The 71,480-nt window shown below is 42.6% G+C and overlaps 4 protein-coding genes and 1 long non-coding RNA gene across 11 annotated transcripts in view; 2 read left to right on the forward strand and 3 right to left on the reverse strand.

Annotated features, from left to right (window-relative positions):
• The window catches only part of stap2b (signal transducing adaptor family member 2b), a gene marked incomplete at both ends in the record, with an annotated part of 9,458 nt that extends 8,471 nt beyond the window's left edge, over positions 1 to 987 (reverse strand). The window contains one exon of the mRNA XM_080859519.1: positions 895 to 987. Coding sequence (XP_080715645.1) covers positions 895 to 987 — 93 coding nt within the window. The remainder of the gene's footprint in view (positions 1 to 894) is intronic.
• A 10,936-nt stretch (positions 988 to 11,923) lies between these two features.
• On the forward strand, positions 11,924 to 20,097 carry mpnd (MPN domain containing). 4 transcript variants are annotated; one of them, XM_080832544.1, is made up of 13 exons: positions 12,048 to 12,063; positions 12,948 to 13,198; positions 14,094 to 14,315; positions 15,264 to 15,309; positions 15,483 to 15,564; positions 15,880 to 15,976; positions 16,089 to 16,161; positions 16,337 to 16,413; positions 16,668 to 16,836; positions 18,131 to 18,201; positions 18,430 to 18,519; positions 19,154 to 19,246; positions 19,507 to 20,097. In XM_080832544.1, exons 1-13 carry the CDS (start codon positions 12,060 to 12,062, stop codon positions 19,591 to 19,593), a joined length of 1,362 nt encoding a protein of 453 aa, XP_080688670.1. In that variant the 5' UTR covers positions 12,048 to 12,059; the 3' UTR covers positions 19,594 to 20,097. The 4 variants fall into 4 exon arrangements, 2 of the variants coding, with proteins under 2 accessions (XP_080688670.1, XP_080688671.1); XR_013968524.1 differs by lacking the exons at positions 19,154 to 19,246; positions 19,507 to 20,097 and having other exon boundaries at positions 11,924 to 12,063; positions 12,996 to 13,198; positions 17,404 to 18,201; positions 18,430 to 18,504; XR_013968525.1 differs by lacking the exons at positions 19,154 to 19,246; positions 19,507 to 20,097 and having other exon boundaries at positions 17,404 to 18,201; positions 18,430 to 18,504.
• Positions 20,098 to 23,260: 3,163 nt separating this feature from the next.
• On the reverse strand, positions 23,261 to 45,188 carry sh3gl1b (SH3-domain GRB2-like 1b). 4 transcript variants are annotated; one of them, XM_080832552.1, is made up of 10 exons: positions 45,027 to 45,188; positions 39,192 to 39,260; positions 37,258 to 37,330; positions 36,702 to 36,845; positions 34,189 to 34,322; positions 32,185 to 32,343; positions 29,440 to 29,543; positions 29,061 to 29,194; positions 28,760 to 28,807; positions 23,261 to 23,519 (listed from the first exon to the last, which is right to left on the reverse strand). In XM_080832552.1, exons 1-10 carry the CDS (start codon positions 45,069 to 45,071, stop codon positions 23,326 to 23,328), a joined length of 1,104 nt encoding a protein of 367 aa, XP_080688678.1. In that variant the 5' UTR covers positions 45,072 to 45,188; the 3' UTR covers positions 23,261 to 23,325. The 4 variants fall into 4 exon arrangements, with proteins under 4 accessions (XP_080688678.1, XP_080688677.1, XP_080688680.1 ...); XM_080832551.1 differs by having other exon boundaries at positions 29,440 to 29,546; XM_080832554.1 differs by lacking the exon at positions 28,760 to 28,807.
• Positions 45,189 to 48,334: 3,146 nt separating this feature from the next.
• rorca (RAR-related orphan receptor C a) lies at positions 48,335 to 60,496 on the reverse strand. The gene is made up of 9 exons (XM_080832136.1): positions 60,190 to 60,496; positions 54,265 to 54,350; positions 53,945 to 54,086; positions 53,163 to 53,693; positions 52,332 to 52,453; positions 51,974 to 52,214; positions 51,688 to 51,798; positions 51,457 to 51,569; positions 48,335 to 51,253 (listed from the first exon to the last, which is right to left on the reverse strand). The coding sequence occupies exons 1-9, from the start codon at positions 60,194 to 60,196 to the stop codon at positions 51,092 to 51,094; spliced, it is 1,515 nt and encodes a 504-aa protein (XP_080688262.1). The 5' UTR covers positions 60,197 to 60,496; the 3' UTR covers positions 48,335 to 51,091.
• A 5,456-nt stretch (positions 60,497 to 65,952) lies between these two features.
• Positions 65,953 to 71,480, forward strand: part of LOC308360755 — an 11,071-nt gene continuing 5,543 nt past the window's right edge. The window contains exon 1 of the long non-coding RNA XR_013968529.1: positions 65,953 to 66,060. This is a non-coding gene — a long non-coding RNA (uncharacterized lncRNA). The remainder of the gene's footprint in view (positions 66,061 to 71,480) is intronic.

Here is a 71,480-nt window from a genome sequence, read left to right on the forward strand (position 1 = left end):
TGTCAAGATCAGGCAAAAATTACACTCAGTTAACATTGTTAATAAAGACTGGTCTGACCTGGTCTGGTTTGAAAAATACCCCTTTTAAATGACCAAAATACAAAAAACAACAGAGGAATCTGTACATGACATCTTTTAAAAGATGAATTCTGATAAAGGATTCAGATATCATGACAAATGCATGGAAGCTCAAATGTATGCCTCTTTGGAGTGTCCAAGTTAATATTGCGATGTGCTCCGATTGCAGTGTCAGGGTAAACAGAAATCCACATGTCGTTCACAATCTTACATACAAAAAAGCATACTGGCACAGGTCAAACTAAACAATGCAACGATATAGCAAATTGAGGTCTAGAGTCAATTATGAAGGCTACACTATATTACATAGTATTTATTCATATAGCCTATTAAATAACAATAGTCAACGTGTTTAGATTACCTAACAACTCTTAAAGGTAGAGTTAGAATCTGAGGTCCTCACCAAAACTTTATAACCCATAATATTAGACAGCGATGCGTGTAATATCTGCGCTATTTCTGTGATATATGCTATAGCTCTGCTATTATCAGTTTTCAAGGATGAAATGTTTTGTGAGTTTGTGAGTGTTTGTTACACAAAACTAGGTGAAACTAGTATGAAACAGCGTGTGGATGTTAATGAGATACGAGACTGTTATACAAGCATACAATGCCACGACTGCACACTCAAAAGTAACCTAAATCACAACTGCTCACTCAAATGACCATGCAAATTTCATTGACCTAACTAGGCTATTTGAGGTATACAAAGGGTTTGTTGTTCATACAGGCCTACCGCACACAGGTAAAGCTAAACTGGGTCAACTCAATGTTAGTAATTGACAGTTGAGTAGCTACATAACTACATAATCTTACCTGCTCTTTCAGAAACTTAATCTCAAGATAGCCTTCATAGTAAGAGGTTGGCAGTTGCATCTTCTGTCGCCCAAGTCGTTTCGAAGTCGCCATAAGACCAAATTGAAACAGGTTACAGCTTGAGTGTAAAATAATATCCCAGGTAGGCCTACAAGACGTAAATGCGTGATTTTCTGAAATTGCACGGTTTAACAAAGAACACTGTGTAGAAATACCAACACTAGCCTAATGTATTTATCCTAGAAGCCCATGACGACCGAATTCAAGTATACAACTTTTAAAATCTTGCCAATATTAGTCATCTGGGCTGTCTGTCGTACGAAAGTTGTCAGGGTGCGCACACCTGTTCGTAGATTTTATACCTGTGCTTTTCAGACAGGTGCGGTAACACACGCCCCCTTTCCAGTTATTGCTCAGAAACAAACCTAGCCCGAACTAAATAAAGTTCAAAGGTTGAAATGTCAGCATAGGCTTTAAGCGCCCTCGTGTGGTCCTTTAACAACCTCCGAAACTGTCACCCAAACGCCAAAGATTAAAAGTGTAGATTATCTGAGTGTTCTGTTAAAGGCACCCAGTGCAACTTTATGTAAACATTCAATGAAAAATAAACATTCAATTTCTAGTCTTTTTTACACGTAGTAAGTTTCAATAACTCCATACCATTACATATCGTCATTCAAGGAGCAAAGATGAGACGTCGTTGTGTGGTGAGAACTGATAGAAAATCGTAAACAACAACAATCGCCGGTGGGGAGAGGCCATTTTCCATTGACTGGAATCCTGCTGTATTTATTGTAGGTTACAAAAAATAAAGAAAATGGCTGCGATTGTTGTCGATTTTCTATCAGTTCTCACCACACAACGACGTCTCATCTTTGCTCCTTGAATGTCGATATGTAATCGTATGGAGTTATTGAAACACTACGTGTAAAAAAGAAATTGAATGTTTATTTTTAAGCCTCGAAAGTTGCACTGGGTGCCTTTAAAGATTTTGCTCTGAGCAAACAAATATCCGCGATTTAATTGGCTATAGCATTTACGATTTCTTCCCTCAATTCTCAAAAATTCTCCCTTGCAGCTCAAAAAATATATCATTGTGTAGCTATGCTGTTAAAACAATTCGTCATTGCCACGATGATATCGTGTGCAAAGCCGCTTAGATACGTAGCTAATTGGTAAGCAGCAAAGCAGCACACTTTCTGTTATACAAAAACGGTGGTAGATTTGATGGCTTATAGAGGAGTAAAGTGGAGCCTACTATTTTAGAATTTGAAAGCGATTTAGCTGATTTTGTATTTATTTTTTTTACCATACAGTAGGCCTATTTGTACCATAATTATAATAAACACACGCAAACACACTTTAAGTCAACAAACATCAAGTTTGAACGTGTAACTATAGAGAGTTTAAAATAAATCCTGTAATTTCACCTCTGCCGTTACTCAGAAGTCTGAGTCTCTAATGGAAATTGTTCACCACCCTCTTCACAGCTCACGATGATGTTAATTGACACTGAATCAGTGGTAGACTCATTTAATTACTAATTATTCACAGATCTCTGTGCCCATAGTGACAATAGAGCCCTCTCAACTAAAATTAGTAAATAAAGCAAGAAGAGGAAATATGTCTTCCTAATTCCAAAAATAATATTAGAGCAGCAATAAATCACAGTACTCTTGGTACTTACGTATATTTTAAGGCAAGCAGTTTTGTACTTTACCTCAAGTGGAAATGTAAATGGAGGTCTTCTAGTTTTACTGGAGCAATATTTTACCAAGGGCCTCAACTTTCACTCAGTAGCTAGAGGATTTCATAGGCCTACGTCGTGCACACTGCAATCACTCCCGATACTCACCACAGTTGAATGGGCCTATAGCATATTATATCATCATTAGTGGCCTGATAGTTTTTCAATTCAATTCAATATTATTTGAATAGCGCCGTATCTTAAATTCAGACGTCCTAATTTTAAACCTCAACAGTGGCTTGATAGCCCCACCCGCCACCTAAGGCAGGTTTGCCGAAGAGCTGAGAGTAAGTGGAAAAAAGACCACCTTCTCTCTCTAGAAATATTTAGAAATTCCCTGGCCAATTTCCAAGCTACAGCTAAAAAAGCCAAGGCTAAGCATTTCTCTGATGTCATAAACAAGCATTCCAATCGCCCTAGAATCCTATTTAACACCATAAACTCAATTGTTAACCCCCAAGTCTCTCCAGAGGTTCCCAAACCAAACCGAAACAGATGTCCAAAGTGGTGTGATGGTTTGACACTGGTATTACAAAGGTAAGGGCACCGTTGTATACAAAAATAGCCTTTTTTTTTGCTGAGACCAATATAGAAAAGAAACAAGAAACCCAAACCAAAACAGATGTCCAAAGTGGTGTGATGGTTTGACACTGGTATTACAAAGGTAAGGGCACCGTTGTATACAAAAATAGCCTTTTTTTTGCTGAGACCAATATCTACCAATAGCTGTGAAGAGTTCTTGACGTTTTTTACTGAGAAGATTAACCGCATCAGAACACATTGCTCCTGCTGTATCTGACACTTCACCCCATTTCCCCATTGCCACAGCTACTTTTGATAAATTCCAAGCAGTGTCCTGCACTGATCTATGGGACATTGTAAAGCACATGAAACCATCAACAGCCCCACACGATCCCATCCCAGATCATCAAAGATGCTTTTGATGCTATTGGTCCCTCCGTTCAATTTATTCTTAACTCCTGCCTTGCCACCGGCACCGTACCTACATGCTTCAAGCATGCAGTTGTCCAGCCTATGCTTAAGAAACATAATCTGGATGCAAAATGTCCCAATAACTTCCGGCCTATCTCAAAACTGCCATTTCTGTCAAAGATTTTGGAGAAGGTGGTGTTAACACAGCTGCTTCCATACTTCAACTCAACAGAGATCCTAGAGCCATTTCAATCTGGTTTCAAAGCCCTGTTAAAGGTGACAAATGACCTGTTGCTCACCCTTGACTCAGGTGATAATGCCATTCTGGTCCTTTTGGATCTTAGTGCTGCATTTGACACTGTGTAGACCATGGTACAGTGCTACAGCGACTTGAACAGCGGGCTGGCATTAAGGGTACAGCTCTAAACTGGTTTCACTCCTACCTCCACCAAAGATCTTTCTCTGTATCCATAGGCCAGTACTCTTCATCCAATGCCCCTGTGTCTTACGGTGTCCTCCAGGGATCCATTTTGGGTCCAGTACTTTTCTGCCTGTATATGCTCCCTCTAGGTAACATCATCAGGAAATTCAATATTTCATTCCATTTCTATGCAGATGACTCCCAACTATACATCCCACTTAAATCCGGCAACTCCATGCAGCCTCTTTTAGACTGTTTGGAAGAAATTAAAATCAGGATGGCTAACAACTTCCTTCAGTTAAATGATAACAAAACTGAAGTTATTGTCTTTGGGCCTTCAAAATCCAAAACTTCCATCCCTGCCAACCTTGGTCCCCTGGCCTCCTATGTGAAATCCCATGCACGTAACCTGGGTGTTATTTTAGACTCCCACCTTAACCTGGACAAGCAAATCGCATCTGTTGTAAAGACCAGTTTTTATCAACTAAGAATAATCTCCAAACTTAAGTCTGTTATAACAATGATCTGGAAAAAGTCATCCATGCATTCATAACCTCCTGTCTAGATTATTGTAACTCCCTCTATTTTGGTCTCCCTCTGACACTGGTGGCACGGTGGCACAAAATTGAGTCCAATTTTCAGCTTTGCCCAACACATGGTCGTCTGATGGTTAGACGGAGACCTGGAGAGGCCTACAAGCCACAGAGTCTTGCACCTACTGTGAAATTGGACTCATCAGAGAAGACGAACTAGGAGACCCTCCAGTCGGCTTTGGTTCAATCCTTATGGTCTTTTACAAACCTCAGCCAGGCAAAGTACAACGTTGTCCCGGAAGAAAAACTTGCTTCCTTTTGCTCTGACAATGTTCCCCAACTCTGAGAAGTGTTTTTTCCAGCAGGGCAATGCTCCATGCCACACAGCCAGGCCAGTAAAGGTGTGGATGGAGTATCACCAGATCAGGACCCTGTCATGGCCAGCCCAATTTCGAGACCTGAATCCCATAAAAAAAACTCTGAAATGTGATCAAGAGGAAGATGGATGGTCACAAGCCATGAAAAGAAGCTGAGCTGCTTGAATTCTTGCGCCAGGAGTAGCATAAAGTCACCCAACGGCAATGTGAAAGACTGGTGGAGAGCATGCCAAGACACATGAAAGTTGTGATTTTAAATCAAGGTTATTCCACCAAATATTGATTTCTGAACTCTTCCTAAGTTAAAGCATTAGTATTGTGTAGTTTAAAAATGAATATGAGCTTGTTTTCTTTGCATTATTCAAATCTGAAGACACTGCATCTTTTTTGCTATTTTGACCAATTGTCATTTTTCTGCAAATAAATTATCTAAATGACAATATTTTTATTTGAAATTTGGTAGGAATGTTGCCAGTAGGTTATAGAATAAAACTAAAATGTACATTTTACTTTAACACATACCAATAAATAGTAAAACCAGAGAAACTGATAATTTTGAAGTGGTCTCTTAATTTTTTCCGCGGCTGTATTTGTACATTTGTACAATTTTACATAATATACAATCATGCTCATAACATTTTCAGATCTATGCAGTGCAATTGACACAATATATAATTTCACACAATATATGATACAATTGATAATTGAATCTAGGCTAGAACCCTTTAAAAAGTATCGTCTTGCTGAGCTTTTTTCGACTGTTGCCAGTCTGTAATTGCAGCGTGCTCAGTTTTGCAATGTGGTGCAGCCTGATTTTGTGGAATATGAATATATACCTATACTTAAAATATATTATATTATATTGTTCCCCATATTATATATATCATATATATTCCATTGCACATTATACTGAGTCATTATATTATATTGTATTATATACATGCTATGTTATTTATATTACAGTTCAACTATTGAGATGTGTATGTATATTATTGAGATGTGTATATTTTTACTGCTATACAAATAACAACTAAAGAAGCAATATTTCGATAGTTTATAGATCTTCTCAGTATTTTCAAAGTGCACGAGCTGTGCGTTTATCCTAGAGCCATGCACATGTATGACTGGCGATTTAACTAGCGAGATTCAAAGTAATGTAGAGGCAAATCTTTTTCACACACTTCACGTAGAGCATAAACCCTTGAATACTCCATGAAATTGGTTGCAAAATGTAAAAGGTTATCGTGATTTTTATCCAGATAAACCGCAGCTCTTGGCAACTTGCGCTTTTTTGAACCGTGGTAAAGTTGGTTGGAAGTTGGATATTCAACAGACATTCGGACACCCGTATGTTTAGGGATCATCAACAAATTACACATTTAAAATTTCAAAAGTCAATAGCTTTTCAACAACATGAACTAAAAACATAAAAATTATGTTGAACTGTTCAAAATGTATGCATACACATTGCACAGCCTTCAGTTTTTTCATTTTCACTTCACACTATTTTCAGTAAATTTATGAAAGTCTGAAACTTCAATAGCTTTTTGGTCATGTGACTTATCATCCTCAAATTAGTTTCAGGCTGTTCATTGACTATGTATACATGTTGCACAGCCTTTAGTTTTTTCCTTTTCACTTCACACTATTTAAGTGAATTTATGAAAGTCTGAAACTTCAATAGCTTTTTGGTCGTGTGACTTATCATCCTCAAATCTATTTCAGAGTGTTCACTGACTATGCATACATGTTGCACAGCCTTTAGTTTTTTCATTTTCACTTCACACTATTTTCAGTAAATTTATGAAAGCCTGAAACTTCAATAGCTTTTCGGTCATGTGACTTATCATCCTCAAATCTATTTCAGAGTGTTCATTGACTATGTATACATGTTGCACAGCCTTTATTTTTTTCATTTTCACCTCACACTATTTTCAGTGAATTTTTGAACATTTGAAACTTCAATAGCTTTTTGGTTATGTGACTTATCGTCCTCAAATCTATTTCAGAGTGTTCACTGACTATGCATACATGTTGCACAGCCTTTAGTTTTTCATTTTCACCTCACACTATTTTCAGTGAATTTTTGAACATTTCAAACTTCAATAGCTTTTTGGTCATGTGACTAATCATCCTCAAACTAGTTTCAGAGTGTTCATTGACTATGTATACATGTTGCACAGCCTTTAGTTTTTTCATTTTCACTTCACACTATTTTCCGTGAATTAATGAAAGTTTGAAAATTCAATGGCTTTTTGGTCATGTAACCTATCATCCTCAAATTAGATTCATAGTGTTCACTGACTATGTATACATGTTGCACAGCCTTTATTTTTTTCATTTTCACCTCACACTATTTTCAATGCATTTTTGAAAATTTGAAACTTCAATAGCTTTTTGGTCATGTGACTAATCATCCTCAAACTAGTTTCAGAGTGTTCATTGACTATGTATACATGTTGCACAGCCTTTAGTTTTTTCATTTTCACTTCACACTATTTTCAGTGAATTTTTGAAAATTTGAAACTTCAATAGCTTTTTGGTCATGTGACTAATCATCCTCAAACTAGTTTCAGAGTGTTCATTGACTATGTATACATGTTGCACAGCCTTTAGTTTTTTTCATTTTCACTTCACACTATTTTCAGTGAATTTTTGAAAGTTTGAAACTTCAATAGATTTTTGGTCATGTAACCTATCATCCTCAAATTAGTTTCAGAGTGTTCATTGACTATGTATACATGTTGCACAGCCTTTAGTTTTTTCATTTTCACCTCACACTATTTTCAGTGATTTTTTTAAAATTTGAAACTTCAATAACTTTTTGGTCATGTGACTAATCATCCTCAAACTAGTTCCAGAGTGTTCACTGAGTATGTATACATGTTGCACGGCCTCATTTTCACTTCACACTATTTTCAGTGAATTTTTGAAAGTTTGAAACTTCAATAGCTTTTTGGTCATGTAACCTATCATCCTCAAATTAGTTTCAGAGTGTTCATTGACTATGTGTACATGTTACACAGCCTTTAGTTTTTTCATTTTCACCTCACACTATTTTCAGTGAATTTTTGAAAATTTGAAACTTCAATAGCTTTTTGGTCATGTGACTAATCATCCTCAAACTAGTTTCAGAGTGTTCATTGACTATGTATACATGTTGCACAGCCTTTAGTTTTTTTCATTTTCACTTCACACTATTTTCAGTGAATTTTTGAACATTTGAAACTTCAATAGCTTTTTGGTCATGTGACTAATCATCCTCAAACTGTAAATAAATGACAGGTATAAATTGCTGAACGGGCTATTTAAGAGGAGAACTAGTGCTGATATTTCACAATCTCCATACTCAAGTAGTAGTACAAGTAGTTATCAAAGAAAATGCTTTACTGAAAGTCAAAGTATAATTTGAAATTATGCAATAAATAAATAGTAAACTTTTTAAGTATACAAAGTATGGGGAATGTGTCACATTATCACATTATCTCCAGTGTACAGAGATACAATATTTAATAATTGTGTCTTAATACCAACAATTTTATCTCCCCTTACAATAAAAGTAGTTTCTTTAGTAGCTTATGCTTCTTTGCAACTCTGTTGATTACAGTGACTGTGTCCAAAGCCGTCCTCGTACGTCCTTTTTCAACGTTAATTTGTTTGGTTTATTATCATCATCGTTGTCGTCATAGCATGTGCTCGAGGTCCACAGATGTATGTCTCTGGGCCATGGCATTTGACTCACAAGAAACATATTAATAAGGGGAGGGGTGGGGACTTGTAATAGAAATGATTAGGCTATCCCAGTGCCAGCATATAGAAAGAACCAATGCCGTCCCTGGTTCATGGGCCGGTCAATGTGCAAATTGTTATTCTTCTTATCAAGTTTTTATTTTACACCGGCCCAAATGGGGCATCAGCCAGAAAAATTACCAGCCAGACAAATTCCCAGTTCAGGCCTATTTGACTTTACAGTTGGCCTTTGGGTTTTACCCCTTACTCCACTTCCTAGGAGTCGAAGGGTTTGGATATGTCACTGTCATTAACGCAAATTGTGATTGGATGAGAGAAAGTCTCAGCCTCTAAATAGACATGTGCAAATTTACTTTGTTAGCAGTTAAACAGGCCTTTGAAATAAACAGGTCACATGACCAAAAAGCTAGTGAAGTTTAAAATTTTCAAAAATTCAATAAAATAGTGTGAAGTGAAAATGAAAAAACTAAAGGCTGTGCAACATTTATACATAGTCACTGAACACTCTGAAATGGATTTGAGGATGATAGGTTACATGACCAAATAGCTATTGAAGTTTCAAATGTTCAAAAATTCACTGAAAATAGTGTGAGGTGAACATAGTCATTTATACATAGTCAATGAACACTCTGAAAATAGTTTGAGGATGATTAGTCACATGACCAAAAAGCTATTGAAGTTTGAAATGTTCAAAAATTCACTGAAAATGAAAAAACTAAAGATTGTGCAACATTTATACATAGTCACTGAACACTCTGAAATGGATTTGAGGATGATAGGTTACATGACCAAAAAGCTATTGAAGTTTCAAATGTTCAAAAATTCACTGAAAATAGTGTGAGGTGAAAATGAAAAAACTAAAGGCTGTGCAACATGTATACATAATCAATGAACACTCTGAAACTAGTTTGAGGATGATAAGTCACATGACCAAAAAGCTATTGAAGTTTGAAATAGTAAACAATTCACTGAAAATAGTTTGAGGTGAAAATGAAAAAAAACTAAAGGCTGTGCAACATGTATGCATAGTCAGTGAACACTCTGAAATAAATTTGATGATGATAGGTTACATGACCAAAAAGCTGTTGAAGTTTCAAACTTTCGTAAATTCACTGAAAATAGTGTGAGGTGAAAGAAATAGATTTGATGATGATAGGTCACATGACCAAAAAGCTATTGAAGTTTCAAATGTTCAAAAATTCACTGAAAATAGTGTGAGGTGAAAATGAAAAAACTAAAGGCTGTGCAACATGTATACATAGTCAATGAACACTCTGAAACTAGTTTGAGGATGATTAGTCACATGACCAAAAAGCTATTGAAGTTTCAAATTATCAAAAATTCACTGAAAATAGTGTGAGGTGAAAATGAAAAAACGAAAGGCTGTGCAACATGTATACATAGTCAATGAACACTCTGAAACTAATTTGAGGATGATAGGTTACATGACCAAAAAGCTATTGAAGTTTCAAACTTTCATAAATTTACTGAAAATAGTGTGAAGTGAAAATGAAAAAACTAAAGGCTGTGCAACATGTATACATAGTCAATGAACACTCTGAAACTAGTTTGAGGATGATAAGTCACATGACCAAAAATCTATTGAAGTTTCAGACTTTCATAAATTCACTGAAAATAGTGTGAAGTGAAAATGAAAAAACTAAAGGCTGTGCAACATGTATTCATAGTCAATGAACACTCTGAAACTAATTTGAGGATGATAAGTCACATGACCAAAAAGCTATTGAAGTTTCAGACTTTCATAAATTCACTGAAAATAGTGTGAAGTGAAAATGAAAAAACTAAAGGCTGTGCAACATGACATACATAGTCAATGAACACTCTGAAACTAATTTGAGGATGATAAGTCACATGACCAAAAAGCAATTGAAGTTTCAGACTTTCATAAATTCACTGAAAATAGTGTGAAGTGAAAATTAAAAAACTAAAGGCTGTGCAATGTGTATGCATACATTCTGAACAGTTCAACATCATTTTTATGTTTTTAGTTCATGTTGTTGAAAAGCTATTGACTTTTGACATTTTAAATGTGTAATTTGTTGATGGTCCCTAAACATACGGGTGTCCGAATGTCTGTTGAATATCCAACTTCCAACCAACTTTACCACGGTCTTGTACGACACGTCTGACAGACCTCTGGCGTCAGAGAGCTCCCGAAACAATATGGCGGCGACGCGTTTCGCCGAGGCAACGGGCTGAAGCATTGGAGGCGGCGTCTACCTGTATGATGTCTATGTTGTACACAGCCAGCATTTGGTCGCTGGACATAGTGTGTATACAGACATCCGGTGGTAAATACATGATACAAGCAATACCAGTTAATTGTACTAAAAGGGTTACTGTTACAGGGGTAAGGAATGTAGGGACAGAGACACATTATGATAGTCTATCATAACACCTAATGAATTGCCCTGCTATGTGACAAAACTTCTTGTCGAAGCCTCGTCTACCTCAGTTTCGCAACGGGCTAAGCTAAATATAGCTAGGCTATATATAAATTAATAGAATATAAGTTAAATGCATTTCCATGTCTAACATACGGTAGAAAAAAAAACAATGTAATGATAGCATACAGCTTAAATTATTTGTGGGCCAACAACGTGTTTAATAACCTCTAGTAGGCCTATCAACCATTTACAAATGGACCACTTTTCCGACATTCTAACAATGGCCCATACATCTTTGCCATATGATGACCGCTTGTGTAATGGATATCTTACAGGAATCTTGGGGGGCGATATGGCAGGAGGAAGTAGCCTAGCAAAAGAGAAACGAGGATATGGGATTTTCAAATATCTGCACATTAGTTGACTTCTATCATTACGATGATCCTAAGGCTTAATTTTGCGGCTTGTGTACGCCACATAGATTTTCTTGTGTCTTGATTTTTGTGTCTTTTTCAGCACCGTCGCTTCTCCCTGATGATTAGCAAAGGAGAGGATAACTCCGATAGACGACCTCTATCTTTCACCCGGAACCTGATGGGTGGATTCCATCCGAAGCAATCAAAGTAATTTAGCTTTCTTCGATTACGTTTCTTAATTGAATATTTCGTATGAATCGCGAATCGTATGGTCACTGATCAAGAAATACATCTACCCATCGCCGGGCTCAGAATGGGTAGACTGACTAGGACGGGCTGACTCCTCCGAGGGGAGAAAGGGGAGGGGAATTGACATTAAAGCAACACAACAAGGAAACTACACGGCAGACACAGGCGCCTTCATTTTATGTTTTTGAATAATAGCTAGCTTGCTGGCTATCATGGCGAATGGTATTCATTAAAAAAGTGTCCCTATCATATATTCGAGTGCCCGAAAGAAAGGCATAGTCCCGGAACAGACAGCCTTGCAAGTTATATCGCTCCCTGAAGAAAACGCGGAATGGGTGAGAATCATCAAAACTGTCTTAAATACTTAAATAACAAGGGGGAGGTTAATCAGCCAGTAGTAGGCCTTGCGGTTCGTACCCCTCGTCAACCTTTTATCAAATTAAGAAGAAATACACTTGTGTACCATTGTTGTAAGCCAAACAATAGGACGCTAATTACTATAGTAATATCGAATGTGATTAAAATACGATGTAAGGAAAATCGTAGCGTCTGCACTCCCATTTTCATCATCGCTGCTCATCAATTTAAAATCCGCTCGTGCGCATTGTAACGTAGCCTACTACAGGTCATTCATAAAAATCAGAAGTTAACATCGCTTTATTTCAAGTGAAGTAGCTAAGAATAGTTAAGTAGATCCAGAATTTGTACGTGTGAATAACAAATTAATTGTGAACTAGATCATGTTTAAAATCTGAGATCTTATAATTAATGGATGGCCCTTTTTTCCAAGTAACTGGCCAATATTCGGACGGTGCTTTCTTGTATTGGTGCTCACTATGTTGGTTTTCATTCTCATTTTTTATTTATCCACTACAATGGCTACCACAGTTGTACCCAACAGCAACACAGTCAGGCTACATTAGAAGGCGGTTTTCTGTATTGGCCTTGATTAATCAGATTAAGATGATTTTGTACAGATGAAGTCCTGACCTGGCGAAAAGTCATGTAGATAATTCCCACTTAAAGTCTTAATTTCCCCCCAGACCACTCAATACTCCTTGATGTGTGTAAGGGGACCTTCCTTTCTAGAAAGATGTTCCATTATTTTCTGCTTACTCTGTTGGATTATGGTAATCTATTTTCTTCAGAAATACCCTAAACATTCACAAGTCTCGTGGTATATGTATCTGATCCAAACTCTGGTGGTTGCTGGTTGAAGTTGGTGCCACTCAGTGCAAGGATCTCACCATGGATGTCCCCCGGCCAGGTTCAGAACCGCCCTCGTCCCCACAGCTGCTGGAGGAGGGAGGCGAGGAGGAGGACGAGGAGCTGAGCGGAGGAGAGGAGTCGGACCTGAGGGTCTCCTCTGGCCGCGGCTCCCTGCTGACCCGGCGAGGCATAACCCTGCGGGTCCTCCTGAAGGATGGCCTGGTGGAGCCCGGAGATGGAGTGCTGTCTATCCACTACCTGGTGAATGTCATTATGTCTCATTTAATTACACTACACCACTACAGACCACTCCTTTATGGCTCAAGATAATGATGTTAGCTGAAGCTGGGATATATTGGCTTTGTTATGTGAGGGGTACAAATATTTCAGTATACACTCTCCATATAAGTCAAAGATCGCAAGCACTCACACCATAAGCCTATAAGACAAATGACCTAATCGCATGTACTGCACTGTACTGTATGGGTTGCAGGCTAGGTCTCTACACCAATCAGAAGTGTAGAGAAACTATGTGTCAAACACATACTACTTATCGGAGACAGTTGTAGTCACAGTAGCACATGAATGAAAATGCAAAAGTGTTTCGACTGTGGATCAATTGTAGCCTGGCCATTACCAGCCTGTGACTCCATTTCATTCCGTCTTTCAGTCTGGGCCAACCCAATGCATTTTGGTTTCCGAGATGGGCGGGTGCTTATCTTGAGGTTTAAAATCATTGGAGTTCCCTTAACCAATCAGCAACGTTTAGTAAGCATTCGGTAGATTAAACTCTTCCCAAAGCCAGTTGGGAGAAGAGCTACGACGTCCTTTCCAATCATAAAACTTACAAGAAAATACTCTTGTTCTCCTTTTAATTTTCTGATGTTCTCGAGAGTTGAGACAACTTTTCCGATAGCTTTTCGTGTCTTTTCCTCCAAGGCGAGTTTTGCGTCACAGCTCTAAACTGTTCGCTGATTGGTCCTGCAAAATGTTGAGTTCTGGAGACGATTGTCAATGGGGTTGGGCCAGACTGAGTATGAGCTTGAAATCAATTCAGGCGGAAATACGTAGGCTGGTGTCACCAGGCTAGATCAATTGTAGTCATCGGGACTCTGTGAAGTGACTTTTCACCGTGTTTGTCGTCTCCCTTCCCCAGGGAAAGAAGTTTGTGGGAGACCTGCTGTGTGACGGTAAGATCCGTTGGGTGGAAACTGGGCAGATCTTCAACTCTCCCAGTGCCTGGGCCACCCACTGCAAGAGGCTGGTCAACCCCGCCAAGAAGTCCGGCTGTGGGTGGGCATCGGTGCGCTACCGCGGGCAGAAACTGGTGCAGTACAAGACCAGTTGGCTGCACAAGTACCAACCCAGCGCGGACTTGGTGAGGGAGCAGAGGGGAGGCATGAGAGCACAGGGGAGGCATGGGATACAGAATGAGCTGATTTGGTGAGGGAGCAGAGGGGAGGCATGAGAGCACAGGGGAGGCATGGGATACAGAATGAGCTGATTTGGTGAGGGAGCAGAGGGGAGGCATGAGAGCACAGGGGAGGCATGGGATACAGAATGAGCTGATTTGGTGAGGGAGCAGAGGGGAGGCATGAGAGCACAGGGGAGGCATGGGATACAGAATGAGCTGATTTGGTGAGGGAGCAGAGGGGAGGCATGAGAGCACAGGGGAGGCATGGGATACAGAATGAGCTGATTTGGTGAGTGAGCAGAGGGGAGGCATGAGAGCACAGGGGAGGCATGGGATACAGAATGAGCTGATTTGGTGAGGGAGCAGAGGGGAGGCATGAGAGCACAGGGGAGGCATGGGATACAGAATGAGCTGATTTGGTGAGGGAGCAGAGGGGAGGCATGAGAGCACAGGGGAGGCATGGGATACAGAATGAGCTGATTTGGTGAGGGAGCAGAGGGGAGGCATGAGAGCACAGGGGAGGCATGGGATACAGAATGAGCTGATTTGGTGAGGGAGCAGAGGGGAGGCATGAGAGCACAGGGGAGGCATGGGATACAGAATGAGCTGATTTGGTGAGGGAGCAGAGGGGAGGCATGGGATTCAGAATGAAAGGACTGATGGAACTGTTGGGAGTGAAATGGGATGAAATGGGAAGTCTTTAGGTCTTTTTCTTGGGTCTTATTCATTTGCACCTTTGACTCTTTCACTCTGAGATACACTTACCAAATTAACCTTAACTTTAGATCATTCAACAAATGTATTAACGTTTCAGCAGTTTCTTGCTCCGTGTGAAGGAAATTTAAAAGGTCTGAAAGACATGATGTTCTGGAAATCAACTGAAACAATCTGTTTCTTTTCCTGGTCCTCAAGAATCTGGCCAGCGAAGGAGAGGATGAAGATGAGGATGAGGAAGAAGGTAAGTCCGCTGTGAAAGACTGAAGTAAAGTACAATGCAGCCAAACAGGGGTTTCAGGATTGTCCCAGTTTCTCTTAAAAAAATAAGGGTTTCATTAGATGGGCGGGGAAGTGACACAGGTAGAGCCAGCAAGGTATGGCGTTGCTGGTAATGCATTCTGATCTCTTTTGCAGACCTCAGTCTGATACAGAGGCGAGGAGACAGAGACAGAGTTCCTGTCAGATACTGTAACCTGGGCATGAGAGACGCAGCAAGGTATTGTACATATGGAATTATGACATTTGAACACAGAACACACAAATAGTAGCCTGATATAACCAGACCCATATTCACTAGGTGACGCAAACAGAGCTGGGGGTAATAGGCTAGCAGACCAGTTGTGTGTGTGTGTGTGTGTATGTCTCATACAGACTTACACACACACAACTGGACTGCTAGCCTAAATGAATGTTGTATATGTTACACCTTTATATTTTCATGAATACAAATTTTTAAATAAAAAACAGTATGACCTGATACTCACATTTCTCTCCCTCGTGCCTCTGCCACTCTGCCTCTCCTCGTCCTCAGGGATCCCCACACATTAGTGGAACTGTCTGCATTCTCCGCCATCAACAGATTCCAGCCTTTTAATGTAGCTGTGTCCAGCAACGTGCTTTTACTCATGGTAACTATGACTTGAACTGGAGTGCTAACTGTTGGCTCGGATACTAATATCAAACACACACACACAAAATGGCTAAGGGCACACTGGTTAAACGCTGTATGTTTCGTGACAGGATTTCCACTGCCATCTGACCACCAGCGAGGTGGTGGGGTACTTAGGAGGACGATGGGACACGAACACACAGTGTGAGTATCTCTTAAAGCAGACCAGTCAAGTTGATGACCACTAGTTACTTCTCAGAAGCCAAGCATTATTTCAGTCCCAGATGCTCTTCAAGTGTAAAGTGTCTACTGTTACCTCTCTCTCTCTCTTTCTCCCCCATCTCTCTCTTTCCCTCTCTCCCCCCCTTTCTCTTCTCAGTGCTTACGGTGTTGAGGGCCTTTCCATGTCGCACACGATTGGCCGACAGAGACGCTGCACCTGCTGTCGAGGAAGAGGTGAGAGCTTTGATAAGGGAATTCCCTGCTGATTACGCATTTGACAAACCTGTCATTTTGATTTTATGTAGATATTTAAATTTTGATGGTTTGTAGGCTGTAATGTACTCTCTGAATTATGACTGGAAAGTCCTGCAGAAATAATGGTGGAGGTGGTTGTTACTATATGGAACGCTTCAAATATGTTTTATATAATGATCAGAATGATTTTCATTTTCATATCATGGAAGATAAATAATAACATAACTTTGCAGATTTGTCAGAACCTGTTCATGCGCGGGCTGTCTCTGGTGGGCTGGTACCACAGCCACCCGCGGGGCCCCGCACTGCCCTCGCTGCAGGACATCGACTCCCAGATGGACCACCAGCTCAGGCTGCAGGGCAGCAGCAACGGCTTCCAGCCCTGCCTCGGCATCATCTGCGGTGAGACCATGATGGTTACTGGTGATCTGCTCTCCAGTTGTGTAGTGGTCCCTGGAGAAGTGGGTATACTCTTAATTTTTTTAAGCAGCCCATACAGCACAGGATATACGTCCTGTTTTGAGAAGTGGGTTTACTCAATGCTGACTGAAAAATAAGTGGGTAAACTCCGTATACCTGCGTATACCCAGGACTACACCACTGCTGCTCTCCCAGTAGATAACATTCTGAAGAAGTCAGTTAGTTCCCAGGGCATACCACTCTACCTCTCTGTTCATGAACCTGTCAGAGTTTAAAGAGGTCAAAGTATCAAAGGTCTAATATGGTACTAAACTTTGCTGAGGTGTGAACCACTTTACCTGTTTGTTCAATAGCAAAGCAGATGAAAAAGGGTTTTTAATCATTCACCAGTAGCTTGGTGCAGAATTATGGATGGCGATTCCTGTGTCTTGTGGTCATAATTAACCACAGTCTCACACTACTTTAATGATCATATAAAACACCTGTGCAAAACCTCTTTTTATCATCTAAGAAACATCTCCAAACTCCGCCCCACTTTAACCCTATCAGATGCAGAGAAGCTTGTCCACGCCTTTATCTCCTCAAGACTGGACTATTGTAATTCACTCTTCTATGGGATCACTGGCAAGAACATCCAGAAGCTGCAATACATCCAAAACAGCGCTGCCAGGATTCTGATGAAGGTCCGGAAATATGAGCACATAACACCAATATTACACTCACTACACTGGCTCCCTGTCTCTTTCCGGATAGACTACAAAGTCCTTATAATCACCCATACATGCAAAAATGGACATGCACCTCCCTACCTGCAAGAATTAATTACTCCCCAAACCTCCACCTGCACCCTCAGGTCTTCAAACAGCTTGCTCCTCCGCGTCCCCAAAACCAAGCGTCGCACCATGGGCGACCGAACCTTTTGCTCGGCAGCGCCACATTTAAGGAACAGCCTCCCTGACCACCTAAGGGCAACGCAGACGCTGGATTCCTTTAAAGCTGGACTTAAGACTTTTTTATTCAGGAAGGCATTTCTGGCCTTGTGTTGAATCTTTTCTGTTATGCTTATGTTAATATTTAAATTTGTTTTTAATTTTATTGTATTATTATAGTTATTTTCTAATATGTAGGCACTCTGAGATTCCTTTGAATGAAAAGTGCTTTAAAAATAAAATGAATTATTATTATTATTACTACTACTATTAAACAAAATCTTTATGCAGACGCACTAAGAAAAAAACACAACAAAAAATGTAATTTGTATCTTTGCCCAATACAGGCCCCTATTACCATGGAAACCAGGGTGTGGCTTCCACTATTACCCCCTTCTGGGTGGTCCCGCCTCCAGAGGTAAGATATTATGGGATGCTCTGCAGGCTAGGTTGTTGCTTTTTTAGCACAATAAAATCCAAAATACTGAAATACATATATACTGTGTTTTATATTTATATAAAGATATAACAGGCTATTGTAACATTTAAGCATAAATTGCTCATCTCATTAATTTCTGTTATGTCGTAAAAACACATTTGTAGGGTAATATTAAGGCTGAGATGAGTAAAAGTGGTGTTCCCACAGCAAAGGCCCAATGACTATGGCATTCCTGTAGCTGTTGAGGTGACCTACGTTCAAGATAACTTCCTGACCAGCGACGTCCTTAATGAAATGGTAAATCCATCCCCCTTCTCCAGCTTATCAGTGACTTTTTGGTATATTCACAAAACACTTTTCAAACACACATAAGGCAGTAAAGAGAGTTAAAGGGATAGTTCGGTTTTTAAGACATGAATCTGTATGGCTTCCCCGTCACCAGTATCATGCAATCATGCATCACTTACCCCCGACAGCATCCTGTGAGCAGAGTTCTCGTCCAGTTTTAGTCAAACCGAAAGTAGTCCGGCAGGTTTGCTAGACCCAGCAAAATAAAAAGTTTCTCTTCCCAATGCAAATATATCACTCTTTTGAACACATAATGTTTTGGGAAGAGAAACTTTTTATTTTGCTGGGTCTAGCAAACCTGCCGGACTACTTTCGGTTTGACCAAAACTGGACGAGAACTCTGCTCACAGGACGCTGTCGGGGGTAAGTGATGCATGATTGCATGACACTGGTGATGGGGAAGCCATACAGATTCATGTCTTAAAAACCGAACTATCCCTTTAAGAGTAAAAAAAATGACAGTTTAGCCCCAGCAGTTGCTCTAAAATAGTGCTGTAGTGAAGATATTGTGTGATTCTCGACCCATCCTTTAATTTTCAGTCAGTAAGGTGAATGTATTACGATGTGTGTGTGTTCCCTGTAGATGCTGCTGGTGGACTTTTACCGAGGGGCTCCTGACCTGGTGCAGTTCAGCCAGCACTGGAATCCTGACTCCAGTGTCATGGACAAAATCAAGGTAATCTAACATCACCCAACACCCTATCTCTTCAACCACACCACCGCCATACATTTTGTTTTCCAAACTGAAGGCCACGGTACAAAAGATTTAAAAACATTCTTACAACCAAGAACACTAACTACAAACAGATGATAAAAGATTTAAAAACGTCACCACCACACAATTTCCAAGCTGAAGGTCACAATACTTATGAAAACAATACTTACATTGTAATAAACAGATAACAAAACATACACAACCTACCCTTTATCCTTAAGGGCTCTCTGAGCGGCCACGCACCCAAGGACCAGGCTTACGTTCAGATCCTGGAGCACGTCTACAGCCAGCTGAGTGGCACACACTAACCAGAGATCACCCAGAGTATGCGGCTGTGGGGGAGAGCGACTGTTTGGACCCCCTGGCCCAGCTGCTCAAGGTTGTTCCTTACAGCACCTCCGTTAGGCCAGGGATGTGCTGTCTTCACTGGACAGGACTGTAGGACTTCAGGGCTGTAGGCTTCCATTTCTTCTCCACTTTTGCCTCTAGGACTGTTAGGTCTGTATCACTGATGATGTTTTGTAGCTACAGTATGTGACGTGAATGTATATTACATTATTGGCGGACACGGCCTGCCGATAAAGCGGAGTGGATTGTGGGTCGGCGACGTGTTCCTCCGTGGGTTGGCACTGACTTCATGAACCGGCTCCATTCCAGAGTTGTGAGCTATTCGTGTCTGGTTCCTCTCAGAAAGCTGTTATTTATCCGTTGTATGTGTGTGTGTGGTAGGTCTGTGCCACATGAAACCTGAAAATGGGAACAATGCCTTTTACCTGCTGAGTACCTTAAAATAAATCTACACTGGAACGGTTCACCTCGACAGGTCTGTCTCTTTATTAATGACTTTAAGTGGTGCAGGTTTGGGCCGCTCAAATAAAGAGATGCACTCTGGGAGAGAGACTTCTCCATCTCCACGTCTTGAGTGTGAAGTAGGGGATGGGCTAATCATGACCGCATCAAAACATAGAATAAACATAAAATATATTATCGTTACAACATTAGACATGTGTCCAAGATGCTGGGCTTGCATGGTTTCATCTTGATATTTCAAAAATGAAGTTACTATTCTTGCTTTTTAAAAGGCTCTGAAATATTAAAATTTTAAAAAGGTTTAATGAAATACAACGTAACTCGGGCTCTAGGTATGCACAAAACACACATACAAGTCACCATTCATTCACTGCCATTGGTTGATATTTTTTATACATTTATTTATGTAAAGTTGGAGGACAGACCATGACAAGTACAAATACTGGAGAATATTTAAGATACTACAGTTAAATTCTCAGGACAGACAGACACCTACAACTATAACTATAACATAACAAGCTTAGGTATAGACCCACATGCAAACGATTAATTTAAAAACAAAACATTTTACAGAGATGTATATATATATTTATGTATTTGTATAAAATAATAATACTACAGAGTACCAGAAGATTTTTTTTCAAAATGTTCTTTTGAAATTCATGACATATCTGGTACTTTGATGGATTAGACAGAAATAACCCTTTTAAAAACAGTGTTGCGGAGACACGTGTACACATGCACTACTATCTGTACACAGCAAACGCCTCAACTCGAAATGAATGGAGCCCTTGGTAAATGAAACAAAGCGAGAACAAAAAAAACACAAAAGTAATTTTCAACGCGAGGAGCATTGTTAATTTTGTTTGGTGTATTAGACATTTCCCTCCTTAAATCTTAAAAAGGCACTGACGCACCCTTCACAAGAAACATTTCCTTTCTCTTTTTGTAAGGTTTCTCTTTTTTTCCTTTTTCTTTTCTCTCTGTTCCTCCAATGCTTTTCAAAAACACTGTTCCACTGTTCAGAACCAGTCTGCACCAGTACACAAGAAACACAGGCCGCTGAAGAGACGTATTCCCACACGAGGACAGGAAAAGAAAACATGCTCAAGACAGACTGCACAGGGACCGGAAGTGTGGGGTCTGAGGGAGGTGGACGGTGCAGAGAGGAGCTGTGTAGTGTGTGTGTGTGTGTGGGGGGGGGGGGGGGGGGGAGTAGAGTGTGTGTGTATGCGTGTGCGTGGCGGTGGGATGGCAATATCATGTGGGATTTACGTCACTGGGAAGCTGGAAGGTGTTTGCATGTGGTCGATGGCATTCGTCTGGCATCAAGCCACATGCTGTACTCCCGTGGCCACCATTGGGCTCTTACAGTGAGTGCACTGCACACCACCCTCTTAGATGGCTCTCTACTTTCAAACAAGCACAGACACAGATGTGCCACACAAGTCTTTCGTCCCCATACGGTCAAGACCACAAAGGCCTTTTCACATCATACAATCCAGGATGATTCACTGGCAAGTGCTATGACAGATTACTATGGGTTAGAAGAACAAGTTAAGGGTCACCTAACTCAACATGAGGATATGGAAAAAGTCTGACAGCAGAAATATGCGGGGTGTGCGTCTGTACGACACAGGCGTACGTAGGCTCTCACCCGCTCATTGTGGGGAAGGAGGTAAGAGACACAGACACTGCCAGCAGCATCAGGTGCAGGAGCACTTCAGAGCAACAGATAAATTAAGCGCGACAGTCTGACAGACAGACTGACTAACAAGAGGCACTCAACACACAGGCAGCTAATGGTAACAAGGCAATCAGGTCACGAGATTTTTTTGGCTCGTACAAAAATAGACCAATTAAAAGACATGAGTATCGTGCACATTAGGGGGAGAGGGGGTGTTTTGTGATTTCAAAAAAATGTGCAGGTCCCTCCCCCCCACTAATGTATAATCTTAGTGTTTTAGTCTCAAACTGTAGTGTGATGACATTGTAGGACACAATCTTTCTCTAAAGTCATTGAGCCGTCAAGCCTACGCGTTGACACATGGAAGTCCCTTCTACGATCAATTTCAACATGAGATCCAAGGTGCAAAATTAACAGTTGGTGCAATGAAATGCTATTTTAGGACTCATTTTCAAGCAAACAGTTTGACCCAGAGTGCATCTACAGAGAGGACCTACCCTGGGTGTGCACCCTGTGGCTCAGACATGCTTAGCACTCCAGTTCTAACACATAAGAGACCAGCCTTACTAGCACGCTAACCAGGTAACCTCTACAGAGCATAACAGCAACAGACGTCTTTCAGTTAACTGGTAGATTGGCAAGGATCAGTGGCTCAGCCTGCCCAGCAGGGGGGGCTAGAGGTCAATGTGCGTGTCAGCTCCACTGGGCACTGCAGACTGGTGGCTCTGCCTAGAAAGACAAAGTGCCCACATTTTGCACCACCACTGTCCGAGTGCCAGGGAGTCCCAGAAGCTGTTGCGACAGCTCCTAAGACACACCAGCCAAACGCAGGCTGGCCTCCCCCACCACGAGCCACATTCCTGCCCCATAAATCCTACAAGTTCCAACCACAAGCAAATGTTAAAATAGTTACAGGGACACTGAGTTTACTCCAGAGAGACCCGGCAGCCTGCCGTGCAGAGGCTTGGCTGTAGATATCTGTAATGATAACTAAAGAAATCCCCACAGCACATCTTCTATGGCAGAGGCTCATTTCAAATCTCCTCGACTTGACTTGTGTCTGATTTCGGGATACCTCTGTGGTACAGAAAACGACATACAAAAATGCTAGGTTAGGTTACAAAGTGTATGAGTGTGTTTGTGAAGTCACGTTTAGGTCAATTTTCACTTGCCGTCAGTCCATTAATCATCGTCCAGTTTTTTTTCTTCCTCAGATGTGTTAAATTGTTTTTTTTTCTTCTTTGTTGATTTATTTAGTTTTTATCTTGCCTGTGATGGAATGTGAGAAGCCACCCTCTTCCGTAAGTTTTCCTCTCTTGAGAGTCTCGGTGACAAAGTGCCAGAGTACAGGTTACAGTCTTCGCTCAACGGCCGTGGTGATGAGGATGAGTTAACACCGAAGACTGCTTCAAACGGGCTCCTCATTTTCCCTCCTTCCTTCCTTCCTCCCCTCCCTCTCTCCCTCCCTCCCCCCTCTATCTCCTTCTCTCTCTCTCCACCTCCCTCTCACCCCCTTCTTCCCTGGGTCTTCAGGAGAAGCGCCTCAGTGAGGCAGTGGGACAACCACCTCCACGTAGTTGAGGGGGAAGAAGCCTGATTGGCCGCGAAGGGCACCCTCGTACCAGTTCTCGTCGATCTGATTGGTCAGGGTGATGATATCGCCCTCGTGGAAGCCCAGCTCACCCTCGTTCTCCGGCTCAAAGTCGTACAGCGCTTTACAGCACGCCTGCTCCGAGACTGCAGGAGGAAGGGAGAGAGAGAGGAAGGGAGGAAGGGGGAAGAGAGACAGAGAGATAGATGAGCAGCAAAAGGAGGGAGCACAGAGTAGAAAGATGGTTTGAAAGTAGGTAATGGGTAAGATGGGAGAGTGATGACAAGAGGAAAAAAAGAGAACAGAAACTCCATTAGATCACACATTCGAGTCACATGCACTGTTGTCTGCAGAGGAAAGATCTCTCGCTCTCTGCTCCAGCTGTCCACCATCATGACTACTATGTGTGACTGACGACCTGGTGATGCAACGCACTCCAAAATGGTTAGACACAAACACAGGCCAAAACTGTATTAGTCTGAATGTGAAGTGTGACACACTGCAAGCTGTGTTAGTCTGGAGTTTTATCACGCCCGGCTGGCTTAGTCCTCACACAGTTAGTCTGGAGCTGGAGTCTTCACACCCGCAGGGATTAAGAGCACAGTAATGCGGCCTGGCTAAGCGCGTTTTGGCACAAGGCCTAATCATCTGGACTAAAGTGAGGACAGTCGCTCCCAGGCCAGCACGCCTGCCCCTGCCTACTTTCTCACCTACACCCAAACAGCAGGTCACACGCTCGTGTTGAACCAGCCACCAACTCTGCACTCGCCTCCCTGAAATCACATAAAGTCACCAGATTTACTGGACAGGAGCCTGCACCAAAACTGGTTTATTTATGGAGTAGCAGAGAAACCCGTACTCAGTAACACCGTATTCGGGATTTAGTTACATGATGTTAACACCTACATACAGGCTGTACACAGAGTGTAGGCAACACACATTAATCTCATCTAATAAAATAAAATAATCGTCAGAATGGGCCTTGAATGACTAACAGAAAATGTCTATAAACACACCGGAAATTAGCAAAATTACTCTGTACAACAAATAACTGCACGCAGATATACCATTAGCTGAGCCAACTACCACCGCATATTTTCAACTATTACGCAATGTATCTATGTTCAAAATAGAAAGTACAGAACGCAAATCTGATATTTTTTCATGGCTAAAGTGCTGTTATTCCCAGGCTGTTCTAAAGTGTATCTTTGTTTATATTCACCCTGCCTCTTTACAAAACAACAACCAACCAAACAGGCAATGCGTTCTGCGGGACAAGACATTTAGCCCTTCTGACCTCAAGAAAAAAAAAAAGGCCAACAATAAACAAACTAGAATGCGTTTCGTGAACGAACTGCGAGAGTGTGCTTGCTCTGTTGCGGCCATGACAGAGAGAACAAGTGCCTTGGAATTAGTCTCTTCCTCTCCTAGTCTCCTAGAAGAGTGAAGAAAGTAAAGAAGAGTGGAAGAAGGAGAGAAGAGTGGAAGAAAGAAAGAAGAGTGGAAAGAGTGAACAAGAGTGGCTCTGGATAAAGACAGTAAAGAGAGAGTGAAGAGGGAAAATATTGAAAGAAGGAGAAAAAAAAGTGAAGCAGAGAGATGGAGTGTGAGAGAAAGTAGAGTGAGAGGGATAGAGAGAAAGAAGGAGAGAGAAAAAAAGTAGAGTATTTGCAGGGCTCTACGCTAAGGTTTTTCCCAAGGAGCACATGTGCTCCTAAATGAAAAAATTTAGGAGCACACAAAAGAAATTTAGGAGCACAGCAGGTTTTTTTTTACGCGGAAGCAAAGCATGTCATACTCATTTGCGACCTATAGTTACAAACATTGTATTTTCCAACGTTTAACCCCATTCATGTTCAGTTATTCCAAAGCAATTTAGCTGGTAAATTGATCAAATGACTGCATTTGTTCATGCAACGCTTTGGTTGACCTCTTATCAATTGTTATTAGTAGTATCTTACATAGCCAGCTTTACTTAAAGTTTATTGTAAGATATAGCTTGTTAGACTTAATGCAGTTAGAGTTAGACTGTAGGTCTAGTATCCAACGTAAGCAACACTTTTACTGTATAGCTAGAGCACGTGTATCACATTGGTTTATAGTCTGTCGAATTAGTTCTAGTTATTGGTGTTCGTTGGCATAAAAAGTTAGTCTCCTAGTAAGTACATCTGATTAGAGCTAGCAACCATGAAAAACCTCTTCTGAAACTAAGAAGGATAACTATGACTAAATGTGACTAAAACTAATATGCATTTTTGTCTTAAGACTGAATCTAAAATAGCTGCCAAAATGAATACATCTCAGTGTTCATTTTGGCAGCTATTTTAGATTCAGTCTTTTAGATTCAGCAGCTATTTTAGATTCAGTGCATATTAGTTTTAGTCACATTTAGTCATAGTTATCCTTCTTATTTTCAGTCTAGTTTTCGAAAACTGAGCACACTACAACAGCTACGCTGTGTCCAGGTATATCCTGAAACGTTTTTCAGTTAACCTAATGATTAAAGGTCTCTCATGAATCATTACTCCCAGGACACGGGTTAATGTTAACTCACGCTATCGGTCACGCTTAATCCTCTCCAACCACATTAGCAACAAAATAAACTGGTGAGCTAACAAGTTAACCATTCTTTCAGTATAAGCTCCTTTTCCATAGCCCCGTACAGCTAGGATACCTCACGTTACCGTAGTAGGAATACAAGCCTTAGCTAACTATATTCACACAACTAAATTCATGAATTACTTCACAGGTTTACTTCACAACTTGAATTAAGGAAAATGATCCCCCGTTACGGCTAGCTGAAACTGCCAGTGGATACTCCCGTTACGTAGTGTTAGTTAGCCTTTAGCCCCGTACTCAGATATTACAGCTGCTTAACACAGCTAGGATAGCCAACGTTACGGTAGTGGGAATACAAGTTTTTCAAGTTCGCACGTACCTATTTATGCGAGTGAAATACTCGCACTGTAGAGCCCTGGTATGGAAGGTGTCTCTTAATATTCCTAGTTATACAGTTGAATGGAGAGGAACAGAGAGAATAGGTTCCTTGGCGCAGGTGTCAGTGAAGCACAGGTGCAAGCCAGTTTAATGAGCCTATTATGATGTCATAATGCCCCTTAGTTCTGCCATGCAAGTCTATGGGGAAAAAAGGGGATGAAAAAAGAGGAATAAAAAAGGAGTGGCAAGGAGTACCGCCACGAAAAGATATAGCAGGTTGCACCGGATCGGGCCGGACGTTTCGGTGTTTGAACGGCGTCTCTATCTCAATCGGGCGATGCGTAGTTAGCTGCAAGAAAAACGGGGAGAATAAAGAAATAAAGAAAACTTATGAAGAACAATACTGTGCTTCCCTTCGGGCAAGCACACTAACTAGTTGACTTCCATTGTCTATTAAGATTTAATGTCTAAATAAAAGTGGTCATAGTAAATCTGTTCTACCCATAGCGTCAGAAAAGAGAAACCCCAGCGACCACCACCAGGGCCGTCTCCTCTCCCAGTATGCCTCCGATGGCCTCGCTCACTACACTCTGCTGGGGTCATTCTAGGAACGCACACATGGGTCAAAAACAAAGGAGGGGCCTTTTACACAGCTGTAACATCCATTAACAGGACAGAGGGACAGAACAAGGAGGGTCAGCTAAAGGCAGACTTCAGTAAGGTAATTTAGTTAAGGGTAACTTCATTTCTTCTTGCAAACACGTAGTTAAAGCCTGGAGGGGACTGAAGTGTTTTTTTTCTGTTCTGGGAACTGGGCTAAAAGTAACACTTTGCAACAATTTGACACTTTTTGAGGTATGGTTTTATAGGCAACTAGCTTTGGTACTATTCTCAAATTCATTTTGATAGCATATGGTCATGTGAAGGACAAATAAACACCAGTCTTTCCCACTAGCCATCCAAGATATGCGCTATGTAGTTCTGTGTACTAGGATGGAATATCCTGCATAATTGGAAGAAAAGCTTTACAGCATGACAGTGCCAGCTTTACTGCCAAAAGGCACCAGTAAAGTGTGTTGGCAAGCTTCTATCAGTGTCAGCTGGACTGTTGGTGCTGTTTGAAAGTTTTTTGCATGCCTTTTAAATAGTTACCTTGCTAGTTTTGCCTGAATGAGCAGACTATACCATATGCAGTCTAGGGAGAATGAGCCCAAGCAATAGAGCTCATAGCTATAATGTTTGCATTACTGCCTGCCAGAAACTGAGCTCTGCACACTGACCTTCCAACACCGCGCATTCCATGAGATGCCCTCCGGTGCAGACCAGAATGACCCTTTTTGCCCCGGGTTGCCCTTGCATATATCTAATTCTCTTTCCAACTAATAATAATATCCTTGCTTCCTGCAGCTTGGCACAGTGTGAGGAGAAGCGCGCATTTCCTCTTTTATATGTGACGTCTGCCATGTTTGTTTCATCACCTACGCTGGGACAGCCCCTAACAGCTAGTAGTACGATGGTGCAACTCCACTCTAAACAGGAATGAGGAAAACTGAGTGGGATTAACCATTAACCATGCCACAGGAATTTAAGTGTGTGTGTGAGGGAGAGAGTGTGTGTGTGTGTGTCTGCCTGTGTGTGTGTGTGTGTGTGTGTGTGTGTGTGTGTGTGTGTGTGTGTGTGTGTGTGTGTGTGTGTGTGTGAGAAAGAGAGAGAGAGAGTGTGTGTTTGTGTGTGTGTGAATGTATGTGTGTGTAGTGTATGTATGAAGGAGAGAGAGAGAGAGAGAGAGAGAGAGAGAGTGTGTGTGTGTGTTTGTGTGTGTGTGTGTGAGGGAGAGAGAGTGTGTGTGTGTGTGTGTGTGAGGGAGAGGGAGTGTGTGAGGGAGAGAGAGAGAGAGAGAGAGAGAGAGTGTGTGAGTGTGTGTGAGAGTGTGTGTGTGTGTGTGTGTGTGGTTGGGAGAGAGAGTGTGTGAGGGAAAGAGAGTGTGTGTGTGAGTTAACCAACTAAGCCACCTCAACTCAGCCAATACGTGTCTCCCGAGGCATGATTCAATTGTTCATTTCCACAGTGCAATCCCATTATGGAGGCCGGATGCAGTCAGCTGCAGGCGCTGACCAGGGTTTAGGTTAGACGATCTGAATTAAATCAATTGATCACGCTTCCAACCAGTCCAGATTAGCCTTCAATCAATACAGATTACACAAGCTGATTGGATGACCCCATTTCCCCACCATTAAAAATGGGAATTTAGTTATTCCCCCCCCCATTTCCTCTTACAGGCATAACTATAACAGCCAGGCAAGAAGCACTGTTAATTGTGGAAGCATGCTCTTGATTTAACACCCTTCACAAGCTGCTGTCCAGAGCTTGTCATGAAGTGTCTTTGCTAGCCCCCTCTGCGCTCCCCTGTTCACACGCACAAACGAGGGCACTTGCGACCCTGACTCACGCGGCCTGGGTTTCCGTGTTGAGGCTCGGCCAAACTGGAGGTACGGGTCTGATGAGGTCACAGCAGGGGGGAAACACAGAATGAGATCACTGGCGAGAGGAGCTAAACAACTGGCAGCTGCATCCTTTGACCTACCCGTACTCTCTCTCCCCCCCCCCCCCCCACACACACACACACACACACACTGTGCTCCTCTTCTTCTCCTCAGTTGTGGAGGAAGTCAGAGGGGCAACTAAAGGCAGCCGAGACTCAGAGACTCAGAGCCTGCGGAGGCCCCATGCTGCCTCTCTGGGCGACTTACCTGAGCTGCGGGCAGGAGGAGGAGCTACAGACGGAGTGAAGCCGCCGTTTGATTGGTCCGGCTCTGGAAACTCGTAGACTGGTTTGGGCTTAGGGATGTATTCCCTGCGGGGGCGGGACTGTGCCTCCATTATCCTGGAGAGGGAAAAAGAGTTGATTGACATTGCACAACAGAGACAGAGCATGTGCCTAAGGAATAATTACACTTAAAGCACGTCAGCTGTTTTGTGTTTACAAATGGCTAGATAGAGACAGTAAAATGCCGCTTAAATTATATTAACTTTTTCCTGAGATTGCCTACAAAAACCATGCAAGTACAGATGTGAGCGCACATGAACATGGACTCACACACACACACACACACACACACACACACACACCTGTCTTTTAGCTTCTCTGATAATTCCTCCAGGATCTGCACGGCCTGCCGGTGATACTGCACCTGGGACTCCACCAGTGAGGACAGCTGGCTCACCTGCTCAATCTGCTGGAAAAGGCACAAACGCAGGAACAGAAACACACACACACACACACACACACACACACACACACACACACACACACACACACACACACACACACAATACACACACAGACACAGTTACGAAACATCTCATTACCAAATATATAAACACAGTTGCCCCACAGAGCTTCTCTGTGAGAAACATTTACACAAGTAGTCTGAAGGACATGCTGGCTGTCAATAAACTGTAACAGTTTATAAGTGTTTTTACTAAACAGTCACCATACAGACGTTACAGTATATGTATCTATACCGAACAGTCATGGCACAGATGTAAGAGTTTGATGCATGCAGTCGTATGGCAAATACATTGTATGTGTGTGCAATGACAGATGAACGGATTGGGGAACCAAATTACTAGCGCAAGCTCCAACCGGAAATCAGCTGCCATGTGGGTCAAAAACGCATTTCTATGTACCTTGAGGTCAATCACGGGGTCCCTTCTCATACAACTGGCATGATAGCTATGTTGACAGTGTACGTAAATAGACTTACTTGTGCATTAGGAGGAATGTTTCAAGTTACATCTTTTATTATTATAAGTTTATACCACTAGCCACAATGACAGAATATACTTATTTTGTTAATTCAATGTCTGCCTGCCTCAACACACTCACTATGGTATGGTAGTTTACCATTTACCATCATTGATATTCAAATGTATATTGATCAAACTTTCCGGAGTACACTTTTTAATCAGATCTGCTTCATACAGCTCTTGATATATAAAAAATTGTCGCTTTATGGCACGGCGCAGTTTTGTGCCATTCAACTTGTAATGGAGCTTGGTGCGGCCAAAAGTGGCAATTGAAAAACCCCACAGGTGTAACAAACCACACTACTGTCTCTTCAAATTACATGAATTTGTTTTTATTTAAATACTAACATACTGAGCAATATCACATTCTTATAGGCAGTGCAAAAGGACGACCGGGAGATTTGGTTACATGTAATCCTATCTGTCGTATGTGGGTACAAGGAAAATGTTTTCACAGCAGATGGCACTGTAAACCCTCAGAAAGAGAAAGTCAAGGAGGAGGAACAGGAAGAAGAGAAAGAAGAAGGAAAAAGAAAGAAGAGAAAGAGGAGGACGGAGAAAGAAAAATGAAGATGGAGAAGAAGAGGAAAAACAATCCTTCTCTTCACTCACACATCCACAGAGAGAGCACAGGTACAGGGAGAGCACAGGTACAGAGAGAGCACAGGTACAGAGAGAGGACAGGTACAGAGAGAGCACAGGTACAGGGAGAGCACAGGTACAGAGAGAGCACAGGTGCAGAGAGAGCACAGGTACAGAGAGAGGACAGGTACAGAGAGAGCACAGGTGCAGAGAGAGCACAGGTGCAGAGAGAGCACAGGTGCAGAGAGAGCACAGGTGCAGAGAGAGCACATCCACAGAGAGCACAGGTGCAGAGAGAGCACAGGTGCAGAGAGAGCACATCCACAGAGAGCACAGGTGCAGAGAGAGCACAGGTGCAGAGAGAGCACATCCACAGAGAGAGCACAGGTACAGAGAGAGGACAGGTACAGAGAGAGCACAGGTACAGGGAGAGCACAGGTGCAGAGAGAGCACAGGTGCAGAGAGAGCACAGGTGCAGAGAGAGCACATCCGCAGAGAGCACAGGTACAGAGAGAGCACAGGTGCAGAGAGAGCACATCCACAGAGAGCACAGGTACAGAGAGAGCACAGGTGCAGAGAGAGCACAGGTGCAGAGAGCACAGGTAGAGAGAGCACAGGTGCAGAGAGAGCACAGGTGCAGAGAGAGCACATCCACAGAGAGCACACATCCACAGAGAGCACAGGTACAGAGAGAGCACAGGTGCAGAGAGAGCACAGGTGCAGAGAGAGCACATCCACAGAGAGCACAGGTGCAGAGAGAGCACAGGTGCAGAGAGAGCACATCCACAGAGAGCACAGGTACAGAGAGAGCACAGGTGCAGAGAGAGCACAGGTGCAGAGAGCACAGGTGCAGAGAGAGCACAGGTGCAGAGAGAGCACAGGTACAGAGAGAGCACAGGTGCAGAGAGAGCACATCCACAGAGAGCACAGGTACAGAGAGAGCACAGGTGCAGAGAGAGCACAGGTGCAGAGAGAGCACATCCGCAGAGAGAGCACAGGTGCAGAGAGAGCACATCCGCAAAGAGAGCACATCCACAGAGAGAGCACATCCACAGAGAGAGCACAGGTACAGAGAGAGCACATACACAGAGAGAGCACATACACAGAGAGAGCACAGGTGCAGAGAGAGCACATCCGCAAAGAGAGCACATCCACAGAGAGAGCACATCCACAGAGAGAGCACAGGTACAGAGAGAGCACATACACAGAGAGAGCACATCCACAGAGAGAGCACATCCACAGAGAGAGCACATCCACAGAGAGAGCACATCCACAGAGAGAGCACATACACAGAGAGAGCACATACACAGAGAGAGCACATCCACAGAGAGAGCACATCCACAGAGAGAGCACATCCACAGAGAGAGCACATCCACAGAGAGAGCACATCCACAGAGAGAGCACATCCACAGAGAGAGCACAGGTACAGAGAGAGCACAGGTACAGAGAGAGCAGAGGTACAGAGAGAGCACAGGTACTTACATCGGTTTCCAGCAGGTTGTACATGCTGGTCTCGGCCACCTCCTTGGACTCGTGGAACTTTTCCAGAGCCTGCTTCACCTCCTCGTCAGGGATCTTCCCCAGCCGCTTCTTCTTGTAGTCGTAGTCCAGGCGACGACCCTCCAGCTTCTTCAGGTGGTGCTGTAAGCCAGGAGGAACACATTGCCTTTACTGTGAAGGACTAGTGCCTCATGGCAGTATTGTGAAGGACTAGTACCCTATGGCAGTACTAATACATAATAATAATAATAATAATAATAATAATAATAACAACAACTAGACGTAACGCAAAGCGTTACAAAATATGACCGCCGAACTGTTCAGTAGGTTTTGGCACAGAATGAGTCATGGTTGTCAGTGTGTTTGTGTGTTTTTATGTGTTTTGTGTGTGTAAATTGGTTTGTGTTTCATTTTTATGTATTAAAGGAATTATTTGTGCATGCGTACATATGTCTACTGTGTGTGTATGTGTGCATACGAATGTCTACTGTGTATGTGTGTGTATCTGTTGCAGTTTTGACCATGCATTATGGTGCAGTTTTGACCATGTCAGCCAGAGAAACCTGCACTTACATCACCCCATGTTTGCTTTTTCATTTTTAAGTAGGTGGCGCTATACATAAAATGAGTGGTTATGGGATGGGTTGACATGGCCCCTTTAGACAAACATACAAAAAACATGTGGCCCTCCAAGGCCCTACAGTTCTCGGGATATTCAAAGAAAACTGTCAGGCCACCTACAGGCCAGTTGGTGTACAGTCACATAAAAAGAAAATATTGTATGGCCCCCCCATGGACAAAATTGCATGAAACTTGGCATGCATTCAGAGGGTCTCATATAGATCCACCACTTTCAATTTCGTGCACTTTCGTCAATATATGCATAAGTTATAAGTGACTGGAGTTGTGAAGAGAGCCTGCCACGCCCACACCTTTCAAACTTTGTAAAAGACTCTCATAACTTTAAATTCCCCATTGCTGAAGAGTAACCTGACCACGTTTGAAGGCATTACCATTAAATCTGTAGGAGGAGTTCAATCACATGCGAGGTGTGAAAACAAAGTGAAGTTTCCAACCACCAACAGGTGGCGCTATAGGTGATATCAGTCAGGTATATGTACGCGTTCGGGCCGGATCCAGCGTCCATTCTAAGACATTTTTTCTGGATCAAACAATGTACGCAAGACTTATAAGAGACTTTGAGTTTTGTGGCAAGCACTGGCAAGTTGGCAAAGTTTGAGCCCACACCTTCCGACTAATGAGAAAATCCAATATAACTTTTAGTCGCCCAAGGCTGAAGAGTAGCCGGACCACATTTCAAGGCGTTACCATTAAAGCTGTCGGAAGAGTTTGATCAGATGCGAGGTGTGCAAACGCCGTCAAAACGCATCTTCCACTCAAAATGGCCGACTTCCTGTGGACCTGCCACCATGGCGTCGAGAGACTTTTTGGTGCGTCCAAGCATGATGAAGACGTGTACCGAATTCCGTCAAACTACGCCAAAATAACCCCAATGCGCAGGGTTTTTTGCAATGTTCTAGGGGGCGCTACAGAGCCATTTTGCTCCATCCATGGACAAAAACTCTACCGAAGATGGACGGTTACAGCCTTGATGTCCCTGGCAAATTTGGTAATTTTTCGAGCACTTTGACATATATTCGATTAAAACACCTAATTTTTGCTTTTTAATTTTTAACTAGGTGGCGCTATACATGTAATCACTAGTTATGGTATGGGTTGACATGGCCCCTTGACACAAACATACAAGAAAAATTTGGCCCTCCAAGGCCCTACGGTTCTGCACAAACGAAAGAGGGATGCGAGAGGTGGCAATACTGTACTGTACTGTACAGAAATGACATGGAAACTTAGGAAATGACATGAGAAGTCAGAAGTGTCACCAAAAATTGAAATGAAAGTGCCATGCTTTAAGTGCTACTTATATGTTTGTCATATGACAATAAGTGATGGTGTTTGTGTGTGTACCTGTATTTCCCTAATGTCTTTGTCATATAGTCCTTGCAGGGGATCAATAAAATTCTGTTTGACATCAATATCAAGGGAGTCCTTGACCTCAGCCATCCTCTTCATGGTGTCCCCAGCATCCATAAGAGCTCCACCTGAAGCACAGACCAGTCAAGTCATTCAATTTATACACAGCTTTATCACACTGCTACATAGACTACACACAGACAGACACAGACACAGACACACACAGCTAACACACACACAGCTTTAACAATCACATTGTGGGTTACCAGCCAGCAACCTAACGTGTTTCCAAGGCTTACATAGGCTACGGCGAAGCTCTTTCTTTAAATGGCTTTGAAGGGCTAACTTCGCCCAACACGCTGGCCTAAAAGACCAGCCCCCGCTAGATCTGATTGTTTAGCTATCCTGTCACTCTTATGGGCCGAACCTTTCAAAATGTTTTCAGAAGGGCGAGACTGGCCTGCACATGCAACAAACAGGCTTGCATAGCAATGACCCGTTTTGGCTATAGCTCAGCATTTTCTCTCTAAAATAGAAACAGAATAGCAATGGTGTAGTCTGTTACAATAATTTGATAATAAACTGATGTTTTAGTATTATATCAATAGATGCAACATTACATTATATTAGTCTTTCATTCGTGTATTTTTGTCTTCCCTTCTCAGAAAGGGTAGAAGGGCCTGACTACTCCACTGTTTAGGGTATGTGTCGTTCATTTTTAGCATTGTATAAAACGGCTCATATGAAATTATTCTCTCAATCACCCATGTCCTGTCGTACCATGGACTCACTCAACAGTACTAATGCTCTGGAAAAGCAACTGAATGAATTTTCAAACTGAATTTATATAGTGTGCTTTTTCATGTCAACTTTATTTGTATTTAGCTTTAGTTTAGGGTATACTGCAGGGGTCGGGAACCTTTTTTGCCTGAAGAGCCACTTTTACCATTTTTTATTTTTTTTTTATTTTAGAAGAGCCACAAAAAGACGGTTACAAGAAAAAGTTTGGATATTTAACTAACCGTTACTTTTATTCAACACAGTTGTTTTTAATACATTTTCTACTTGTTTTAAAAGTTATGGTACTAGTAACTTGAAATGTAAATGGCAATGGGAAATTACAGAAGTTAACAACGTTACAATGTAACAACGACATGAATTAACAACGTTAACAACACAACACTCGAAATTGAAAATTAGGCCTACCCAGAGATTAATGCGACCTCGGGTGCTGCAAAGACTTGCTGATGGGCTTGTAGTCTGGCTCATATTCAGTGAGGTGAAGCTTCATGCAAGCATTGAGGCTTTCATCATTTAAACGCGAGCGCAGGTTCGTCTTTATATTTTTCATATGTGAGAAAGATTTAAAGATAGATTTCTCACATGCATAAGTGGAACCGAACATGGTTAACACAGTAATACTAACACGTTGCAATGTGCGATATGTTATGGGCAGTTCATTCCAAGTTTTTAGAATCAGTTCGTCTTCGGATGGAAGCGTTCCCATGTTAGTCCACTTGTGTTCGCTTGCAAGCTGTGCTCGCTGACGTGCGATTCCTTCCAGCTGATCGTTTAGTGTTTTGAACTTGCCCACAGGTCAGATGAGGTCAGTTTGGCACCCTCCATTTCGAAATTGCCGATAGAAACACCAGGGATGCACGATAGGTTTTTTCCCTTTATGACAATTTTCTCTAGCCTTTCAACTTCAACATTGAAAGTTTTCTTGTTGACGAAACTGTACGGAAATCTGTGATTTTGTTTGATATTGGCATGGCAACCTGCCGCGAATGTAACAATATTGTGCAGGCTATGGTTACGTTACGAGAGTTAAGTGAGGTGGAAAGTTAAATTAAATCACTCAGATAGACCTACGTATTTGGCAGAAAGTCTTGTTATTTTAATATAAGTAGTATTGACTGTGCTTTTAGCCTCGGCTGATCCCTTGATTACACGTTTTTTCCCCGTATTTTTCTCCAACCCATTTCGTCCGAGAGCCCCGGCCATCAGCAAAAGAGCCAGTGGTGGCTCGCGAGCCACAGGTTCCCGACCCATGGTATACTGTAACTGTAGAAATAGTTTTGGGTCTACTCCCGTTTTAGGCACAATGGTAGACTAGTAGATTATAGATGAATAACATTTGAGATGGAGTATCATCTGGTGTATCCACCTCGGGACAGTTTGAGGAGTATTTCAGGACAATTGGAGCCCTGGAGGCTAGACCATAAACACTCAAGTATCAATATTATCAGACCCTTATTGTCCTCTCTTCTGGTGCACACCCACATACATACACAAACACGACCAGCACAGACCATATTTCCCATTCCTGTAAAACTGTGTAATATTTGCTCTGCAGAAGTGAAGGCAAGATATCATTCTTTTAATTAATCATATTATAGGCTCCGCCCTACATTCATGTTTAACACATTCAAAGCGTTCAACTATGCACTCACACACCCATACATACACACATTAGTCTGAACACACATACACACACTTGAACGCACCAAAGTTGGTTTCCTCTCCCAGCTCGCGGCCGAACTTGCTCATGCACTCTCCCAGCAGGCCCTCTGCCTGGGGGTACCCCGGGTTCTTCACCTGGCCGCGGATCTTTGACATGGTGTTCAGCATGGAGAGCTTTGCCCGGGACGCTGTGGCGCGCGCGTGCACACACACACACACACACACACACACACACACACACACACACACACACACACACACACACACACACACACACACACACACACACACACACACACACACACACACACACACACACACACACAGGTTATAGATTGAGGAGACTACAGCAGAGGCCTGTGTTATGTAAGCAGAACGACCATAGAATTAGAACGAGCCATATGGCCATTCCTATTCAAAGCAACACTATTTGTGTCAAACCCGAAGAGTAGGAGGCAAATTAATTAATGGGCGCTCAAGTATTTTTCGATATTGATCGTTCCATAAAAAACATTATGCATACTCAAATAACAGGCACCCATTCTTGGCCAGATGTGTTCCAACAGCAAGCTGTTATGTAGACCTGCTGGGAAGGCTTACCTGGGTTAGGCTGCAGGTACTCTGAGGTTTTAGAGATGACCTCCACCACCGTTTTGCCAGTCACATCTACTTTCTACAAAACACAGGGGGGGGGGGGGCTGGATGACATCACTACTGGAGAAGAACCACCACAAAACACAAGTAACTAGGGCACAGAGGAAAACAATTTCAGAATGATGGCCAGCAGCATAACGGACGTCATTGGCATACAAAAAAAGCATCTATTTCTCTTAAGGGGGCCATGCACGCATCTTCAACGTTTTTATTCAGTCACGTTTTGGTCTAGATTTATTGTGTGATTTATAGTTATAACGAACCCATGAGTGAAAACACAGTCTCTGTATAACACATGTGGGTACGCTGGTCCACCATAATAAATCAACACCATAAGCATGCCAGAAAGAATGTCATTCTCTGATTTTTGAGTCCTTGAAAATGCTATGGAGATAAATAACTTTTTATTACACAATCGTGACGAATGAGAATTTTGTCAGATTTTGTATTTATTTATTCATTTATTTTAAACAGAAAAACAGCCTGACACTTTTCTCTCCCCAGCCTGGCCTGCAAAGAGGGCCTACATTCATGACATGGCTGAATAAGGCAACACAAGCTATAACAGTTAGTTAGTTTGTTAGCTTGTTCCTGTCTCTTTCTAGATCGTTCTCCTTCTTTTTCTAGTGTTGAGAGTGCTTTGTTGGACCGAGATAGAATGGAGTATATGGAATGGAGCATATGGAACAGCCATTTGGTGAGAGATACATAATGGAACAGATGGCAAGATCTGATCACACATAGTCCCATCAAAGAGAATCAAACAGGAAATGCTGTATTGGAGCATTCTAAGGTTTACATTTGACCAACTCCACAGCCTATCTGACCCAGTTTACAGTGAGCTTGAAGTGTTGCTTGAATTTGAGAGAGAGAGAGAGAGAGAGAGCAGAGGGACTGGGTTACTCCTGCAGGCAGGAAGGCAAGGGAACATGCTGTACACACCACCTCGCTGTCAACAGTGCAGAGTGGCAAGACCAGGTGGGAGGTGTTAAGACCACACTCCGACATGAGAGTTACTCTCACACACACACACACACACAAAAATGCATGCATGTTCCAGCACTAAACACAGTGCTTTAACATGATAGCATGCAGAGTGCTGTGTGTGAAAGCTAGCAGAACACTTCTCAGTAGCCTCCGCAACAGAGCCCCCTTCATGTTCTGCTCTTATGGCTTAAGACTAAGCCTAGTGACAACTGAGCAACAATATAAGGCATGACCCTCTGATATGGGGTGATTGGGGCGGTTGTGGTGGTTGAAAACCCACTTTCACTATGACTGTACTAGAGCCATCAGCTCAGTGTGTGCAGACTAAAGCTGTGGCCTGTGGTAACAGAGCCACTAGTGCGACATGCCACACAAGGTTAACGCATCAGACTAAAGTGGTGATTAACTCAGTGGTGGCAAATGGATCAATGAGAATTTAATTAGGTTCTTATTAGCAAGCGTGCTAGCAGCCTTTTGTCTGCGGGACCTTTGGGTGACAACACTAAACACAGAGTGACTCATTAAAAAAAAGATATGATTCAGCAAGAAGGCTTAGTCACTCTTTATTGTGCATCAGGTGATAATCAGACAAACAAATACTGTGAGCATATCTAGCCCTGCTGGGGCCTTTGCTGGGGGGCTTTGGGTCCTTCAAATGAAGGCAGAGAGAAAATTTCCTCATCAGAAAACAAAGCTTTTTGAGATTGTGAATTGCACATGTGTAATTTTTTGTCAGTGCACATGTACTTTGCAGTCGTTTATCAATATGAATGAGGTCAGCCTGCTCCGAGTTCAGTAAATAACGGCCACAGCACGCACGCATGCACACACACAGAAGAGGCAGGGCTGTCTGTTGCTGGCCAACGACTGTAACTGCTGGGGATTTTACTCACCCGCTCCAAATCTTTGAAATCCTCATCCAGTTTGGTTCCTTCTGCGCCGCCTACCTTCTCGCTCACCATCTGCGGAGAGAGAGGGGGGGGGGGGGGGGTCATGCTTTGTTGTGGGCAGAGCTAAAGCAGAGCCTCCATGACTTGGCACACAGTCTCACTCACACAGACAAACAACACAACTAGCTGGTTATGTAAGTGGACCAGCAATAGGAGTCCATTTCTTGCTTCTGTGTTGGTGCCGTTGTTCAGATGATGCTCCTCATAGTTTAGCTAACAGCTCAGAATAGGGACAAAGGCACAGGTTGACACATTTGTTAAAGGCACAGTCTGCAATTCTGGTGAAAGGTTGTTGATATTTGAGCCCCACAGCCAATGAAATCACACCCCTCCTTTCCATGCTCCTGACGTAACATGTTTTTTTTTTTTTTCATACTAGCACCTCATGTTGATAGTTCATACCAGCACCTCAAGAGAGAGACTTGGGGTAGAGAAAGGGTAACATCTGTATGTAACCACACCATTTCTAATATTACTCAGTCATCAGCTAAATTACTTTATCCTCAATGATCATCATGCTTAGATCACTGGAGATCATGTGGTCAGTTCCTAGAAAGGGCTCCTGTAACATTAACATTAACATTAAAGCAACACTATGCTACAATTTACGACCAAGACTTTTCCATTGAGGAGCTTTGTATCGTCATGTTAAATTAACTACTGTTTAGCTTAAGAAGGAGCAGAGGATTTCGTTGACTCCATTCAAAGTGATTAATTATGCCCCTTGCATCACAACCAGATTTTAAGACAGCAAACGAGTTTGCAAGCAGTTAGCGTGAAATGTCAAACATTACTTTAACCATCTCAAGATATCTTCACATTCACATACACATGCAAACACCTACAAAGGTCAGTGTGCACAGGATACGAGATAGAACCCTGGAGATAGCAGCTCGTTATCTAGCGCACACACACACACACACACACACACACACACACACACACACACACCTAGCACAACAGAGCCAGAAGGAAACCAGAGACCAGTTCATCACTTTAGGTCTGGGAACGTTTTCCACCCTTGGACAATAGTGTTGCCACCTCCAGAGACACAAGATCTGCCCTGCTGATGTTCAAGACAAAGATGCTACTGTTTCCATGTGCTAAGACTGCACATCTTATAATTTACCCCCCCCCCCCCACACACACACACACACAAAACACCTTCCAAAGCTAGCGCTCTGTGCAGCGTACACATTACAGTGACAGTACGCCCTATTCTGTCCCGTCCCCCAGGCCTAGTGATTCCTGACGTGTACCGTCCTGACTATTAACTCACTACTTCGTTGCAAATCCCTTGTCATCTCTGAACTGCTGTGATAATCGTATCAATACCTTTTTCAAGTTTCTGGGTGGCCCAGCGGCTTGAACATGAGATTGAACTCAATTCTTTTGAGTTCAGTACGTTTAGAAGCGTGCTGTGCTGTGCTGTGCTGTGCTGTGCTGTGCTGTGCTGTGCTGTGCTGTGCTGTGCTGTGCTGTGCTGTGCTGTGCTGTGCTGTGCTGTGCTGTGCTGTGCTGTGCTGTGCTGTGCTGTGCTGTGCTGTGCTGTGCTGTGCTGTGCTGTGCTGTGCTGTGCTGTGCTGTGCTGTGCTGTGCTGTGCTGTGCTGTGCTGTGCTGTGCTGTGCTGTGCATACCTACACTGTTGTTCTGGGTTTCCAAACGCACTTCATAGCTGGAATAGAGCTTCGTGTCTGAACATGTCAGAGCCACAACTACACAACTGTTCATGGAATCCTAGGCTTGTGTGAGAGAGGGGGCAGTTCTCCCTCATAGTCAAACACAGAGGAGAAAAACAATGTCTGCCACAGCACCAAAGCCAGCATCTGACCCGACCCGGATCCCGGCCGGATCCGTCTAGGACTCTGCTGCTCTTTGGGACATCGTAAAGTTTTCAACCAACACATGTTGAGCATGGCGTGTGTTTTTCTCCTCCAAGGCAACGTTCGTTTGAACAGTGATAGCGCTCATCGTGCTTTTCAAGTGACATCAGCGAATTTGTTAATTTAAAACACATGCCTTTTTTATGGAGAGGAACTCAGGATACACATACTACAGCAAGTTTCCCCCCCCCTTTTCACGTTTTTTCCTTTCACTCTTTCTTTCTTTCTTTTTTTCCTTGAGCTTTTTTCTAGGTCATCCAATTGACCGTAACAGTTGGATTTTCAGAAGGTTTTTTTACTGTACAAGGCAAACCACTTCCTTTCCTGTGAAAGACAGCATAGTGCCTCTCAGCACATTCTCAGGGAGTGGTCACTCCCCAATGTGTACAAATGAACATCACAGTAACAACTGCCTAATGGACATTGAGCTGGTTCAGCAAAACTACAGAAATAACCCAAAGAAACACACCAGTTGTAATATGCTCCAGTATAATATGCACAGTGTTTCTGCTTCTGTTGTGAACAGAGGCGTTTAGGCCAGAGGCAGTGAGTGATCTCTCCTTCGTTAGGGCCCTGAGCATTTATGGGTGAGATGAGTCTGATACAGTCTACACAGAGGCTTCACTCCACAGTAGGCAAAGAATGGCTGTTTGTATAACTATGACGATAGCAAGAGTCAGGGCAAGGAAAGGGATTTATTATTTAAGAGGTTTTGTTTGTCTCTCTCTCTCTCTCGCATGTCATCCAAATGGCTTTAGCTTATGAGTGGGCGCTGCCATTTGATAACGTCAGGGTTGTAAAACTTAGGCATGAGGTAAATATGATACACTTACAGCTCAGCATAGGTAAAACCCAACCCAAACACAACTTCTTTCCCTTAAGGCCACGGTCATAGGTAAAACCCAACCCAAACACAACTTCTTTCCCATAAGGATACGGTCATAGGTAAAACCCAACCCAAACACAACTTCTTTCCCATAGGGCCAGAGGATAAGAGCCATAAAGCAATTGCTAAAAACAAATGTAAGATTTCTTTTGTTAGACCATGGCTTACTTTGGTGAACATTAACAACAGATAACCCGGAGAGAGAAAACGCAAGGTTTGGAGGCAGGAGGGCCTGGTCACATGAATGGGGTTTTTACAACTGCAATTCGACAGAAAGAAAATGAAGTCACTATGACACAGCCTCACGCAGTTTGCATATGTTGAAGGGGAGGAGAGGCACTGGAGCAGAATCCCTCTGTGCTAAAGAATAGGGGGATTGTGATCAGTAAATGAAGGCGCACGTATGACCATGAGTCAGATTCCAGCTCAACGACGCAGATCAACTCCCTCCAAAGATCTTGCGATACAGGAAGCCGACATCTGTGTCAAGCTGCACGCAATCCACATCTATGACCAAATACATTAACCCATTTCATTGGAAATAACCATGCCAAAAAGACTCTCCACGGACTCAACAAAAAGGAAACCACCAGCATTGGAGTCACTTGAGGCAACCCACCATGGGGTTAAGAAGGGAAGGACCTGTTGTAACAGCAGCAATCATTTTTACGAGACGGTCAAGCAAAAGCCAGCAACACTCAGCCCAATAGGTAGTAGCATAACCATGGCAACCATGGCACGACACAAACTCTTTACCCATTAAGACAGTACCATATGCAACCTAGAAATTCATTAAAAACCAAACCACAAGCAGCAATGGAATGCCTAACAGCGTCTCCGTCTGAGCATTCTTCCGTATGTACCCCACAGAGAAATGGTACAGAGCACAAACAGTGCAATGGGGAACATATGGAAATGTGTGACTGCGCAGTTATGTGAGCGGGGGTGTGTGGGCGGTTGGTGGTGGGTTGAGGAAAAAGGAAGAGGGCAAGCGGAAAAAGTGTAGTGGGCCTGTCGAAAGTTTTCACATAGTTACTACTGTGTTTAAAGTTTTTTATGAACCAGGAACCAATTTCAGAAAAAAAATTCCCGAACACAGGAATTTGGTTTTCGATAGGCAAGGAAACCTTGAACTAACAAAACTATGTGTCAAAGTAGGAATGCAACTTTCCTTGGGAGCCTTCCTAGCTGGTTCTGACATCTTGTTTCTCTCTTGAGTATTGATTGTAATGGTATAATGTCACTGGCCCACCGCTGCAGTGCAGTCCAATTACCCAGTAGGCCACCCAGGGCCCTCGTCCATACGCCTTTCAGAGACCCACACTCACTGCACTCCATTTTCCCCAGACGGTCACCGCTCGCTCGCTCCTCACTCACTCACTCACTCACTCACTCACTCACTCACTCACTCACTCTCTTTTCCTCTCCACTAGTGCTTATCTCAGCAGGAAAAACAGTGGGCTCTCTTGCCCAACTTCCTCTCAGGAACCCATCCAGATTCCTGGGGAGCAGATAAAAGCAGGGGGAAGCGTTGAAAGAAATGTGTCAGTCCGACGAGAGAGAGAGAGAGAGAGAGAGAGCGAGCCCCTGCCTCATCCTCACTTTTCCCTAAAATCTCAGGAGGCGTTAATCAGCCAAATGCAAATAGGAAATATACACCGTGTTTGCTCACTAGTAGGAAATTAGCATATATGTGTCGCCTCACCGAATTGGTCCTACTTACAACACACGTCCTACATATTTCCATGAGAAGTATCCATGACAATATTCTGTATGTGGTCATAAAGTGCTTTAGTTCCATTATAGTGTCTTGATGTTATGCATGCTATTCACCTGTTTGTCAACAGAGACATTGATTATTGATTGACGTCCAATAGTTATGTTATGTAGGTCAATCGCTTCACTATTTATCCAACACTCCTTCCATGGACAAAGGTCTTCATGTCACCATCATCTGAGGAACAGAAGCCTGTCCCTTCAAAGGAAGAATCATGGGACATAGCCTTATGCAAAATCAAAGGAAATTTCCTATGGCATTGCAGTAAAAGAAAACAAAACCCTGCACCACTTTTCTGCAAATTACTGTAGCAAGAAACGTGTTACTTTTGTTACTGTTACTATTTAGTCTTGCTCCCGGCGATACTAAACCCAACGTTCAACGCAAATGTATTGACAAACTTGGATGCCTTCCCGAAAATGCAGGGAGCCACCATTCCTTCCCGCAAACGTGGCAAATTCAGTTTAAAAGGTATTTGAGGTGGGTTAGGTAAAGTTCGGCTAGTGGGGGCGTTGCAATGCTGCAAAAATACCAAGGTAGCTAGCTAGCTGGCTCTCTAGCAAGCACAAACCGTTAGCTCCGCTAATAAATGGGAAAACGCTGCTAGCAACAGCTGGTTCTTTATAGTTGCAAATCAACCCCGGTCAAACTCGCCACAGAGTTGGAGCTTTGTAACATTCGACTGTTCTCTTAGAAAATATCATGATTATTGACTGCTATTGCAAGATAGCTACCTTCCTTCAGCAAGAAACGCAGTTCGTTGAAAACAAAAGTTATGTTCCAGAGAAGTTAACTCGTTAGACAGACGGCCAAGTATAGCGACCATAAGAAGCACCATAAGACGCCTGAAGCATTAGCTAACTAGCTATCGCTATACAAATTCACAATGGCAAAGTCCCAGTCGTGCAAAACGAAACCCAGTCATCTTATGTCAAATGAAAACTTTTACATTGTTTTATGAAACCAAATTGTAGAGTCGTGTCATTCAACTGCCAGTATGAGTTCAACAATGACAACAAAGTTGATTCGGCAACAAGTTCGGCAACCGAGTTGTCTAACATTAATAATACGGCTAGCTAGCTGTAAAAATTGAAAATCTGCAGTTAGCAGCAAGCTTTCTGATATACTATCTGGCTAACGGTTCTATTGCGACTAGCTTGGAGCTATGCTAGGCTGAAAAGATAGCGTTAGCAGTTGACTAACTTAAAAATGACGAAAGTTGTGAACAAACCTGGCTTGCTTTATAAAACTGTTTCTTGAAGCCAGCGACAGACATGTTGAGGCCTTCCAAACGTCGTTAGGTGTTACAAAAAAAATCAATGAAATATGAAATGGTGATTCAATTTCTTATAGACTTCAGCTCCTACGCCACTGCTGCCCACAACTTTCCCAACAAGACATTACACGGCGTCTGATGGTAGCTAGTTAACGATGTCCACGAAGGCTTCTAGCTAGTTGTGTGCGCATGAACTAAGAGGAGTCACAGAGAATATGAATGGCAACTGGACTAAGAAGCGGTTTTCGAACTGACGGAAGTTTATCCCACTGACATACAGATCTACAAATGTGCTTTGCTTTATGCGATTGAATCAAATTTGAAACGCTGTCAGTTGCATTAAACAGGAAGGTTTTGCGACACATGTAGCCTACTCGTGCACTCTGAAGCTAGTCTAAAATGTAAAAAAAAAAAAACTAAACAAATATTTAATACATCTCATTGATAGTGACAATTTTTAGTTTTCAGCTTTCTTTTGAATTGAAGCCGTAGGCTTTACCTAGTTGTAAAGAGAGTTTACTTTCTGCAGGCTTATATTTAAATGATGTCCGTCTGCCTTATCAATTTAAACTTCATTACCATTCCTCTCATTTCCCTACCTGTCTTGATTGTGTGCCCCCCACACACCCCACACACACAGCTTATGCACAGGCTAGCCTACTTTCTTTTACATATTTAGGTGGGACACATTTTGTCCATTAGATGGATCAATATTCTTTATCCTATATCCAACCATCCTTGCAAAGCTATTTGCTTCATTATTTTAACCTTTGGTTATTTACACCAAAGGGTCCCTTTACATTAGATACCTGTCACTGCCTCCAAGCCCATGCAATAAATGCTTTTAAAAAAACACTTAAGTCTTTCTTTTGTTCTGTCATATGCTCAACTGTGATACTTCCTACAAACCAGCCACAAAGGGTATTAATTGATAGAGAAAACGTTAAAACTAGCTTTGCGTAGGCCTTCCATAGGGTTAAAAACCAAATACTTCATAGCCCTAATTTTGTTCTGTCCCCGTCATATTTGATCAGGCTTCACATACATCAAAACAGCACATTATACTTTACTTCTAACAAAGGCCAGATTTTTAAAAACGTGTTTAAAATATTGGGATGTTAAAGTAACACTATAAAACACTTTTTGAGGTATGGTTTTATAGGCAACCAGTTTTGGTACCGTCCTGAAATTCATTTTGATAGCAAATGGTCAGGTGAAGGACAGATCCTTTCCCACAAGCAATCCAGGATATGCCCTGGGGCCTAGGGCCTTTTCTTTTCTTTTTGCAAGGTGTTCTAGCCAGGAAACACAGAACCGCCTAGGGCCTAGGCGGTTCTGTGTTTCCTGACTCTTAAGTCATTCTTACGTAAAGTGGCTGTCCAGCACCCACAACTGGTGAAAAGTGGAATCGATAATAATAGTCCTTCAGGGACAAGAAAAATCCTGCAGGTGGCAGTATTACACTTTGTAACTCTCTACTTTGTAAATACGGAGGTTGAGACACGTTGTCTCGGTATCATGTTTTTCACAGTAGCCTAGTCTATATTGTTGGCGGACATCCTCATGTCTATATGAGGATAGTTTTCATTTCCACATTACTGTTCTGCAAGTTAACATTGAACTTTACATCACCCCTCATTGGCAGAGTCTATATAACCTTAGTTGGTATCCACTGATGTATGCTCACAACTGTTTCAGTGGGTAAATGTTATCTCTGGCTTTGTTTATGAACACAACACATTTACCCTGTATAATATACGAAATAAGATGTTCAGGTCCTTGTGCCTGTATTTAGGGAGACACACAAAAGCCAGATCACTTTTGCCTCATCACTTGATCATATACCCATAGACAACTTTATTGAACTTTCTCAGATGCCTTCTACTCACTTAAATATGGCTTACCATTGGATACACAGGGTATGGGGTGGGACGGGATACACATCTAGCAACTAACCTGGCTTAGAGGGATAGGGGTGCAGGCTGGGGTACAAGCAGGGAGAAGAACTCTACTAGGTTCCTGTTAGCTGCTGCCCTCCGTTTAACTTTGCCACAGTGGTTTCTGTTTACTGTCTCAAGACCCCATTTCATTACGGTCACTAAAGAGATACATTTACCTTCTCTGCACATTCTATACCACAGAGAAATGTGTCTTCCATCAATAACCCACTCCTAAATTACTCAATCTTTGTCAGGCTTAAATTAGTATCATATGTTTAAGAGAATGCATAAGAGAAAAGGCTTATCTGCAGCAGATAAAATAACTTTGTTCCTTGAGGCCCCATTTCTGCATTTCATCATCCAAGCCTTCAGAGTGTCCCGCCAGGGCCCACACATCCCCAGCCTCTGACCCATCACCTGAGACTAATTTAGAGGGGATTACAAAGAAAACATTCTGCCCTGAGGAAAAACTGCACTGACAACCAACTTCTCAAAAACTAGAATAGAAAGAAATGCTCTCAGGAAAAGAAAAAAGATACTCCTGTGATTTTCTGTAAAAGATCTTTATTACATTCTTAAATCCACATCGGGATCCCCATTGTACAACAATACCACTTAAAACATGTTTTTTTTATATCTTATAATTTGTTTTTTAATATCATAAATTATATTTATTAAAATCTACATGTGATTTTAATAATCTCAAATAAAATAAAAGAATGACAGGTGTGATCATGACAGGGACTAATTAAATCCAGTACTTTAGCTACTTAAAGTTGCTGAGACTCACAGCAGTTTGCTGAAGCACTTGATATAACTTAACCGAGGAGACTCTTCTTTTAAAAAAGCTTTTAAAAAAAATAAAATTATAGTTCTCCAAGACAAAATGAGAACACTACACTGGTGAGGGAAAAGAAATACAGAAAATGACAGAAATGAAGGAACATGATCACAACAAAAACAACCAATACAAGATTCAGAGATTAAAACCCATCGTAGTGTTTCCACATACAATGGATATTTTATATACTTTTATTTTAGATCCTTTAAACATCTACACTTCAGTCTCAAATGTCTTGCAATTATATTGATATCAAACAGGGGTAAAGTCTTTGATACTTCGGTGATTAACATTCACGAGAACATCTACTGTACACAGTGATCAAGGTTTAAGGGCTTCTATTCGGTGCAAGGTGTCTTGCTAGGCTAACTGAAGAAGAAACTTTTCAGACAGAGAGCCCAGCTATCTCCCTGAGTGAATGCAAGTGTAAATGTAATAGCACACACCTTTTGTCAACTGCTCCCACAGAATGGGGGGGGGGGGGGGGGGGGGGGGGAGTGGAGGTTTTTTTTTCCAGGGCTGCAAATTACACTTCACAACAATAACAATCTAAACTCTAGACACTTAACAAGCATGTTCACCGTTACAATCTTACACTGCCTGACGAATCCACTGAAGTCAGTTGCTGCTTAACTGGTGTGTGAATGAGGTGTCTGGGATGACTGTCTGTTAACTGATGCCTGCTGGAGTGCTTGTGGAGTCAGAGTAGCCTCCTTTTGGACAGGAGACTTCACTCTGGAGAAACTGACTTAAAAGACTGATTATTGCACAGTCCCATTATGACACTGTCTTGAGCACCCAGAAAATAAAATGAATATATAAACTCTAATCAAGTTCATCAAGAAAAAAAACATAAAGTCACTGTTCCAGCAGTGCAAAATGTGAAACCTTCTATAGTACTTTAAAAGAGCTGAACAGGAAAAATCCAAGTATAATTGCTATCTTCTGATTCTACTTATCAACAAAAACTGAAAAGCTTTTTTTGTCCTGTAATCTTGCCCCAAGGTTCATATGAAATTCCCCTCAGAGAGCCTGGTCGTTACAAAGGGTTTTTCCTGCCACACCAACATCTCTTAATAGAGATATGCATCTGCAGCTTCCCCGTTCGTATACACTGAGGCTGTGAGCACTCGAGCAAGCCAAAAGGCTAGGCTTTGCAAACACTGTACAATGTGGCCAAGTACTGCAAGGTCAGAAAAGATCCGATAAAACCTTTCTAATATAGAGCTTTAACAATCTGTGTGGAAAAATACATCTGCATAAAATAGATTTGTTTCTTCTTCTGTCCTTTGGTAGCTATGTAAAATATGATCTATATATTTCCTTACCATTATTAATCCCTAACTCAGGGGGGCAGCTGATGGCTCTGTCAACCTTTAGTTGTGCCGTAACGTGAATGAGGGATAGAGGGTGTCTGGTCAAAGGGGTGGGTGGCAAAAGGAGGGTGAAAACACAACATGAACAAGATGCTGATCCTGAGGAGAATTAGCACTTTCATACACGGAGCAAAGCCACAGGATAAACACGTATGTTAGAAGAGGAGAGAGAGAGAGAGACAGCACACCACCTCAGAGTTGGAAAGAGGGGGTATTTGCAGTGTCTGTTTTTCTTCTCCTTTTCCTCTCTTCCTTTCTGTCTGTCTCTCTCTCCAAACACCCAAGTTTAAAGTGCCCGGCTGCCTCCACTGCTGTCTAAGCCACAGTCTGGGCGCCCCTTTCCCACAGTCTTCACTTAGCTGCGGAATCTTGCTGCACTTCTTGGGGGGGGGGGGATGACCGAACATTCCAGTCGCTCCTCTGCTCCGGGAATGCTCTTTTTCAGCTGAAGCCTGCCCTGCACACCCTTCTGTCCGGCTCTCTCTCAGACAGCGAACCTCAGCAAAGGTCCTGTGTCTGGGACTGTGAGTCTGTGAGTGTGTGACACTTCCAGAGGGAGACCTGAGTGAGGTGAGGGACCAACTGAAAATGTCTCAAGTCTCTAGCAGAGGTGGTGGCAGTGTTGTGTGTGTATGGGGGAGGTCTTGAGTCAGTAAGTGCTCTTTAATCTGCCTCTGGAATTCACTATTATTATTATGATGTCAAATCAATTTTAAACTGCCAATCACTTCATCAAAGCTCTTCTGTTCTGAAGCAGCCGTACTTAACAGGGAGGATAAGGACATTCAAACTGCTAGGGTATTCTATCCTCTGTCTAAATCCATCTCATTCTGATGCTATACACTGTGTATGGATCTATTTATAAATCTATCCCTCTGTCTCTCTCTCTCTTTATATGTATTTCATTTTGTGTAAGATTTCAAACTAACGTAAATGTATTTATAAATGAATGAAATATTACAAAAATATCTGCTTTACTCTCTCACTTTCTCTCACACTGTCCGAGTGGCATTTGAAAGGGAAAAGGGAAGTGGGACTGAGGTTTTTGATTGCATTTGAAAGAGAAAAAAAAAAAGACTGGTTGTGTGCCTGTCCATAAAAACACGCACAGGTCAGCACCATAAGTGCTTTGCGTTGCATGTGTTGCATATGCAAGAACTTGGGCCTGTGTGACAGTATAGGCCCTGGGTCACTTACAGTGGTTTGTTTGCTATAAAGCTTTTAAAGAAAGAAACAACGCGCCTGCACTGCATGGTGTAGTGTGGTCTTGGTCCCTTTAAACTGTTTGTTCATAGGATTAGTGAAATCTAGAGTGTGAGCACTCCTGAAGGTTCATGTATCTAAGTCAAATCAGACATTTAGAAGCACAAACGCTGTCTGGGTCAGCTTTACGTGTGACGATCTGGGACTGTGCTGCATGTTGGCAAGGTACATTCAACATGAACTGCACTAAAATAAGGGACATAAAAACAAGAGGTGTAGTCCCACCACACTCGGACTATCTCAGAGACCCGAGCTTCAGCACCATGAAAACCCGAAACCAAATGACTCTATCCAGTACACCAAAAAAAAAAGAAGAATAACAATAGGTAGCATGCACAGTACCCAGTGACGAGTTTCTTTTACATCGAGTGAGAACAACAACCTGGACCTGCTCACGGCGCAGTGCAAGTTAGACCCCATTATAGGGCGGGAGGTCAGACATGAGGGGGTTTAGTGTTAGAGTCCTAAAGTGTTCTGTGCAAGATTGTCGTTGAGCTGCTGGTTGCTTTCAGCCACTTTGTTCTGACCCCTCCCCCCCATCTCTCTCTCTGTCCCTCAAAACTGTCTGTCTGTCAGTCTCTCTGTGCCTAACATGGGACTCTAGCCCACTGTGGAGTCAGGGAAGTTGACCTCGCTGCAGAAGACCTCCCGGTAGAGCGGGGGAAAGCTGAATGCTGTGTCCGGGTGCAGCAGACGGAAGAACTCCAGCTTGTCGATGTGGAGGTTGCAGATGGATTTCATCATGGGCAACTTGGACACCATCTGCGGGGTTGGAGTGAGAGAGGGGGCGAAACGGGGTCACAAAACTGTCCGTCTGTCTTCCCACCAACCCCTAACTCCACAAAACTTGACTCATTGCAAAGTTCAAAGATAAGCTGTTGCTTCACTGGAACAAGCTATGTGCTATTTTGACAGATTTAAATGTGTATTGGAGAGGACACAAATAGAAGACAATGCCAAACTACCTTTGTCAGTTTCTCCTCTGAAGCGCCGCTTCTGTGCAGACTGTGTTGTAGTGACAGGTACACTTTCTCTTGAAGCTTCTGCACCTGCTGCGTGTCTGTCAACCATAACCGATCTGCCAAAGAAATGAGAGGTCAGGAAAGAAAAAGAAAAATCCCCCATCTTCCATCTCTTCACGTATCTCACATAGCTGAGTCCGAGAGTGCACTAAAGCGCATTTTTTTAATTGTCACCTGGAGACAGGAGCACGGCGGCGCTGAACAATGCCATCTCCTCATCGCTGAGCTGGAGGCGATTGAAGCCCTTGGCCAGTTCATACACGGCATTCACAAGGTCATCACAACCTGCAGGAACACACAGAGCACAAAACACTCAGTCACTACTCCTGTGTCTGCCATTTACAGCAGTGCAAAACATGTAAGTAAACAAGAGGCCATGCTGAGCGCTTTTTAGCGTTCATGGCATGTCAGTGCGATGCGCTGGGGTGGTGTGTGCCGGTGTGAAGTAGGGCAACCTCACCTAAAGCTTTGAAGAGCTGAGCACCTGCAAACTTGTTGTCGAAGAGCAGAGTGTTGTGAACAGGGTTGTAGGCACGGCACATACGGATCAGAAGAACATCCAGGCAGCCTGCCTTCAGAAGAATGATCTGGTCGTTCTGACTGAGGTCCAAGAATCCATCGATGCGCTTGGCAAACTCCACCACGTACTTGATGGCGTTGGTGACATGGATGGCACACTGCTGCCACATCAGCTCCACAGGCTAGAGTGGAGAGAGAGAGGCTAATGAGCCCAATGGAATGCTGGGTAATGTAGTCCACAGCAGATTGAACACGGTGTTCCATGCAGTGCAGTGAGTTGGAGGGTGTAGTACAGGTACCTTGCTCTGATGGCAGCGCGTCTCCTCTGCATTGTAGGAGGTCCAGGCCAGCCTCTTCAGCTCCTCTAAACTGTACTGGCTGGTCTCCAGGTGGGACTTCACCACGTTCTGGGTGATGTGATCTGCAATGACAACAACCACAACAGACAAGACCAGATGAGCAACACAGCCTGCCAAGCAATACTACACTCCGCTTGAGCAAGGATGTGACAGAGCAGGGCCACACTGGGGTTAAACTGTCAATTAACTGTCATTTTAATAATCCAAAAAGGAGGAGGGTATTAACATTCCCAATCCATTCTACAAAAGAAACCAGTCAACAGACCTGTAGTACGAGAAATTCTACACGCCCTTGAAGACGAGCTTCCAGAAAGTTCTCTAGCTATTTGTGTTTCCAACCGTGTCTCTGCCACCATGGATCACACACTGGTCCGGTAGCCATGGGGTAAAGTCAAAAGTTCTTTGGCTGAATGCCTTTTACAACCCCTGAAAGGGCAGGAGCAGGAACGAGCCAAGAGTGAAGCAGCCACAGAGGTTTGCTTGATTAGATTGTCACCTCAGAGCCAATGGCCTGTTCCCTACCAAGGCAACACAGCAGGAAGTACCCTATTCACTGCCTCCACTGCCTATTGCCAAGTCATAATAGATAAAGGAACGCAATCACAACACAAACAGGAACTCAAAGTTTAATTATTCCCAGCAGGTGAGCAATAATAACCTCTCCCCGTTTCAGTCAGCAGTTTATGTGTGTTTATGTGCATGCGTGCGCGTGCGTGTGTGTGGCTGTACGTGCAAATGTGTGTGTGTGATTTTGTGTCAGCGGTGCCTCACCTATTTCCATCATGGAGCAGCCATCGGACGAGCCGTTGAGGAAAGAGTGTGTGAACAGGTTGGAGTCGTGCAGTAGCTGGTACTCCTGCTTGATGTGTGGGCCTCCCCTTCCTCCGCCGCCACTGCCTCCGTCGCTGAACTCTTGGCCGCTCTGCTCAGGCGAGCTCTGTGAGGAGCTGTGTGAGCTGCTACTGCCACCGCTGCTCCCCATCAGCTCCAGGTTGCAATAGTTGCCCCCGCCAGTTGCCCCTCCCTCCGGCGTGAGGGGCAGGTCGAAGAGCAGGTTGTCGGGCAGGTCGGTAATGTCGTCCAGGTCACTGAGTGCGGCGCTAGAGCCGCGGCTGTAGGTGCGTGTGGTGTGTCCGCCAAGGCCCACGCTGTCTCCGACCCCGTCGTCCACACCCCTGGAGCCCACTATGCCCAGGCTGCCGTTGGCAGGAACGGCGGACCGCTCCTGGGACTGCTGGTGCTTCTGGACCTCGGCGTAGAGGCTGTCACGCTGCTTCTTGGACATGCGGCCGAACTTGACCGCTGTGAAGGGGCAAGACAGCACAGACAAGAGAAAAAGGAGAAAGAGAGAGAGAGAGAGAGAGAGAAAGAGAATCAGTCAGACAGTCAGTACAGATGTGTGACCCTAGGTTGAAAACAAAGCAGAACTATTTTGCACCTCTACGCTCACTGGCATGATCCCAGATGATAATTTTACTTTAGGGAAATCACACGCCCACACATGCCTCAGTGTTAGGCAAAGTGTTCCAACGCAGGATGCCAGTCAGACTCACCGTCGCGGCTCATGCCCAGAGCCAAGCACTTCTGCAGGCGGCAGTGTTGGCACCGGTTGCGGTTGGTGCGGTCAATCTGGCAATTTCTCTGCCGTGAGCATGAGTACATGGCATTATTCTGTTGGCTGCGCCGAAAGAAACCCTGCAGGAAGGAGTGCGAAAAGGAGAGAGAGAGAGACAGAGGGAGAAACAGAGATAGGAGACAAACAAGTTAATGCTTGGTTCAGTTGAGGTTTGCAAACTAAATGCTTTAAACAGAAGAGATGAAAACCAAATGAACTCTTTAAGTTATGTAGGGGTACAATGAGCTCTCAGCTCACCTTGCAGCCTTCACAGGTTATCACCCCATAGTGGATGCCTGAGGATTTGTCCCCGCATATTTTGCAGGGTATCACTTCAATTTGAGCTGAAGGGGAAAAGAGAGAAAGAAGAGTTGCATGAATTTATAAGGTCACGAATTCGCATTGCACCACCTATATCAACGATCACAGCATATTTAATTATTAAATCAGAACAAACATTTTTGAACAGGCTTCAATTACTGTGATCATGACATGCTCGTACAATTGATCCCGGGCCTGCAGAAAATCAAATGATCCGCTGTTAAGAGGCACACTCATGTGCCTGAGGACTCCACTGTAACAGAGCCAGTGGAAACATTGAGAGAGGTGTATGCACTTTCCAACGGATAATTAAAAACTAAAAACACTCGGGACATTCATTATATGCAACAAATGCAACAGACCTACTGTACTCGGATTATTATTGCATTGCACAATGTGACCTCTACAATTACAGATTACAGTACTACAGAATACAGGCGCAATTACTCAATATCCTCTTATCTTCCAGGACCCACAGTGCCAGAGACGCTACCCTGGGAAAGGTTTAAAAATGACAAACCACAGTGAAAGAACGGTGTCACTGTTGAGTGGAAGGAGAAGAGATGGGCGGTGGCATAGAAAGCCAAACAAAAGAGACAAATTAGTACACAGGAGTAACAGAGAGGAAGGATCTGCACCACCTTCCCTCTATGAAACAGGCTGTTCTTTTCATTATGGTGTTTATCTGTCCTGGAATAGCAGGTCAATTGCATTAGCTGCGTCAGCCTGGGGTTGTGGAGTTTGATCTGCCCCTACCAGCCCCTCTAAGGTGAGCCTGAATGCTCACAGCAGACACAGCAGAGGTTTGCACTGATGAAGATAAAATACCTCTTTGGGACTGGAATGTCTTTGCAGGTGTGTGTCTGTGTGTGTGTGTGTGTGTGTGTGTGTGTGTGTGTGTGTGTGTGTGTGCCACGTCCTTGCATTTTTCTCTGCTCTAGCTCTAGCGCTCTCTCTCTCTCTCTCTCTCTCACTCTCTCGACCAGGCTTTGCACTGTGACGCAGAGTGTTAGGTAACAGGGAGAGACTGAGCCACCCTTCTCCCAGGCTAATCAAACATCATTTCACACCTAACCTACAGGCTAAGTGAGGTTGTGAGCTGACAAGTGCGTCACACACACACTGCAGAGGAGAGAGGAACCGCGCTGACACTGGCTAACACCCATCCAAACAGCCACAGCCTTATGTAACTGGGTCCTGTTTCTGCAAGAGAGGCATGAACTAAGCTGGCAGTCATTTCATATTATACACAATGGCCTACTACAAATAGCAATGACAGGACAGTAAATAAATAAATAAGTACCGGTATATATAAATATATTTATATAAATATATAAATAAATGCACCATGGAAAGAATGCCTCCGTTTTTCTCTCTCTCTCTCTCGCTCGCCCTCCTCCCTCTCCTGCGCCTCTCACCCCCACCCTTGCAGTGTTATATAACTGTCGTCTGGCCGCATTCCATGAACATACTCATTCAGGGGAGGTCGCCCTAGCAACGCAGTGACGAGTTGGGTCCCAGCCCACCCCTCCCCCCTTTCTATTGGCTGACAGTAACGCAGCGGCGGCTCTCATTCGCTGACTCACATGCCACTCAGCTGCGCGGCACAGTCAGGCTATGTGGACGAGCTGTTCTACTGACACACTTTCCCACTGAGGTGCTTTGGCCCAGCCTTGTGAGGCCCGGTTATCTGATTTCTTATTTCTTTCTTTCTTTCTTTCTTTTTTTCCTCCCTCCCTCCCTTCCTCTCTCTCTTTTTCTTTCTCTCTCTCTCCTCTCTCTCTCTCTCTCTTTCTCTCTCACTCCCTCACACCCTCGCTCGCTCTTCTTTCTTCTTTGGCAGTACTTAAGGTGGAGACACAAATCAAAGGATGAACATTTTAATGGGCCACCATGTTGAAACTGTGGTCAAACAGCCATGATAAAAACCACACAACACAAATCGAGATTACTGTAAGAGCATTTGTCAAAGCCCCCCGCAGGCGGGGCACAGACATGTCAGGGAACACTTTTTCTTTTTTTCTTTTCTTACATAAGGCCTGGGCTGAAAAAAAAAAAAAAAAACATAACGAGGAGAGGGCATTCGAAATGTCTACAGCATATTCTAAACGGACAGCGTACATTACACTTGGTCTCAACATGAGGCAGAATGCCAAATACTTCACTGTAGTCGGTTTCAGCTGTCCGGGCAAACTCATAAAACTATTTTTAATCTAGAGCCCTTGCGCAGCAGAAGCATTGGTTGGGAAAGAGTAACTACATAACACTCATGGCTTTGGCTGATGCCTGCATTTTTGCAAGGGGCACTTTCTCTTTCAGTGAAAACACAGGGAAAAATAGATCCTGAGGATTTCATGCTTCCAACCTGCCAACTGTGATACAAACATAAACTTTGATCTCAGTGGTTCAGACTCACAATGAATATTTAGGCTATACGGTATTGAAAATTGTTCAGTGGTAACTTGGTTCGCTATATCCTGGATGAGGGACAAAGACAGCTGAACTTGCTCTTGCTCTTCTTAGAAAGCAAACCACCTTTGACTTTTTTGTGGGCATTTGCACTTAACACAAATAAAAGGAAGAAATTATAATTTCTTCACTTCTTAAATCTCTCTCGCTCTCTCTAGGAACCTTAATTCCAGATTGCAAAACAAGGAAGGAGAGGCTAAACTTCTCATTGCCAAAGGTCTTACACAATCGTTAAAGAAATAAGTAGAGAAAGTAGGGCTGCATTAAGCGCTGCGGATGAGCCGTAATTAAAGAGGGATTCATTAGGGAGCTATGTTTATCAGGTGTAGTGCCACAGGTAATCTGCGGCTCCCTCTCACTCTTGACTGATGCCAGTCCGTGTCAGTCAGTCAGTGTGTCAAGTGCTCCAAATCAGTAAATTCCCGCTCAAAGCTGTAAAAGACCCAAGTTGGGCAGAGACTTTGCCCTCTTACCTCACCTGTTCAAACAGCCCTGCGGCACGTCCAAAGGTCCTGTTTACTCTGCACTTTGAATTTGCATAACATATTCAATCTACATCTGCCAGAGCAAAGTTTTTTTTTTGTCATGAGAAAGCAGTATTACAGCACACAAAATCATAGTACATGCACTTTGCCCGACAGAACTCATAAGTAACGTGTTTGCAATTTACATCTGGTTCCTTTATCAGCTGCCGGTTTTCTAAACATTTCTGTGGACAGTGATAACTTCTCTCTCTCTCTTTGTCTCTCTGCTTGGCTCACTGACCCACCTAGAGGCCCACCGCTAAAGCTAGAGGGTGCCTTCAATGACACTGATCCGCATGTCTTTAAAAATGCACAGCAGGATTGGATTGGGGGGTCATCGCAGAGGGTAAATGACAGACAGCACATTGAGAAGGATCCAAGATACGGGGCAGGAGGCCCTCATTACCTGAATGACCTCTAAACTAGGCGCCTTGGCCAGCATTTGTCGCACACAGTGTCTGACCTGCAGATCTATTGTTATCTATTATTATTGATGTCTGGTCAATGGCAATTCTGCAAGTACTGTTCACTGATAGTGCCATGCCAGTATGGCATATAAAGTGCCACATTAGTTTGTTTTTATCACGGGTAAAGTCCACACTACACTTCACCCAACGCAAACTTCCCATAATAACGCGTGGCCTATTCAGAAAAAAAAACAAACATCAATTTTCAGTGGTTCCTAAACTGTCACGATTTTTATCAACCCTTCATATAGCCTATTAAGAAGGCAAACAGACCACAAATGTCATTTCCTGTAGATGCCTGCCAAAATCCTGCAATGCCAACAGATGCCTGGCACCTCTCTACGAAGCATACTGTAGACATCAACACAAGTCCATGCACTTGGCTCAACCAGCCACGTCTGAAAGGGTCTTTAAGACACACACGTTGCTTCAACAAAAGAGCGACGCTCTCGCGTATAGTATGTGTCTGTTTGATGAATGCATAGCGATCTAATCATGTGAGACTAACTGGCCGCATTGCACATATCCTCCTAAAGGCACTTCTTCACTTCTTGTTTTGCAAAAAACCTCTGTCTGTGAAGAACATGGATTTGTTTCATTTATTCTTAGACAAATTTTGCCCAATTTGGAGGACGAGAAAAAAACCTCCACATCAAGCTTGTCAATTCCTTCAGTTAAGAAAAAATCAGTTGGTCACAGAGCGTTTGCCTACTGTGGACCTTATCTCTGGAATGGCCTTCTTTACATGTTGAAGAAAAACATTCAGTTGAAGTCTTTAAACCAAAACTGAAAAACTAACGTTATTCACTTCATTACAACCTGCCCTAGAACTTGAACTTGAACTTGTCGGGTCCATCACCTTTTCAAGCATCCCCTTAACATTGATCTGTTTTTAATGTTGTTGTTTTCTTTTAATTTTCATTAGTTATTATCCTTTTGCCATTTAGGTTTTTAATGTGGTTGTTATATTGAATTGTCTTTATTTTACTTGCTTTAAATCATGTCTCCTAATTGTGAAGTATATTAGGTCCATGTTGCACGGTGATTCTGCACTTAAAAAAATATAATCAATTGATAGATTGATTGACACAAAAAAACATCAGAGACATGGCAATGTCAATTAATCAATTACTCAATCAATCAATCCACTACATACAAACAGAAATCCAAAAAAAAGCCTATAATGAAAATGCCCCTGGTGTTGGACAAGAAGGCCAGTTCTGTGGATTAAGCAAATGCCTTACATACCTGCCTACTGTAAAAACTCAACAACATGTACTGAGTAAAACTCAGACGAGAACAGATGTGAAACCACTAATTGGAAGTCAGTTTTCTCTGAGGCAAAACACCTACGGAAAAACGTTAGATCTTTATTTAAAGTTGAATTACTGGTTTGCTGTACTGCTAGTACACCTTCAACGGCGTTGTTCTTAAAAAAAAAAAAAAAAAAAACGCGTGGCACTACTAGCATACTTCTTGCTAAGTTTACTTAATTACATAATTTACAAACATGCACTGATCATAATAATAAACCCTTATAAGAATTGAAAAGAGTTGCCCACACTGTTTTTCACAATACCATCCCTATTGTCCGTGCTTGAATGGTGCTTAATAATCTTCAATGACAGAACTAGGTCAATGGAATAGTAACTCTCCCTCTCCTTCACATTGTCGGCCATGCTGAGTTGTCGAAAACAACAACACGCACACCACACGAGATGCGGGCACTACTGCTTCACAATCTGACACCATGTCTCACTCAACCCCCAAACCTTTTACGCAATCCGTGGAATAGAACATGTTGACAGGGGAAACATACAATCACTATAAACATAATATTTAGTCTCTTGGTTTAAGTACCAAATCGACCCTTCCGTTGATTTGACAATCCCTAGAAAAATCGTTCCCAAACTAAATTCAAAATGTGACAATGTCTCATTAACCGTATATCACAAATATATCAACATACGCAATAGTTTCAGTTGGAGAATAACCAAACACTCCTCAATCACTCTTACATAACGAAGTTCGCTTGCTGGTGGTGACCGGTAACTACATCATTATATTTCGCTAGGATTCAAGTAGTCCCCCATATCATTCTATGCAAAGACAAGCCCGGGAAAAGTTTCTTATGTAATATGAACGTTAAGATTTACTGTGATATTTCACAATCTCATGGTCGATTGGCACTTTGCTGCGACTGACGTTAATCCTTCAGCAGTCACATTTGTGTCCGCTAGCTTGCTAAATTACCTTCTTAACTTCTACGCACTTGACATAATTTCCAAATGCTACAGTTTATCGGACATTGGAACAGTTGCATACAGCAGAAATAATAACAAAATGCATCCGTTATAATATACACATATTGACTTAATTTGCATTATCTGGTTTGAGCTTACCTCTCATGTTGCTGCTTTACTATCTTTAAGTCATAGAACTCCAAAGCATGTGAATCGCAAAGAACACAGCTAGGTTTTATATTTATAGCTCCAAAAGGGAGCTGCGGGTTAAGATAAATGCAACTAATTCGTATATGTTTCCTAATGCTCGTCCAAATAGCGCCAACAAAGTGTCAAAGAAAAGTCATAAAATGGTGATCGGCTATAACGTTAATTCCGTTTCATCCGAAGAGAGCTACTTTTCCGACAAGCGAGTATACGCGGCATGCAATAAAACAATGCACTCCTCTTCCCACCTCTTTCTCTTTCCTTCCCCTCTACCTCTCCCTGGCTTTTCGCTCTAACCTACATCAGGCGCGTGGACTCTCACATGATCTCGCTCCGATGGCCCGCCTCGTGCCCATGGCTGTTGCGCGCACCCGTACGCGCGCTTAAAGGAGGCTCGCAAGCGTTCGCGTGTATGAGAAAGTGTGGCAGTGTGTCACCACAACAGCGTCGTGGGAACTTTTCACGCTCTTTAGGCTTTCGGTGACTCCCCGCGTTTCTTCTCGTGATTTCATAAGGTGATTTGTGATTGAAACCAAAAACGCCAAAGGCTTTACATTCTGATGTGGAGATGGAGAGACAGTCCACAACAATTTTGACATAGGTGTGGATTTAAAGCAGCAATAAGGAGTTATGTTCCAAACACCACCAACAGCCCAGTTGACAGTGATGGAAGCTTGCCACACAACTGGTATCTTTTGGCAGTATAGCTGGCAATGTCATGCTGTGAAAGCTTTCCCTCCATTTTTGCAGGGTGTACAGCGCGGTATACCAAACTACATAGGGCATATCCTGGATGGCTAGTGGGAAAGGCACAGGTGTTTATCTGTCCTTCACATGACCATACGCTATCAAAATGATTTTGAGGATGGTTTCCAAAACTAGTTTCCTATAAAAACATACCTCAAAAAATGTCAAATTGTTGCAAGGTGCTACTTTAAATGTTTAAGATAAAGAGGTGTTTTGCATTATGTAACTTTTACAAATATGAACTGGCCTAACTGTTATTAAAATGTGCCCACACACACACACACTTCCTTTTCAAACATAGAATTAAATCTATACTCGACTAAATGTCTGTGGTCTATATTTCTAGCTTTCCATCACCAATCAGCTCATTAATGCAGCCCATAGCTAAGACTAAGGAAAACTATAACAACAGGCCTACTTGGCAACATGCCATAGCAAATTACAAGCTCCATGTATACATTGTAAATTAAGAACTAGTGTTGCACATCGGACATGCAAAACAACATACAGTATTTGGCTGAAGTTTACAATGCCATGTAATTACTATGCTACATGTGATCATTGTTTCCCCTTTAACTTATGGTCACAAAATCCTTACATTTATGTAGGCCTACAAGCCGATACTTTCACATTGGAAAGTTTATAATTAAGTAATTGCTTTGGCTCATCTGCCATAGCCTATTGCAAATATTTTAGTGGCCTATGTTTGTCATAAATGAGAGGCTTCTATTCTTTAACTTTTGCAAATGCAGTTAAAGGCACCCAGTGCAACATTAGGGCATCAAAATGGAAATATTCTGGATAAGACAATCTTTATGATATTGACATTTACTTCACAATATTAGCACATTTGCATCATTATTTGATACTTTGGGCGTTAAACAGAGTGCTAAAACTAGCCGCAAGGGAGCGTAGCACTTTATTTATTGGTGCCACCAATAAATAAAGCAGGATTCCAGTCAATGGAAAAATAGCCTCTCCCCACCGGCGATTGTTGTTGTTTACGATTTTCTATGAGTTCTCACCACACAACGACGTCTCATCTTTGCTCCTTAAATGTCGATATGTAATGGTATGGAGTTATTGAAACTTACTATGTGTAAAAAAGACTAGAAATTGCAAGTTGCCTTATATACAATACATGCAGTACAGACAGAGCCCTACTGCATTTGACTAATTCACACATAATGAATAGCACAATATTTATTATGTAACATTATATTTGTAATTGTTTTTTTTTACCCTAACAACTACAAATAAATTACATTTTCTGACATTAGTTGGCACTGCTGGCTATAGCCTAGACGCAGACAGGCCAGCATTACAATATGTCTATTTAATCAAGTCAGTGTATTATCTTGCACATGGCCATTTACAATTTACCAGAATCAACCAAATTGTTCTTTCAGGAGAAGTAAAAAGCATTATAAAAGGGGATGTTAGGTTAAACCATACAGTAAACTCTTAAAATGATGTGACACTTCTCTTTTCCAACAAGACACTTTCCAAAGGAAGACATGCTAACGTATGACTACACATTTAATGATGATGGAAATAGATGCTGAGGTGTGTGGTGTGTGTGGATAAGACGCCATGGCTCTGATGTAACCCCAGGCACAGTTATGAAATGAGCAGGAGAGAGATTACACTAAGTAGGTTAGTAGCGCAGTGCCCAAGCTGACAGAAGGCTTTGTCACCCCCTTCCTGCCTGAATCTCTCCCTCCCTCCCTCTCTCTCTTCCTCTGCTTCGCTCTCTCTTTCTATCCCTCTCTTGTTCTCACTTTCCTTTTTTCTCTCTTGTTACCTCATGTTTGTTGAAATATTAATCCTCTCATGCGTAATGTCTCTCTTTCCCTCTCTCTCTGCATCTCATCCTTCTGCAAATAAAATCTCAACCTTTGCTTCTGTGCATTCTTTCACTAACCTACATACTCCGCCCTGTTCATTGCTTTATACTTGCTTGTTATGTCCTGGCCTCTTTCTTCACAGGCATGTCAAAAAACAGTAGATCTGCCAGAAACTCAAATAATAAGAGTGTTGCCTGCCTGGCAATGCTAAGGACTTGCAGCTCAGAATGAAGGACTGTTTAATAAATTCTTTCAAACTCATTGTCTCTGCACCAAGCGCTGATTTCCTGCCATACCCTCTATGTGTGTATAGTTTTTTTCCCCTGTTCGTGTACCTCTTCCTCTCCTTCCTTCCCCCAACTCCTTCCTGGTTTCTGTCTGGGCCCACTTCCTTCCCCCTTCTTCTTTCTCCCTTGCTCTCTCTCTCTCTCTCTCTCTCTCTCTCTTTATCTCTCAACCATGATTTTTCTTTCCCTCTGCAGCGCCTGACTCCATCTAGAATTCAAACGCTGCGCTGCGCAGCAGAGCACAGCGCTCGTGACCCCCATGACCCTGAATCTTATATAACTCTGCTCGGCGTTCCTGATTTAGACGGCAAGGGGGGAGGGGCGGAGCTTAGCGCCGGGGGCCCTAAACACTCCGGATTACAGCATCAGAGACAAAGCCCGGAGTGAGAGAGAGGAGTGTGAGAGAGAGACAGGAGTGAGAGAGACAGGATTGTGAGAGAGACAGCATCAGAGAGACAAAGCCCATAGTGAGAGAGAAGGGCCAGGAGTGTGAGAGAGAGAGAGAGAGAGAGAGAGAGAGTGAGAGAGAAGGGACAGGAGTGAGAGAGGAAACAAAACGTCACATTCAAACGGGGACAATGGAGGTGGAAAGAAAGCTTCTGAAAAAGTGACATGAGAGAGAGAGAGAGGGAGAGAGAGAGAGAGAGAGAGAGAAAGAGGTTTGGTGAGGAGAGCATGTTGGGCGGCTATTGAAGTCCCCCCCCCCACAGAGGAGGATAAACACAACACAGTATTCCGAAGGAGATTATTTCTGAATCCAGCTTTCTGCCATCATAATCCTCTCTCCTCTCCTCTTCCTCATCCTTTTAATCCCCCTCTCTTCTCCTCTTTCAAATGCCCGCTAATCTCGCTGTGTTTCTCCATGGGGTGGTGATGAGGTGTGTGTGTGTGCTGCTCCCTCTTTCGCGGCCTGGTCTCAACCTAGCAAGGTAAGGATCCCTGAAGGTACTCAGCAACAATCATCCATCTTTCTGCAGCTAATGCTCTCGTCCCCAAAGCACAACTGAGTCACTTCAAAAGTGAAGAACAGAAGCCAGCATGGGAGCATTTGTCAAAATTGTGAACAATATTGGCTGATGGTTATTATAGTCCGAAATATCACCAGAAGGGACGTTCTTCTGTTAAAACAGCCCATGACAATATTATTCAGACTTTCCACTGCCGCTAGACTCTCCACAGCGTGTCATCCAGCCATGAGTTCAGCATTTAGCGAGAAATGAAATGGCCACATGTTTACTTCAGAAATACAAATGGCGTCATAGACAATCTGGACATGCTCAAGCTCTGACTGTCAGCTAGGCCTCTGCTCTGCAACAAGAATGCCAACGTACTATTTGTTTTCGATCAATAAATATCTCCTCAGCATGTAGACCTTGTCCTTTAGACATTTTCTTATGCATGTCAAACACAATTCTGATCTATGTTTATTTTGGCTTGTCAGTGAAAACCAAGAGATTTTTTTTGTTTGCATTGTGTGATAAACGTCATCAAGGGCGTTTACATCTCTTGTATAAGTAGCATACGGAACACTCTGTGCATTCTGACTCTTTAGGTAAAGTGCCAAGAATGGTTCTAGTTAACCACACCTCAAGCCACTCATGTTATGTGTTATGTAGAGTTTAGACCAGTATGCAGTAAAGCTCCAGGATGTATAGCAATGGTGGTGTCCTATGCACATATATATTCATACAAATGTGCATGCATTATTTTGTATCCATGTTGCTATGGTGACCTTGTTTTGGGCACTTAAAAGAATGAAAGTGAAAAACTTGTATTTATAAAATGTCAGGATGTGCTGTAAGGATGTGCTGTAATAACTAAATTATAACTGTGCTGTTGGTATTTTGAAGGTGTATACTGTATGTAGATATCACTGCTATGATATTTAATATCACTGCTGTATCAACAGGTTTCAGAAAATCATGTTTTTTTTTAAACTATGAGTTTGTTTTTGAACAGAATAAAGATTAGAAATACTGGATGTAATCCTGTGAAAGTAAATCAAAGTTGATAATGCACATATCTAACTGCACAGAATCATACAAATGTACAGACATGCTTTCAAACCTACAAACATATTTACAGAGGCACCACAAGTCTGTGTAAATATGTTTGCCTGTCATCTCCAGAGGCAGCGAGGAACCCCCCCCCCCCCACACACACACACACACACACACACACACACACACACACACAAACACAGCCACTGCACTGGTTCACACCTGGGAACAATGAGAAGGCAATGGAGCGTTACTCGATATTACTCGATACACAATATTTATTGAATTAATTATTTCATCCTCTTATCTTCTAGCAAGGACGACACAATGTTGCCTTAGGTGCTATGTTCAAGGATGAATAATAATAAAAAAAGATTTACCACTGACAACCAACTCTGACACTCTGTCTCAACGACACTTCACAAAACCCTGGGCTTTCGCTGCCAAGAACAAGCTCTGCGCACAAACAACATGTGGTTTGTCAACAACCAGGAGAAGGTTCCTTTTAGCTGCTCACTATCATGGCTTCCCAGGATCTGACACTGTTGAGCAACCCCCTATCCCACTATGACCAGCGTGGCGCAGCATTGCATGTCAGCTATGCCACAGAGGCTCAAGTGGAAAGAAGAGTAACAGGAGAACTCGGGTGTCGAGTATTTTTGGAAGGCGAGATAAATGGGGGCCTCTCACAGTGAACTCATACTCAACAACAGCACTGGGCCTTGCATGTGTGAGCATGTATATGTGTGTGTGTGTGTGTGTGTAAGTGTGTGTGCCTGTATGTGTGTGCGCAGGCATGTGTGCGTGCACTTCGGGGTGTGTGTTTGCGTCAGGGGAAAGAAGGAACTAAGATCAAGGCCTATATTTCTACCTGCATCCATGACAACAGTCTCCAGGCCCTGACCCCGGCAGCCTGGCGGTAATGAATCAGAGAACATGAAGGTCAGACTTTAACTCTGCCACGTCTGTTTGTCTCTCTGTGATAACTTTGCACTCACTCTCTCACTCTCTTACTCTTACTCACTCACTCTGACTTACTCTCTCTCTCACTCTCTTACTCACTCACTCACTCACTCACTCTCATTCTCTCACTCCCTCACTCTCACTGTAAACCAGGGGCCGTATTCACAAAGCCTTTTATCTTACCACTAGGAGTGCTCCTAACTCGCGCTAAAACCTTTTACGTAGGAGTAATTTCTTAAAAGTGATTCACAACGGCTCTGAGACCTACTCATACTAAGGATAATACCAACTCCTAAGCTTAAGATAAAAACTCCGTTGCTATGGATGACGTCGCTTCTCATGCACGAGTTTAGAAGGGGTGAGGACGGTGATTGGTTGTTGACAGGCTCTCTCATTAAAAACTCAGTCCTAACATCCCCCTAACGATCCCACTAAATAAACAGAAAATAAGAGAATAACCTAGGCTTCAAATTAAGTCATATTAAATAGTTATGGACAGTGCACTTAGCAGAATGCACACGCATGATGACAAGTTTGTGCATCCAACGAGAATGACGCTTTGCACGTTAAGAGAAAGAGAAATTGCCGAAAAAAAACACGGAAATTGCATGAAATCAAAGAAGTAATAATTAAAGCACCCTGCAAACTATGCGTGAGGCATGGGAGGACATATGTGTTAACATAAATGCTTCATTCCCTGCCGTGTGTCGCTCTGTCGATGACTGCGAGAAGCGGTGGTATGCGCTCCAGTCACAATGTAGGATGGAGATTGCGGAGTGGACTTTAAAAGAGCCGTCGCGGCTACAGGTATTGTGTCACCAAAATAGGCCTCATGCGTATACTTGCATGTTGTAGTTCAACTGTGCTCCCGGTTGTGGATTGAGGAAGGGTGTCAAAAGCCATGTCTTGCATGGATGGCCACTGTCACGTCACCCAAGTGGCATCCAGCAGGTACATGGTGCCGCTCAAAAAGCTGGCGCAGATCACGCTCTCCATTAAACTGCGCGAATCGTGAGTAGATCCAGGCCACTTCGCAACAATATCCATGATTGTGAAATTTGGATCAAACACTATCTGTGTATTAATTGAATGTACCTTTTTGCGGTTTACAAAGACGTCCTCATCTCTGGATGGAGCAATTATTTTAATGTGTGTTCCATCGATGGCACCCACTACACCGGGCATTCCTGCAAACGCCATGAAATTGACCTTGATCCTTTGAAGTAGCCGATTGTCCAAAGGGAACCGGATAAACTGTTGTACAATGTGTGGTCTACAGAGTGCGGTGATTGCGATATTCTGAAGTCGTCTGCGTTGCAAAGTTGCATTTTCCCCGTAGCCAAAAATCTTAATGTTATCAAACATTTAACTTCCGGACTGATTGGGTTGTTTCGGATAGTTGGAGACGTGATTGCATCCCGCACTAATTCTAGTAAAATGTTGATGCCTTCACGGTTTAAACGATATCTTCTCAACAATTCAGAGTCGTTCATTGTCTCCAACACGTTACGTCTGGCTTCAGCCATTTTAAGACTTTTTGTGAATAGGTCTTAGTGACTTAGGAGTCCTCATGAGGAGTTTTAAGCTGTCCTAGACTTAGGTGCTACTTTTAGGGATAAAATATTTTGTGAATTGCTCTTAGTAAAAAAAAATAGGAGTCCTAAATTTAAGACTGACACGCCCATTATTTTTAGGAGTTTCTCCTAAATTCGCCACTTATGAGCTACTTTTAGCCCTAAGATTCTTTGTGAATACGGCCCCTGAACAAGTTCAGAGAACTCAAAACTTTTGATGTAACCGATTACATAAGAAAATTTGAGTACATATATATATTTTTTTAAGTAAACTTAACTCAAAAATTATACATCGGCTATTCTGATTTTTTTGTGTTATCATTTTCATAATTTTTGAATTCTCTGAACTCATATTATTCCAAAATCGTAAAGGATTTAGCCTCGTCAGATATTTGTGTTTCTCTGGGTCTTTCACAAACTAGTTATTACGCCCTTACAAGTTTTTGAAAGGGTATCTTCCTTACGTTCCAACTTCTTGCGCAAGCTCTTACTGTAGAGAGAACTGTCATTAGTCGACCGCCTTCCCAGTGTTGCCACTGCATTTACAATTTAGCAGACACTTTTATCCAAGCGATTGAGAAGGAATTTTGCATTTATAGATCATGAGCAGTTTAGGGGTTCACACTTATACACTTGGTAAGGAGGAGTGGGGAATCGAACTAGCAACCTTCCAACCTCTGGATTATTAAACGGCTCCTCTACCTTAAGTCTGCTGTGACCGTCTCTCATCACAAGAGCTTTGCGATGGTGTTCTCAACGACGTTGATGACGTCAGATACTACAATTTTTTGAGTTATCAGGCAATGTTAGCTCAAACAAATACATTCCAATACAATTAAAACGTCTGCACTTGCTCAGAAAACTAATACATTTTAAGTTGGGTCAACTAAATACCAGGGGCCGTATTCACAAAGCCTTTTATCTTACCACTAGGAGTGCTCCTAACTCGCGCTAAAACCTTTTACGTAGGAGTAATTTCTTAAAAGTGATTCACAACGGCTCTGAGACCTACTCATACTAAGGATAATACCAACTCCTAAGCTTAAGATAAAAACTCCGTTGCTATGGATGACGTCGCTTCTCATGCACGAGTTTAGAAGGGGTGAGGACGGTGATTGGTTGTTGACAGGCTCTCTCATTAAAAACTCATTCGTGACGTCTCTCTAACAATCCCACTATATCGACTGAAAATAAGAGAATAACCTAGGCTTCAAATTAAGTCATATTAAATAGTTATGGACAGTGCAGTTAGCAGAATGTACACGCATGATGACAAGTTTGTGCATCCAACGGGAATGACACTTAGCACGTTAAGAGAAATATAAAGCGATCAATATAAAATATGGCAATTGCATGTAGGCCTAATCAAGGCAGTAATAATTAAAGCACCCAGCAAACTGTTAGGATATTATATTTCCAGCCCTTGACCACTTCAAATATCAGCACATACGGCCCTTCAAGCCCTCCAATCTTAATTGATCAAAGCGAAACGAACGTGAACCATAGCCTAGGCGAAAGCCTACTGGTCCCAGGACCAATAGCCACTGTCACCCCAGCGGCATCCAGCTGGTAAGTTCTCAAAAACCTGCGACCACTCTCCGTTGAAATGCACGAGCCATCGGTACATCCAGGCCACGGTGGACGAATTATTGTAATGTGTGTCCCGTCACTGGACATTCCTGCGATCGCCATGGAATTTACTTTGATCTTGTGTAATTGGCGATTGTCCAAAGGCAAGTGGATAAACTGTTGGATGATGTGGGGTCTACAGTGCGTTGATAGTTTGATGAATTAAACGGCTGACTGATGATTCCCAGTGTCGTCATTTGCGTTCTCCCGAAGCCAAATAGGTTATCTTTATGTTTCCAAACATTTTACTTCGGGACACATCGTTGTTTAAAGGCGTCATTGCATCCCGCGCTAATTCTACGACAATATTAATACCTTCACGGTTTAAGCAATGTCTTTTATCAATTCCAAGTCGGCTGCAGCCATCTTACGATATTTTGTGAATAGGTCTTAGTGATTTAGGAGTCCTCATGAGGAGTTTTAAGCTGTCCTAGACTTAGGTGCTACTTTTAGGGATAAAATATTTTGTGAATTGCTCTTAGTAAAAAAAAATAGGAGTCCTACATTTAAGACTGACACGCCCATTATTTTTAGGAGTTTCTCCTAAATTCGCCACTTATGAGCTACTTTTAGCCCTAAGATTCTTTGTGAATACGGCCCCAGGTTTTAAGTACTGAATACATAATGTTAATGAGTTAGTAGAACTGTTTGGGTTTACAGTGCTCTTACTCACTCTGACTTCCTCTCACTCTCTCACTCACTCACTCACTCACTCACTCACTCACTCTGACTTACTCTCTCTCTCACTCTCTTACTCACTCACTCACTCACTCACTCTGACTTACTCTCACTCTCTCACTCACTCACTCTGACTTACTCTATCTCACTCTCTTACTCACTCTGCACTGTAAAAAAACAACCTAATTTTACAGTTAATAACTCTTCATTTTTACAGTGGTTTTCTGTTTTGTGAAATTGTATACAAAACTATATAATAATGGAGGTTAACTATAAATTAAAAACACGACTGCTATTTTAAGGATAATGCCAATAATGACAAATTACATGGATTTATATTTTTTTTACAGAAAATAACTATTATTTATTTATTTATACTATAATTTTTCCATTTTTCTAAAATACATGCAAATGTAAATACAATTACACTGATAATCTGTAATTAAATATGTAGCTCATTATATTAAGGTTTATGTACATACTAACAATTTATCATGTTTCTATGTAAATTTACAGTGAATTCCTCAAAAATTCAGCAAACCCATTTTCATTACGTAACCTGTTAGAACATTGATGTTTTTTTGGCAAATTCTACCTAAAATTCCATGCCCAAATGTAAAGGCCTTCTTTTGAGTCTTAAGCATAGTATGATGGCAAATTTCAATTTGATGTTACAGAGTACCCCTCAAGCTATGATAAAATGACCTCTCCATATACTCTTCCGTTACTTTTGCTGCTTTCTGATTCTACCAGACTCTATTTCAATCTTCTCGTCATCCAACAGTTGAAGCTCTTTCAATGCTGTTACCCCATAAAAACAATCTTTTTTGGGGCTGATTCTCTGTTTTATTTTTAGAAGCCATGATGATGTAGAATAAATGTGTTTCATTGTACAACTGCATTTCATAATAGAAATGTCTAAAACTTGCGTGGCTAAACGGCAAAACAAATGCACGTGAATTACTGATTACATCCCACCTTCTCTTTTGTGCACTCGGATATCTTTGCATCTCATTGATCTACAGTCATGATTGACACACGTGTGGACCAGTCAAGGAAATTATTAGTTTATGTTTTCCACGTACAGACTTAGCAGAGTTTACCATAGCAACCATGGACATATGATAGCAACTGTAAAATAGTCTTGGGTGCGCGCGTTGTGTCAGACTGACAGGTCAGTCAACCTATGATATTAGTTACAGGTTCGCGTATCTTGCTGGCTGATTGGGTTATCCTGATAAGATAAGATAAGATAAGACTCACTTTGTTCATCGGTTAAAATCAAGCCACCCCTGAACTAAACACCACTATACATATTTGGGACCCATTCTAACGGCATCGGCAAGCCTGGTCTAGTCACACAAGAGCATTATCCAAATTCCCTAATGCTGAATAGGCACTAAATCCAACAGACCCACTCCAAAATCTTGTGGAAAGACTTCCTAGAAGAGAGGCAGCTGTTATATAGTAGTTTTGGAATGAGATGTGCGTGAAAATCATATATGTGTGATGATCAGG

This window comes from Sprattus sprattus (genome assembly GCF_963457725.1).
Source record: "Sprattus sprattus genome assembly, chromosome: 2".
Lineage (NCBI taxonomy): Eukaryota > Metazoa > Chordata > Actinopteri > Clupeiformes > Clupeidae > Sprattus > Sprattus sprattus.

What these genes read in the sequence shown, in the direction of transcription:
- rorca (XM_080832136.1), bottom strand. An exon ending in TCTGGGCATGAGCCGCGACG is followed by an intron (nt 53,694 to 53,944) that starts GTGAGTCTGACT and finishes GCCCCTTCACAG; the next exon opens with CGGTCAAGTTCGGCCGCATG. An exon ending in CGCGCTGCCATCAGAGCAAG is followed by an intron (nt 52,215 to 52,331) that starts GTACCTGTACTA and finishes TCTCCACTCTAG; the next exon opens with CCTGTGGAGCTGATGTGGCA.
- sh3gl1b (XM_080832551.1), bottom strand. Translation starts at nt 45,071, where the DNA reads ATGTCTGTCGCTGGCTTCAAGAAACAGTTTTATAAAGCAAGCCAG. An exon ending in GTACCTGCAGCCTAACCCAG is followed by an intron (nt 36,846 to 37,257) that starts GTAAGCCTTCCC and finishes CGCGCGCCACAG; the next exon opens with CGTCCCGGGCAAAGCTCTCC. An exon ending in ACAACCTGCTGGAAACCGAT is followed by an intron (nt 29,547 to 32,184) that starts GTAAGTACCTGT and finishes TGCCTTTTCCAG; the next exon opens with CAGATTGAGCAGGTGAGCCA.
- mpnd (XM_080832544.1), top strand. An exon ending in TGCTGTCTATCCACTACCTG is followed by an intron (nt 13,199 to 14,093) that starts GTGAATGTCATT and finishes TCCCTTCCCCAG; the next exon opens with GGAAAGAAGTTTGTGGGAGA. An exon ending in GTGTCATGGACAAAATCAAG is followed by an intron (nt 19,247 to 19,506) that starts GTAATCTAACAT and finishes TTTATCCTTAAG; the next exon opens with GGCTCTCTGAGCGGCCACGC.